This window comes from Amia ocellicauda, chromosome 5, assembly GCF_036373705.1.
Source record: "Amia ocellicauda isolate fAmiCal2 chromosome 5, fAmiCal2.hap1, whole genome shotgun sequence".
NCBI classification, from domain to species: domain Eukaryota; kingdom Metazoa; phylum Chordata; class Actinopteri; order Amiiformes; family Amiidae; genus Amia; species Amia ocellicauda.
Window position 1 is genome coordinate 23,287,913 of NC_089854.1, and position 60,948 is coordinate 23,348,860.

General features: G+C 41.6%; 1 protein-coding gene across 1 annotated transcript; it reads right to left on the reverse strand.

Annotated features, from left to right (window-relative positions):
• Nucleotides 1-11,990: 11,990 nt before the first annotated feature.
• Nucleotides 11,991-56,939, reverse strand: aatkb (apoptosis-associated tyrosine kinase b). The gene is made up of 14 exons (XM_066704386.1): nt 56,199-56,939; nt 34,048-34,181; nt 29,382-29,523; nt 25,601-25,680; nt 24,743-24,861; nt 24,320-24,407; nt 23,835-23,968; nt 22,941-23,025; nt 22,367-22,488; nt 21,549-21,698; nt 17,539-21,196; nt 16,906-17,050; nt 16,283-16,504; nt 11,991-16,111 (listed from the first exon to the last, which is right to left on the reverse strand). Exons 1-14 carry the CDS (start codon nt 56,278-56,280, stop codon nt 16,083-16,085), a joined length of 5,190 nt encoding a protein of 1,729 aa, XP_066560483.1. The 5' UTR covers nt 56,281-56,939; the 3' UTR covers nt 11,991-16,082.
• Between the last annotated feature and the right edge of the window lie 4,009 nt (nt 56,940-60,948).

The window sequence follows — 60,948 nt, forward strand, 5'->3', positions numbered from 1 at the left end:
GACAAGCCTGGGGAATTTTAAGATTTGTCTATTATCTCACAGTAAGAAATCATGAAGAAAAAACTATCGTCATGTAAATATGAATGTTTGTATGGTAGTATAAACAATAATATATTAAAATGGTGTGTTTAATAGCATTTCAAATTGCAGCGGCCGCAGTATTATTTCCCTGGTCGTAGATTTTCTGTACTTTTCAAATACAGATTCATGATTCAGAATTATCTGTGCCCTCCATTGGTATGAAAGTTTTTCATCGGTTCGGCTGCATCACCAGTCGCTATTATAAATGCATATTTTGTTTGTGTGTCTGCAGCAGCATGCGTGTTACACAAAGCAGATGTGGAGTGCCAAACTCATTTAACGTTGTGACTAGTTGGCTCTGGTTTTCAAAATGCTAGGACACGCCACGATAACAGAATTCTGTCAGGCACAGTCTTCATATATGTTTTGCAGCATCACTGCAGGAGTCTAGTTTGGTTTGAAAAATGAAAAAGTCCCGCTGCATATTAATTAATTGTCGGTTTGGAAATAAATAATGCTACTCAGAGTAAAAATTACTTACTAAAGAGCTTCCAGCTAATGGTGCAGCTAATGTATTTACCTGCTGGTTACATTAGAGGCTTCTCCAGTGTGTTGCAGTTCAGCCAACCCTTCCTTTACTGCTAAAAGGATAATAAACACATAAGATGGGATGGGGAGGTACTTTCTTTCACTATAATTGTCTCCCCCCCTTCCCCAGCCGTAGTAGTTTAAAGCTGCCAGAGGAGTTGTTTCTCCTGACACACCCCACGTTGTGTAAACACTGCGGCCTGGACACAGTCAGGAAGGAAGGCAGCTTCAGCTTCCAAATGGTAAGGGACTGTGGTCCCAGATTAGTGCGATGACAAACAAAAAGGAAAAAAAGAAGAAAGAAAGGTGTGTCTGTATCTCTGAGCTGCTTCTAAAATGAATCGCAAAGGATGTGCCTCCTCTCAGGAAGCCCGTCTGCCGGGAGTCCACACACACACCACTACACCGGACTGTCAACTGAGCGAGATAACGAAGCCGGAGACTCGAATGGATCACTCACTAGACGACCTCGTAACTGCAGAGGGAGAGAGAGAGAGAGAGAGAGAGTGGTGCCTCCAATCCAGCCAGTGCGAAATTAGCTCATCCATTTACTCATGTTTCTCTTTCCTCTGCCACTTCTCTTCGATAGGGCTCCTTGCCTTGGGTCGGATGGACTGTGGCATCGCCCACCCCCGCTGGCTCCAAGCAGGCGGGTGTGTTCTGTGCCAGGACCATTTGTGCCCACTCACTTGCTCTGTATGCGGAGTATACATTTATAAAGTGCCTCAGAAGTAGGACAGCGAGGACAAGTTATTTGAAATGTATTCCTATGAGAAAAGCTGTGCTTTGATAGTACAGTTTGTGTAGTGGTATGGCTATACTTATGGCTATTATATTACTATTGTATTTTAGTGTGATATAGCTGGGATGTTGCTCCTGCATTCTAGTACGTATTTTATAATACAACCCCAAATTATGTATAATTTCAAAGGACGTATTTGCATTCTCATTTTAAGATATTTTCCTTTCAACAATCATGTTCTGAGTTTGCCGAGTTTGTATCAAAACCATCCATTCCTGCGTGCCTCTACTAAAAGATCAATCAAGCAAATCAAATGAACTCAGATGAAAAAATAATGGCATGAGATCTTGCACGCATTCCCCTCCAATTCCAAGAAAAAAACTGCATATGTTTTCGGACTAGTTTGCTAGGATTTTTTGCAATTAAAACACATCTGGCGCATTTTGCACATTTGGAAAAGTAAGGGGCTGACTGAAGACTTCAATAGGCTGCGTTTAAGATGCTGCCTTGACATATTGCAAGAGAATAATGTTGCAAGAGCCAAAGTTTAATCTCTAATCTCCTTGCTGTGCAATATATATTTCTAAGTCACTGTTCCATCATGTGGCTGCCAGCAAAGCATATGGCTTTTCTGTTTTGCATGTCTCCAGGCTAGACTGGAAACGATGATTTCTCAGTTATTAAAGCTAAGAAAAACTGTGAGGCCATCCAATCTTCGTATATTTCTCGGGAAACATTTACACTCTGGATCAGAATTGTGAAACATTAGCCCTGGGGAAGTGTTTAACTGAGAAAACGGTTCATTGACTGCGTTGTACAATTGGGTTATGTAACATCTGTAAAGCAATGAGTTTTACACATTGAGAATTAACTCTCCTGTTTGTCAAAATAAACGCTCACTTTTTTCTGCTTCTATCTGTGAAATTATCTGTTGGTTTAGTCTTTCTTCCAGCTGAATCCACTTAATCTGATATGGCTGTTGAAAGTCATGTTAACAATACCGCATTTATACACGAACGTTCATTTCTTGCATAATACTTGTCTGCACAATATAACGGTTTCATTAACGTGTTCATCTTGGAATGTACGTCATGCACTATCAATTCTAGTTTTGGTTTTTATATTAGTAACACCAGATAGTCTCTATAAAACATTCACAAGCATTACAGTTAAGTGCTTCTCTTTAATACCTGGAAGGTACCACGTTTTGCCCCTCACAGTATCCTTTTAACAGACATTTTCTACAATGATTAGTCCAAGGGGTGAAAACTACAGAACAATCACACTAATGCTGTAATGCTCTAACAGAACTGTTGTTTTAATGCCTGCAAGCTCTTTAAATAGGGACCTTACTGGGCCAGCTGCTCTTCTAAGAACCATACACAATTCCCAGTATATTAAAGTCACCTCGCTGCAGATAACCACGCTGTAGTGTGAGGTTATATAAACTAATCGAAAGCAGAAATTAGAAATAAAGCATACTGGTGCAGTTTTTAATTATTCTCACACACTCTCGACCCTTGTAGGAATGCAAAGGTTCAAACCTGGTAAAAATTGATACATCTACAAGACATTTAGGTCCGTGTTCCTCTTTGAAAGTGTTTGTTTTTCAAGCTGATGTGGACCCAACCAAAAATACCAGCTCCTCACATGAGCGAACAGCTTGGTCAGAGAAAGGACCCAGAATCTCCCTGGCAACCAAACATTGATAGAAAGCATAGCAACAGTTCCTCATTTTTTGAGACTTGGCACTTCTGAAACATACACTTGGCAACCTGTCGCTGTATTAAGTTGATTAGGTATTCAACATGTTTTACTTCTTTATATACAGTATATATCTACAGCCCCGAAACAAAATAAGAGACCACTTCAAAATTATCAGTTTCTCTGGTTTTACTATTTATAGGTATGTGTTTGGGTAAAAATTAATATTTTTGTTTTATTCTAACATTTCTCCCCAATTCCAAATAAAAATATAAATGGAATGGAATGGCTCCCATACATGTAGAGATGCTGATTTAAGAAAACAATGCAGTGGTCTCTTAATTATTTCCAGAGTTGTATATACTGTATATAAAAAGAACAAGAGCTGTGTTTTCTTCTTCCATAATATAGCATTTCAAACATCAGGGAGAAAATGTAGCATGACATTTTGCCTCTTAAGTTCAATTAGTGATTTGTTTCAACCACAGCAATATCCATTAAATGACAAAGAGCTATGAAAGCCAAGATCCTTCATTTTAAATACTGCAAGTCATTATATGCTGAATGCATAGATTTAGAGCCAAATATATATACCTTATCAATGGGATTAGTATTTGTTCACTAACGGCTCAATTTCAATTGACCAAAACCTGTGGAAAACTCACCACAGCATTCCAAAAAAGGTGAGTTACTAATTTCTGTGTGTGTGGAGATTGGTTTCTGATTAGTTTATGTTTTTAGCATAATTAACCCATTATATATATTTAAAAAATCTACCAAATATTGATCTAACCCCTTTGGCTCTCACCAAAGAAAGAGAAGTCCAATCAACACGCCCTAAACGAGATCTTCACTCATCTCTGGACAATACTCTGTTATCTGCATAAGTCTAAGTAGATGATTTGGGAAACTCAATTTCAGAAGACAGAAAAACTTGATTAATGTTTTGAGTCAATCCCAATAAAGTCAACAAAGATGGGATCTTTCTGTGAACAAGAGGAAATCTCTTCTTAGAGCTTCCAGAGAGCATATTGCTCATAAGATTTTACATTTGATCCTAAACGCAGAGGGAATTGTTCCAGAGTATGGGGTGTTTTTGATACTTCCCCTTTCTCTGCCTTATACATCTGTCAGAAAATATAGAAATATGTATGAGGCACATTTTCTCAGAGCACAAGCATTGAATGAATTAAATGAAACCTTACCCTGGTTTTTAAAGTAAAAATATAACTGTAGGAAACTGAAAATGGAGTTGTCATCTAGCCTGACAGACCTAAACCAAATAAAAACTTTGACCTGCCCGTAAATCCTTAAAAACAAACATATACCCTACTGTGGTTTCTCCTCAAGAGTGCTACAAATTTAAGTTTTTATCATTTAGATAAAAAACATACCCCAGGAGTACAATCGCCTGCTGAGTTAATTGTCCTTCTGCAATAGGTTGACACCAGAGGGCATGAGTGAACTGCAGATATCAATTAACCTGCACTTTACTTCTCTCTCCAGACCTCCAGGACTTCCCTTTAACATCTGATGTGAGGCCTGGATGTTACAGGAGCCTTGATCTTCCATGAGCAGAAACACACGTCTGCCACTGGATATTTCTGCTGATGGATTGTCAAGGTCTTTAGGTCGAAATTGAAGGAATCGCTTGGATTTCAGAGTCGTGTCAACATCATAATAAGCCTTGAAGTACAGAAATACCAGTCTAGCTGCCTGTGCCTTCCTCGTTTTTTTTGGAGTGTAATGAACGGGTGTTTAGTTGGGACACTCCTACTTTGTGGTGACTTCAAAGGCTTGAGAATTTCTGTGACACTTATTTTCCAATCATATTAACACTTAGACAACTGAACCCCAACCGATACAGCTCCTGATGTTGAGGTATGGCACAGAAAATACCTCGGTCTAAAGAGAGACTTTACCAGGTGAGGTTACCACCCATGAGCACCTCTCTCATGGATGCACATACTTGCACAAATGCACCCATTCAAATGCATATAATCTCCATGGGGAGAGAAGGGTGTCTGGAGTCAGTCCAAGTGCGCTCCTAAACAGGATCTGAACCAGTAACCCTGAGACGCGGAGGCAATAGTGCTATCTGACCAAGAACCAACAACAGCCTCTTTTGGCTTCCTCCATGCGGAACTGCCAGACAGCAACACAGAGCCTTAGCACGGCGGCTCTGTGGGCGGCCCACACGTCATGTCACTGTAGGAGGCCTATGTAAATACATGCTCCTCAGATGGGTGGTGAACTCTTTGCTTGGAGATGGATGAGGGGCCATGAAAGAAAAAAAAATGAGAGAGGAGGAGAAAGGGCCATCGCAGCCCAGGTCAACGTTCATTCATCCCTCCCATAACAAGGTCCTGTCATTCCTCTGAAGCTGACACACACTTCACCTCCCTTAACCGAGTTGTTTTAGGATTTCATTTCACCAGGCGATGTATTTCTACATGAGATCTGCCAAGTGGAATCTATCTTTAACATATAAATCAAAGTTATTTGAAAGTTATTACGGTAACTTTTCTGAAACTTGAATATGGTGTTGTTTTACAGCTACTACAGAAGTAATGCTTTATAAATGTGAAATTGGGTTAATTTATGCCCATCCATCACTGAATTTATCAACTGCAAAACATGTGTGAGCGTTAATGTTTGGTGAGTGTGAGTGTTGACATGGAGCTTCTCTGTATGCTTCATCTCACAGGAGGAGATAATACCGTTAAGAAGACAACATCTCATTGTGGTCAAGGATTTGAACTCGTAAGTGTGGCTCCAATTCCCCTGTTCAAGCTCCTAATGCTGAGAAGTCCAGAAGAGGTACAAGGGTATATTTTACAGGGCCAGACCATGGTTATTCATTTATCATGTCCCAAGAGAAAATATAAAGTTACAGGCTGCTGTCCGAGTTTTCTGTGGACTGTCGTTCACAATCCTGATGCAAAAGCTTTCATACCCCTAAGTGCTAAGTGCTTTATAAAAGTTCCGTCTGGAGCTTAACGTTGTTGTCGTTGTGGTTGTTTCTTACAATCAGAAGGGACTTCTACTTGAAATTATTGAAAATCATTTTTAATCTTTTCTTTCCCTGTCTTAGAATAACATATTGTTTTATAGATCCTAATGGATTCCGAATAATCGCATTAGAAACACAAAACTAAGGTTCATTATTAAAGCAATCATACTCCATAAAGCACAAAACTATGCACTCTACAAAAAAATGTATTGCATGTTACACAGGTAGTGTGCAAACAGGGATGATAGTTTCATTTTTTGTGTTTTTTTAAATAGTTTTTCTAAAATAACACCCTGTTGTGTGTTTCTATTATAATTACCGTTTTAAATAGTGTTACAATTATTACAACAAGAAGTGAAATTGAAAAGTCATTGTTTACAAACATTGCTTTAAGGAAGAAAAGTGTGTCAATCCCGCAAAAAGGACCAACATATGTTATACATGTAAACCAACAGATGCTAAAGCAATGCCAGATTTTATTATTGTTTAATTGCATTACATAACTGGTGCCAACGGCAATATTTTAGTTGAACTTGACAAATTTAAGAACAACCCCTCTGAGTTTGAGACAGGGGGTTGGGAGAGGGCGGCCCTGGAATTCACCACAGCTGTAGGGAAGGAGGTTTTCCCAGGAGGCGGCAGCTCGTTTGAGACAAGTTCAAGAATGTTGTAGGAGCCAAACTGGGGGCCTCTTCTCAGCACCTCCCTCCACTCTCAGACCCCTCCCACATGACCCACCCCACTAAAAAAACACTGTACAGCAGTGGTGTAGCCCACCCCCCTATAAAACTGTACACTCTGCAAAAAATTACATTAAAAAAATCCAAGTAATATGTATGTATTAAAAATCACATATTCTGCGACCGTTCTCAGGGTAAGTTTACCACAGGAATGTTCGAGGCCGATTCCATATTTATGTTACACTCTCCTACGACTGGAAATGTATTTCTTTCATGCATTATCTTCCTGATCTTGCTTGCCGAGCATCCATGTCAGACTGCGCTTTTATCATGACGAAGGACGTGTTGCATATCACAGCATATCACAGCCTTCATACATTCTAAATACATAGCACTGCGTTGTACCAGATAAACAACAGCTATATCTTTCAATTAGTGACATGCAAATAATTAAAAGTGTCATATTTTCTGATATAGCTGTTATAAAAGCTGAATTTGCAAACCCTTGACATACAAACTCTTTTACTATAATATATAACTCGATCTTGATTAAATTTAAACTCAATTTTAAATCCTGTTTTTATAGCTTAAATAATTAGTTTGTAGTGTAATGTTACACTTATGCTGAGGCAGCACGAAAGAGCTGCTCAAAGTACTCTATTTGACTGCATTTTTCTTTTAATTAGTTAAGGTAGTGAGACCTGTAGTTGCTGCATATAGTGTGAAAGCGATCAGCACATGGTTTTGAACTCGGTACAAACAGCGGTTTTATACCCTTGTTCTCAGCAGGCTCCGCAGGTCCAAGCAGCTCAAAGCGACGAGCTGCAATTCCCGCACTCTCCACCAGGGGCGTGCGCTCTGCCGGCCAGCTGGATCAGTCAGGGCAGTGGAGCGCAGTGTTGCACAAGACGACAGCTTTTCCATTCGCGCAGCCATTAAGCACTGCAGAGAGAAACAGCACATACAAACGTCAAACATGTGAGCAGGGAGGGATTGCACTTAGCAATGTGATGAAACTAATACAGAAATGTTTCTATTTATAGGCACTCTTACAGTAGGTGATGCAACGGCGGGAGGCTGTAAAGAGGTCTTCTGAGAAGTTATATATATATATATATATATATATATACTTTTAATGATGGACATATTGCATTGTTTGACAGGTCTGGTGACTTTTGCCACATTACGAAGAGCACTGAGTTGCATGTATTTATGCTTTACAAAGTGTTGAAACATTGAAGTCAGGGGAGTGACGGGGCCAGTGGATACTTTTTCCCAAGAAAGGCATTTGCAATTAGAGTAATAAAATCTGATTTCAAACAAAGTGATTGGTGCTCTGCCAGCATGTACATTTCTGAAGAACATGCATCAACCCAGTGGCATTCTCAGGAATGATAACAATAAAGTAACCAGCACAGATAAAGTATGAGGAGAGATTACTTTTTTGGCAGCAGTGCAACTTTTTGACTGTTTGGGGAAAGACTCCTCTCGCTGGATTATATATGATATTGTGAAGTGGTTGGAATGGAACCTTTTATCTTCACATGATCTGTATTTTATCTTAGGGGCCATTTTGAAATCACAAAATATACAGGTAAGTTGTTTTTACAAAGAAAAAAGAGAAACGTTCTTTACTATCAGTGCTGTATATGTGTTGAAGGAGTTTTTAAGTAACTCAAAGACAGGTGCAACAAAGGCTAACAAGACCAGTATCTGCCCCTTGTGGGAGGTGTTTGGAGAAGCCAGCAGGTCATGTTGACAGAGAATTGTAAATCTATTGACCCAGCTCTGACTCTCCTCTCCCTTTTCTATAGGCAACCCCCTTCTGGGCCGGTCGGGCGCACAGGACTGATTATTTTCGATATGTATTAGTTACGTACGCTGCAGCCACACACCAGCCAATCTCAACACATATTTTCTAAATATAGTCCTATTAATTAATTTCTGTCAAATTTCCCCCTGCCAAGAGACAGGATTTCGATTGTTAGTTCGTGCCCATACATGGGTCCTTCCCAGCCCCTCCTGTCCTATTACAGATGAGGCAGAGGAACTGTTGATGTTCTGCACAGCAGTTCAAACTTAGTAACTTTAGTGCTGCAGATCAACAGTCCAACAACAGTTATAAAAACCCTCCTACTTTCAACACGTGAGGGAGACAGCTGAATGTATATTTAGCATTTTGGTGCATAGTGTACCATTGGATATCACAATCCTACTACTACAAATAATACTACTACCGCTACTACTGTTATTATTATTATTAAAAACTATATAGTTCTGTCCTCTGCTGTTGACAGGGCCAACCTTATTCTATGTATTTAATTTTGGCTCGGTTCATTGTCAGGTGATTTATGATTTGATTATGTGCTCCACACATGGGGCGGAGGAGGGGGCGAAACACACCACAAGGGGATTTTGAAGGGCGGCAACACAGACAGGCATTCTGCAAACGCCTAGCCCTCCTCCCCCACCAGCCCCTCGCTCGCTGGATCCCCACCACTCTGGCTCGAAATGCACTTTAGACCAGCAGGTTGCTTTAATGCATTCCAGATTTCTTAATTATTTCTTGGACGGCCTACAAACCACTCCTAGAATTGGCGGGAAGGTCCTTGACAGCACTCGGCACTGCAGAGAGGTCCGGGAACGCCATCATGTGGTTTGAGTTGGTATCACATGAATATAAAAACTAGAAACATACAGGTACTTTGAAATGCTTGAAAACAAAGTCCTCTCCTCTGGGATGAGGTCAGTAGCTAAACCATATATATGTTTAATGGTCTTTAGACAGTAATGGTATTGTAAGACAGCATTTCACAGTGAAGTGACCCTAAGCACACAATACAGCTGCCACTAGAATCAGTACCAGAATAATCCTGAGTTAATAGGGTCATAAAAGTGTTATGTTATGTTCAATATTAGTGTGCCTCTTTTTCGGAAACTGTAATTACACTTCATAAAACTTTGGACACTGTAAAAAACCTGCAAATGTACAAATGTAAAATACATGTATTTATTATGTATGTATATATGTATTTATGTAATTAATTAATTGAGAAAGGATTACTCAAGTGCTGTGGAGTGTTATGTTGTGTGCAAGAGAAGGTTCTAGCCCACCTTACCATCAATATTGAAAAACACGTAAGAGAAAATGTATTTGCGAGTTGTCTCTGGGTCGGAGAACATGGAACGCCACTCCAAAGCACTTACATGAGCCTCTCTTTTCCATTCCTTCAGAGCAACATGATGTCATCTTCTGGTCAGTTCTTGTAATGCTGCTGGGAACTCCTCGGAGCGCTGGTCAGCCCACTTTGAGCACCGTCTGTTCATTTGGAAGCAATAAACTGCACAGCATTTCTGTGGCTTTTTTTTGTATTGTTGTCAGCTCTGGTCACCCTGGTTTAAACAACAAAGCAAATTAACAACAGCAAATAAACAACAGCAGTATGCATCTAGACCTTTTCTGTATTCCTAAGACTTACATACACACCAGTCTAACCAGTGGTGAACTCCAGAATGGTCAAACACAAACTGTGCTGGGTGTATCTTTTGTAGGAGTGTGAGTAAGTTAAGGTTAGGTTTCCTCTGACGTTGGTTCTGTATGTTGTGCTCAATGATGAACACCAGATTGATTTACTGTTTCCCACTTTATGTTTTTGCACATTACACTTGAAACAAAATAATTATTAGCAGCTAGACACTGTACTGTATCCATGCTTTTCGATATCTTGTGTTGCCACAATGTTAGTTAATCAGAAGGACTACAAAGTCAAATCCCAACACAGCGACTCCCTGACAAAAACTCTCAACTACAGTGCTGTGGCTCATGCGGTATATTTTAACCGCATTTTCTGTGTTTGAATTAAACAGACCATTTTAGTTGCTAGATTTGGAAACTGATCTATCTAACTGTTACAAAAGCACAAAATGCACAAAAAGTCATGTTTGTGAGATGAAATCCTTCCAGCACAATACAAAATATTTCAGCCATACACTGACTGAAAACAAAACAACAGCACATTCATTTAAACTCTGGGACAATGATACTATTATTGTTTCCATAACTGTGATGTTATTTATTCTGTTTTGTATTGTGTGTGAGTTGCCTGATCTTATTTGTGGCCAACCTTTGTCAAATAAAGGCTGCTGTTTTCAAGCAGGCATCTTGCCCAAATATTGGAGGTAAACAGATGAGCAGAGAAGGCACTCCACCCTGTTTAAGTAATTTGTCTGCATGTCACCCACGGCCTTCCCACCCAGTCACATCTGGGCTCGAGCACCTCAGCAGCTCCAGTGTTTATACCTCTGCTTCCTCTGTTACTAGAGAGCTCTCAGCTGCCTGATGCCATAATACCTCGCAAAACACCGAGCTTCACTTCTGGGTGGAGGCTGCTGAGGCTACGTTCAACTGCACCGTGTGAACATTTAAAAGCATTTCCTTTCCAAAGCAGAAAAAAACAAAAGCACAAGCCAAAGATTCACCGCCTAGGTCTTTGTGTCACTCTGAAACCATTTCCTTTCTGAGGACACCTGGCTGTTGTTCCTGCACAACCCTTTCCACAGTCCTCCTCGATCACACGGGCGGGGAGAGTGTCACGGAGAGGACAAGGTTGCAGCACTGTCGTGTGGGTTCCTCCCAGGGGTGCTCTACTGTGCTGTTCACACACACAAATGTAGTAGATTCACTTTGCTAAAATGCAAGGGAGATGTTGCCGCTAAATACCAAAATTAAAAACATTGGGGCTTTTTTTTAATATTCCTAAATCATAGTATAGTGTAAATCCCTTGAGCAGACAAACAGAAAAGCAATGATCACTTGGGGAAAGAGTGGTATTTTACATCAAGCACATTATATATAGGTATACAGCAAATCGACTAAGACAAAACATGTATATTATGTCTTTGCTATTGAATACATTTTACAGTATTTGGCAATGTTACTATGAAACTGACTGAGGCCAGTAGATGGGTGGAGTAATTATTATATCACTTTTTGGATAAACACGATGATATTACACTGCCAGTAAAGGAAGTTAACATCTGTGTAACACCACCATCTAGTGGCCACTGTGTGTAATAACATTATTCCCGTTGGTGGGTCATTCCAATGTAAACTGTACAGTAAATCTAATCAGGGGCCTTGATTCCCAAGACACAAATAACCCTCATAAACACATTTGCACCCACGTGTCTCCTCAACGACATATATATGTATAGAAAAAAGTGGACAGTAATGGCATCTGAAGATATTTAAAAAAGAAAAAGTTTCTTGTTTGTTTTTATTAGACAAATGATACAAGTATTGGTTGAAATGAACAAACAGTATTGAAAAGCAACAAAGGCTGATTTTTTTCATGGACCTGATCTATAAGTTAAGTTGCCAGAATGGAGGTGGGCACGTCCTTTAGAAGAAGCAGGGATGAAATGTCAAGATATATGATGAGGGTCTCACCACCCGTACCAGACATAAACAGTTTCTGTGCCCGTTAGTGGGTGATTAAATATGATCAGCTCAGCCAGCGAGAGGACAGACACCTTGTTGTTTAAGTATCATTGTGCGTTCCAGGGGATTAGTCAATTTCGTCCTCACAGGAATTTATTAATGTACTGATTTATTTACTTTCCAGGTGGGGGGGGGGGGGGGGCAGTGTTTTAAATAGTCTTTCATTTCAAGGCATTTCAAAGTGCTGGACAATATATTAAAAACAGGAAAGGAGTGATACAGCTAACCAGGAGAAATAGCACATGAGAAAAGATATGCATGTGTCTGGTGCATTAGGGTCAAGTAAATGTGGGTGCAAGAGAAGAGAACAAGAGAAGGCCTGGGTACAGAGTCTGAGAATACACAGATTTTGGCGCACACAGAGGACCCCTGTCCAAGGGGCGTGGGCTACAGGCAGGTTTGTTGTGATTTAATTTGTGGTTTTATATGAAGAATGAATGTCCGTTTTTCAGTTTAAATAAATTAAATCTACAAAGAAGGCTATGACCAAAGCTCTTTGTAACAGACATCCATCCTTGGTATGATGATGCAAAACAAAACAAGCAGGTTGTGATTAAAGCTAGCGTAAATCAGCCACCCTTCCTCCCTTGCCCTGTGTAATATGCAGGCTTTAATTAACATCACCACAACAAAATGCAATGGCAGTTCAGTGCATATGTATACGTCATTCCCATATTTCTTACTGCCTCTCTGTGTTTATATGGCATGCACAGTCGACATGCTAAGCACACGTTTTACAGAAAACAGCCCAGCACCTGGACTATAATAGCTACAACTCAGCCCACTCACATTCACTTCTTTGGATGCTTATATGAATCAGTGTGAGACATTCACTTCTCTACGCCCACTATGCTGGTTTAAAAAAAGGATTTTCTTGTCTCCTAAAGGGGGCTGAGGTCATTCAGAAATTCTCCATAATACATCTTAGGGAATTACCTGAATATGGGAACAAATTCCGCTTTGCTTTCTAGGGAGGAGTAATGCAAAACAAACAAAAAGTAGAAGACGTAGATATCTGAAATGTTGGAAAAGTAAAAAGTTCCCAGTGTGTAGTGCAAAGTTTTTTGTGTCGTTTTTAAACTCACAAAACATCTCTGTACCACAGCAGTGAAAGCGAGTTTCAGATTCAGAAAATGCACCTTTCTCAGACAGACAAGACAGATATCGAACAAATTACATTTCAGCCGTCGAGCACGTTTCTCAATTTAGCAGTCTTTGTTTTTAATCAGTGCCTAAACCAAGGAATACATATAACAATAAAATAAATAAATCTTTGAATAAATAAATACATAAATACATACATATTTACTACTGTTTTAGGCCATGGGGAATCATAATATTCAAACCCTATCTATCTCTATGCAGTATTACTTTAATCTGAAAATTTCAGCAGTGTTACTTTGCACAAACAAGGGTTGTTATCCACAACCTTTGCTGCTATGGCATCACTTTGTAAGGACACAGTTTTGATGTGGCATTGCGTGATGTCATATGGAGGTAATAAATTCAAACTCCTATTGTGTGACACTACTAGGTACCAGTCTGACATTAAATCAGTATGTTTTCATAACTGGTGGCAGAGGAAAACTAAACTAAGTCTGTTTAATACTGTTACACAATAAAAAAATCCCGTAAGCCAGTGTGCCATTTAAATTTGTTACATCTCTTTGGCAACAATGAACTTATAATATTGGATATTTGTTTCCATAAATATCATTTTCAAATCATTTTCTTATCTTTTTTCTTTTTCTTTTTTTACAAAAATAGTATAGACTGCAGTTAAACGTCTTCTATCCTAAACTATTACATCATATGAAGTCCATAAAAGGCAAACAGAAATACATATTGTTGTTTTGTGGGTAGAATAAATACTAGAACAGCAACCTCGGCACAGTTACCGCGTTACTTGAGTGTAACTAGGGGAGTGGAGGCTGTGTGGCATTTCTCTCTGTGGAATTAAAAGTTTACATTTTAACCTTCTGAGTGGAGAGAGTTTACATCAATTTAAAGTAAAAATACATTAACTTGGGACAAAGGTGGAAGGCCATATGTTTCAGAGGGATCATCTCTGATTCTGAATAAAATAATCTGTACTGTGTCTGTTTGGGGATCCTAAAAAAGTAAACAAACGTGAATAATAATGTTGAGATTCCAGCTCGTCTGTGACACACATGTGGAGTGTATTGGTTTTAAAACAATATGCCAGAACAGCGTATCTAAAACACTGATTCTGACATGAACTCATTTGATTCCCTCATGTAGAAACTAACACTCAAATTGTGATAAAAAGCGATACTTGATACAGTGAGGGCACTAGATGTTTCTTGTTTGTTTGTTTGTTTCTGCCTTTAAGCAAATGACATGACAGAAAGCTATCCTATTGAAAAACCTGGAACGGGTTCTGAATTCAACCCATGCAAAGCCTGACTCAGGAGCCACAGTGAAGTCCAGGAACCAGTCCATACTGCCTGTCCCAATCCACCCTGTGGCCCACAGGTCAGGTATTGAAAGTGTCTGTAAATGCGTTTCCACCCTGACCACTCTGGATCCAGTCGAGGTTGGGGAAAGCTGAATTCCTGGAGTCTCTTCTTGTGGTATTTCTTCTTCTTCTTTTATGCAACCAGTGTTGGGAATCACAGACTACTCAGAAACCACAGGAAATAATCACAACATTTGGGAATACACAATTCAAACTAAGGCGAGAAAAATAAGGCAGGAATATCAAATCCCACACACTATCCTTAACCTATGAAAAAATACTGTGGTATTACCAAATATATTATTTTACCCAAGTATTCCCAATTTGATTCACAGAAGAGTTCCTGAAAAAGGAACCACATTCAGCAAATGTTGAACAGTTTCTTCTGGAAGTCTTTCTCGGCCTCTAATACGCACAGACTGGAAAGCTTTTAAACTGACTACAGCTTCTTCTGGTTCATTTTCTCTCAAAGGTATGCAAAGTAATACATCATTTGGCAAACAAACCTACTTTTACTCCAACATCAGAGTGTTCCTCACTTGGGACTTTGGACTCAATTTAAGTCAGACTGCAGAATTTCTGTAGCTATCAATAACAAAACTTTCCCCTTTGAGTCAATAATCATCCGTAGAAAGACTACTAAATCTGGAAGAGACACCGGCGAGATTTGGCACCTCCTAGTCATCAGAGAGAACACAAATCTTTCCACTGTGGAAATGTCACTTCTCCCAAGATCTCCGGGTCAGGGCTGTGTCCTCTGCCGGTTCCTAAAGTGAGACGGGCGCGTAGGGTGTCGAACTGAATAGCTGCCAAGCTGAATGGCTGGCTGTAACAGTCTGGTGCCGGGCCTGGGTGTGCCCGACAGGTACAGCGATGTTCCCCAGCAGCTGATGAAGTGATCGTGTGCAGCTGTGAAAGTAAACTCAGTGTGGCTCTTCTTTTTGTTATTGTTGCTCTCGTCAAAGAAAAGAAAAAATCTGTTACAAATGAGCTTTAATGTTCTGCGACACGTTAAGTTACCTGCATATAAGTTATATATATATATATATATATATATATATATATATTCATCATATATATATTTTATATAATTATATATAGATTTCATTTTTTCTCTTCTGATTTTTTTGTTTGTTTTCTGCTTTCAGTTCATTCTTTTGCACTCTTGAGTGTCTGTAACCCCCACACTCCCGCCCTTTGAGAGCACAACAGGGGCTTGGGATCATTTGTGTACACGAGCATGAAGAGGCACAGTCCAGGGTCCGGGACCGAGGTGGACCCCCCTCCCCTTCAATGCTGAGGCCAGTCTGTACAGAAAGGGCCTGGGATGCTGACTCCCTCCCTTGATCTGTGGTTCACTCTCTCTCCCCATCTTCGCTGCTCCCTGAAAGACAAACAGAAGACAGTGGCAGATGGACATTATAATGTGAGTTTTCAGATTAAACTGCCTATATGAATGTTACTCGTAACCAAGACACATGCAATACGTGATTTGTCTTAAAATGCAAATCCTGAAGAAAAATTGAATTTCATAATAAATCTGAGACAGGCTGACCTCCCACGGAGTCGATGTCGGAGTCAGACACGTGTGTGATGGAGAATCGGGACACGCTGGAGGGTGATACAGTGAAGCGGGAGTACTGCACTGTGGATCCCATCGGTTTGGGTTCAGGGGTCAGTGTGGTCAAGCCGGAGGTCACAGGAGTATCCAGGGGGGGCATCATAGAGGAGGAGACCGGCATCAATGGGAAATCATCGTCCCATTCAAACCCTCCACCTGAACAGAGAGAGAGAGAACAAGAGAATCCTTCAACACAGAGACGTATACAACTAAACTCTTTGATGTGTTGTGTTGTGAAAGACCTGCTTCTACAGGGTCCAATCCATCCTCTCACCACGTTAAATATAATAATCTTCTGCCTCCTGGGTTAGGAAATAGAGGTGACGTTCATCGCTGACTATTTCAACATCTCCTCCCCTCAAACCTACTGGATGATTAGAACCATATGAGTCACAAAGGACTGAATTTCCGTGTCTTAAAATTGTATGTTCATGAGATAAGTAGATATGTGACAGTTTCTTGGAACCTAAACCCTGGGAAAGAGACCCTCATTGTTAAAAAAACATCAACTCTCGATTGCTTCCAGCAGTGCGATCTACCCCACAACTTATTCTTACTCTCTTCTGAGACGTTTCCATCTGAGGAGTCGTCCGAGGCGCTGACCCTCTCCTGGGGGCGTGGCTCCGCACAGTCAGAACCCCGCCCACTGGACTCCGCCCCCTGAGGGAAGCTAAGTTCTGCCAGTTCCCGCGTTGGGCTCTCCTGCAAGACAAAGACATTGCTGGCATGAGAAGACACAGATGAAGCCAAACACAGATACCAACAGCACTGCCCTGACCATAAAACACTTACTTCATGAACGGACCAGAAGATTGTATTCTTTATGTAATACTATGGAGAATACTACTTACTCTGTGGTCAAATAATTAGTTGGTTGTCCACAGAAATTTGTAGAAAATTAATTACAAAATTAAAACTGAATTTGCCTGGTCAGATAAATGTCCAAAGTTGGTGCAAAGTTGTTAGAGACCTATCCCAACAGACTCACAGCTGTAATTGCAGCCAAGGGTGCTTCCACCAAGTATAAACTCAGGAAGGGGGATCCAATTATGATATGTCAGTTTTGTATTTTTAATATATACTTTTTTTCCACTGTAAAAACATTTCCCCCTGAACAGTGTGGAGTACAGTGTGTAGATAAGTGAAAAAAAGTAATACAAAATAATTTAAATGCATAAACTGATACCTACCTGGTCAAAAAGGTAGACAGTGACATCATCAAAGAAGGAGACAGCTTTCTTCTTGCGATCCAGCTCCTCACAGAAGGACTCGGTGAGCAAGGTGGGCATCTTCAGGAGACTGCGCAGGTTCCGCATCTCACTGCTGTCACTCACCACGATGGGCACTGCAGGGAACTCCTCCTCGCTCTCCTCGCTCTGCTCCTGGATGTTGTAGCAGCAGAGCTCCTCGTCCGATTCCTCGCTGTCTTCCGAATCCCCGTCCTCCTCGTCCGCTTCCTCCCCGTCCGCAGGTGACACTCTGCCCTCCATTGGCCGGAGTTCTGGAGGAGGAGAAGAGGGCGCGGGACTCCCAGCAGTCTCTGTTCTCTCAAGGAACCCCTGGACTTCCTCTTCCTGGGCATCTTGTTCTTCTTGTGGGGCTAGCTGGTGATCCTCTTCTAAGAGATCAGTGGAGTCCACTACGGCTGCAGTGGACTCCCCTTCCTCCCTTTCATCCTTTGACTCACTGAGGCTATCTGAAGAGTCTCCCCCAACCTCTGAGGCCAAAGTCTCAGCCTGCACATCTTCTGGGCCATTAAACTCTTGTACTCCATCACTTGAGGATGAGGGCTCCTGCTGTACCGACCCTTCAGATACTGTAGAGGTAGAGCACTCGGAAGACTGCTCCTCCCCAGAGTGCTCCGAATCCAGACCCAGGCCTTCGTCCTGTGAGGCCTGCTTTGTAAAACAGGCCCCCAGCTCTGGAGGCGATGGAGCAAGTGAAGAAATAACAGGAGTGGATGAAGAAACACTTAATTCTGGTTCTGGGACCTCTCCTCTGGGTAAGGTTGTATCTTTGTCTATGTCCAGATTGTTGACTTCCTTCTGCTCACCTAGTTCACAGTCTGAATGATTACCTTGGAGGGGCTCTGTCCCTGCAAGTTGCTTTGTAAGGTCTTCCTGTGGCTGATTTGACACCATGAGTGGTTGAAGCTCTTCCTTTTCTGTGGACCTGGCAAGATCCTCCCGTTGAGCCTCCTGACCAAAATCATCTTCCTCTAGTTTCTCCTGAAAGTCGTCCCGTTCGTCCCGGGAAAACTTCTCGTTCTCTGCATCATAGTCCGAGAAATAGGCGGAGTCCCTGTACGGATTCTTTTCGTTCAGGCATGTCAGTTCCAGCTCTGTACCGTGGGATGTTGACAGGGTCAAGGCAGCATCTATCCCTTCATCAGCTCCGGGCTCTGTTACTATCCCTGTCTCTGAGTGTGTGTCCTCCAGTTCTAAACTCACAGTCAGAGAGGGCTTCTCCAGGGTCTGTGCAAAGCCCTCGGGGTCTCGTGGTTCATGAGGTTCCTTTAATACAAATTCAGGAGACTCATTATTTTCAGTGTCGTAGCCACTGTCCAGAGCTTTAGGCTGGCTGGAGGATCGGAAAGTAGCAGGACTGAATGCCTCACAGGAGCTTGTGGTGGAGGGAAGGTCAAGGGAGTCTATGGAGTCCGGAGTCCCTACTTGCTTTTGGAGGGACTTGAAAGCAGGGACAGTGTCTCCTATATCAGCGTAATCGATTGGGAAATCTGTGAAGATACCTGAGGTGACATCTGTTACATCATCATCACTGCAGTCATCAATCTCGACAAAACTGATACTGGAATAGCCTTTCTCCACTCCACTGTCTGCGGTCTGGCTGTTCTCTGAGATTGGTTCTGACTGGGTACTGGGGGCCATATCAGGAAGTGGTGGCTTTTCAGATTGGACAGGGGAGCTACAGGCGACTGGCTTTTGTAAAATATCTGTAAGTTCAAACTCTTTTTCCTTTTCTCCCTCCTTTTCAGAATGCTCTCTACCAAGCAGTAGGTCAATGTCAATATGTTGCTCTGTCTGGTCTGAGAGGGGATTATTTTTACCTAGTTCATGGTTCAGCCACATTTCTGGCAGCTCTGTTCTTCCTACTGCTGCACCCACAGGTAAAGATGATGGAGTTTCACTAATTTCCTTTAGTTGAACTTCAACTTTTTTTTCTTTAATATATTCAGGTAATTGGTAATTCCGAACCACTGATCCCAATAGTGGATCTATGAACTCATTCTCTTCGACAGTCTGTTTGGTTCTGTGGGGTGATACCCCATCACCTCCTTCATGGCACAAATAAATAAAAGTATTGCACTCATCTGATGGGAAAAGTTTGTGTTGGTTATTCAGGGAAATACAGCCACTTTTATCTATGGCCTCTAGGTAGGTAAAAGGTTTGGAGGCCAATGATAGATTTTCTTTAGATCCATTATCTCGCCATGCATCTTCCATATCTGCAGAAGGGATTGTGAAATGGAAATCTACATAAGCATCATTGGTACTCGTTCCAGGCCTTCGGGCAGAGTTCGCACTGTTATTGTTGGCAGAGCTGTTGGATGTCCAGTTATTAGTCTGTCTCTCCATAAACAAGTCCTCCTCTTCAAAATCACTGTCCTGGCGACCCACAAACAGCCGAGCTTCTTCTCTCTCCATTTCGCTTCTTATGGAGTTTGACCCTGTCATGGTCTTCCGGAGGGACCCCATCATGTCATAGTAGCACTCGCCCGCTGACGTTTTGCTAAGAATGGGCTCATGGCTGCTTTCTAGGTAAGGTTCACAGTAGAGCTGCTGGGGGCTACCGAGGGATGGGGAAATGCCCAGAGGATTCTCTAACTCCCCCAGTGCCTGACGCAGACTCCGCGACCCCCAACTTTCCTGATGGGCATCTGAAGCATCTTCTAGAAGGTAGTGGTCTACCCCATCTGAGGGAGAATGCTCATAGTAGTAGCCCTGCTCTCTCTCTCTGACTTTGTAAGAGAAGTACTGCCCACTCTCCCAGGGCTCCAAGGGGCTGGCATTAGACACCTGCCCCAGCAGAGGCTCCATGGTTAAAGAAATGGCTGGGCTGGTATCGGAATCATAGGCACTGATTTTATGAGCGTCTGCAGACCAATATGAGTTTTGCTGGGCTTCAGGAGGGCAGTTGACACAGTTTCCCGAGTCCCCACTTCCTCCGATAAAGCTGCCATTGCTGCCATCAAACTCTGGGCTGTAGGAGCACATGGTATAGTCTAGGTCTATATTGCACTCGGTTGGCTCCTCAATGCGGATATAATACTCACTGCTCACGGAGGGGCTGTGGGCACTCAGCACGGGTACCACACCTGGGGTGTGCAGCTGCTTGGCATCATAGTAAGAAGGAGAAACACCCAGAGTTAGCCCCCCAGTGCCACAGCCATTCACCCCACTGCCAGGAGGGTAATAGATATCCTGGTACTGGGGATTGCCATGACCCAGGGCACCGCTGGTTGAGGAGGAATGAAAGTGCTGCTCTGGCCGAGCCTGCTCCCACTTGTACTCAAAGTTCAGTCCCCGGCTGGTCTCCGTGACCGTCAGAATATCGTCCCCCGACTCCGAGTGGAAGCCTTCACCCACCGCGAAGTGCTCCAGCAGGGGGTAAGAGGAGGAGGAAGATGAGGGCAGCTCTGCCACAGAAGCGCTGGCACTGTGAGAGCCGCTGTTGCCCGCATTCGGCCTCATGGAGTTCCAGCGCTTCTCAAAGTCTTCTTCTGCCTCGCTGGCCCCCTTGGCACACAGGTAGGACAAAAGCAGGTGCACCTCTTCTGCATTCGGCCTTTGGTCAGGCTGCAACCAGCAGAACTGCATCACTTCATACCTGAGTGCAGGAAAGAGAGAGAGTATCTCGTTTATAAAATTACAGCAGGTAAATGATACAGTCCAGCACAATAGGGTTTGCATTTTTATTGCAATTTGGCCAGGGAAATTGGAATGCACCAATCAAATTGGAGGTACAATTAGTTACCATTTAAATTGCATTCAGTCTCCAGATTGGGTAGATTATAGCTGTAATGAGATTTGATGATTGAGTTTCCATGTGTTGGCTTACCCATGAGGGAGAAAACAGCTCTTGAAATGTGGACCCATAAGTCAGAGAGAGAACAGATAATGAGGAAAATTAGGATTGGGATGATGAGACTGCAGTGAACCTGTGCGACGGTGTGACTCACCAGCGATCTGAGAGGGGCACTTTGAGCAGAGGTTTGGGCAGCTTCAGCTGTTGCTCCTTTACAGCATAAGTGAGCACCTGTCTGTCAGAGTAGTGACGATAGGGCTGGTTCCCCAACTCAAACAGCTCCCAGATCATCACTCCCAGGGACCTGCAGCACAAACACAACCCCACTTACACAGGTCTTCCTTTGCACGACCTATTTATATAATGCAGCACAACACAATGTAAACTGTAATGTGCACTTCACTGGGGGGATTTAAAGATAGAAATCTCTAAGGAAATACATATGATATGCTACATATGATGTGTAATTAATTGATCTGTAATCTAGTTTAGAACATGTCCTTCTATTGGTGTCATTGCCATGTTCTTTGTTTTAAATGTGGGAGACTGCTTACCTGTCACAAAGAACAATGAAGTTCACTGTAAAGTATTGTAATGAGCTCCTCGAATATGCTACAGTGTCACCTAAGATGATTCATGTCTACTTACATAAAGAAAGGAATCATTTCAAATGCAGGGGTTTCTTTGCTTTTCGATCACAAGAACTATGATGACGCATTCAAATCTCCAAGGAGGAGGGCAGATTCACGATCTGATCAGATCAGTCGCCAGTTATTATTATAGTTCTCTGGTATTACTTCTTCTCACGATTAAAGCTGAAGGCTAAGATAGAGCAGGATTTCAGAGATCCACTTCTTGGGACTCTATTGCTGATGAACTTGTCAGTTCCATGGATTCTAGTGGGCCTTCTAGAACAAATGTATTCCTTAGGCTGTTCTACTGTGGATAACCATTCCAGATATCCTTCCTTACCAGATGTTGCTGGGCTTTGTCTGGTCTACCACTAGCAAGTTCCCATGAACCTCATCGATGAGTTCTGGGGCGATCCAGCGCAGAGGTACCCATATCTGATCCGATGTCACAAAATAATCATCCTGAAAGGACAAAAAAACAGGGATAACAGTAATAAAGATGAACTATTCTGCTGCTACCCACAGGCCTCTGTCCCCAACCACAGCTTTTACAATCCCAGAGTTCCAGGAATCCATAGGGACCAACCCGAAAGGAATAACACTAGTCTAATCCAAACACACTGGGAAGTGTATCTGTCATGGTGCCAAACACAAACGCCTCTGCATTTTCTCAAACATGATACTATTTCCTTCTGTGCTCTAGTTCCACTGTTCCACATTTGAATATATGTGAAGTGCCATGAGAATAAAGCCAAGGCAAAATTCTGAAGACTGCAGTAAATGACAAGCACATCTGGTAAATACCTTGCCACCACAAAGAGAAAGAGACACACGGGCTATGTGTATAACTTTTTACAACGTAAACCAGTGCAATTGGCAATTATGTATCTGTGCAAAGAGCTCCCCAGACTCACTTTGTATTTGTTATGGGAGAGCCCATAGTCTCCTATCTTCACTGTCACTTCCGCAGTCAGCAAACAATTCCTCAAGGCCAGGTCACTGGGAATGAGGACAAGACAGTTAGATTGAAAGTATGTAGATCCAGATCCAGTAGATAACCAAGAAAAATACTTATATTAATTCAATGCACTTCCAGCTGGATCACTGAACACCACACAAATGATATATTCTTATCTGGAACCAGTCACAGGTTTCTGTTATTTTCTGCCGAATGACAATTATCTTGTCTTGATGATTCTCGCCTCAAACAGCAATGTGGTGATAGTGTTGCTGATTAACAACAGCCAAGCTCATTTCAGAATTCACCTAAGTATCCAACGACGATGAGGGAGATGGCGGACTGTATCCGAAGCTGAAGGGATTCCCCCCTGCAACAAAATCACTGATGCTGGAGTCTGCAAGCTGTACTCAGGCAGCACCAGGATATTGTTACAGGGAGAAACCAGCAGACCCTGGGGCACCAGCTGATGAGGAATACACACTACTCAAACACATGCATGTGTGTGTTCAATAAGAAAAGAGAGAAAAAAACAAAAAAACAAACAAAATAAGCATACATTTGTTCCGTTTGTTTTTCTTCCTGATATTAAAATGCCTTCCTACACATATAAAAATTGGAAGTTGATGTGAAAGTGCATTTAACAAACAGAATCAGAAAGTATCAAGTTAGATGCCCCTGGTGGCAGAAAGGGAAACAACAATGAACAACCATGGTTTTTTCCGTTTATTATGTGTGCTTTGCCGTCATCTGTTTCCTGTCGTCTGAAAAGGAAATTAAAAAGGGGTTCCAGAAGAAAAGAAATAAAAAAAAATCTGTATGTTTCGTGAGTTTCAGTTGTCAGGCCCACCTGTGGACGTAGCTGTGTTTGTGCAGGTGCAGCAGGCCAGAGGCAATCTCACACGCCATTCGCTGAAGGGTCAAAGGGTCGGGGGTTATGGAGTCGGCAGCCCGACAGCTCCGAAGGTAACCTTTCAGATCTCCCTGTGGTGAGAGAGAGACAGTGACCGAGGGGAGAAACATCTCAAGCAAAAATAAAAAAGGACAAGGTCTTGGCACTAGGGGGAGCCTACACCAACTCACTGAGATAGAATCAGCCTCTGCATCTTCAGAGAAGTGGTTTCTAATACTGACGTACTGCCTGCAAATACTAAGAATTTGTATATGAGCTATAAGGATTTTATATTATCATTCTTAAGATTTTTGAGTTCAGAACTGTTATGAAAGTTTCTATTAAACTAAGGAATATTATGATGTTGATAAAAGTGTTTGATCCAGCAGAAGACTGAAGAAAACTCAACCTAGATAGAAGTCATATGGTCCTATAGTACTCACCAGGGGGCAGAACTCCATGACAAGCAGGTACGGTGTGACTTCAGAGCACTGGGCCAGGCACTGGAGGAGCGCAGGGTGCTGGAGAACGCTGGGTGGGCATAGGAACAGGTTGGCATGTAACTCTCCATTCCTTCAATAACACACAGGGCCTATGCCCAGCTTCTGCTGACACCAGAGAGCTCCACAATGTATCTTATCATTCCAATTTCACACAACGAGGTGTCAAGATCTTACAGATTAATCTGATTTTAGAGCATCCTGAAGAAGATCAGTTGGATTGCCTTGTCACCTTATGACTGAAGTCTTAAAGCAGCTGACCAGTAAACACTATCTTATGTAAATATATATGCAATAGGTTTACTGGCTGTCTTGGTTAAGCTACAAATTGTGTATCGCTCCTTAAAAACCCTTGTGGATACTGACCGGTAAGGCTGAGCTTCCTCCAGAAACTGCATCTGATCCTGCACACTGGCGCTGGCCTTCAGCTCCTTCACCACCACCTGTGTGGTGCTGAGGCCTGCATTCACTTCCCCCAGCAACACCTAGACCATAGGGAGACGTGGGCAGGGAGAAGTCATGAACAGAGAAGAGGACAACACACACACACACACACACAGGGAAGAGAGGAGACAAACAGTCTGCAGTTAGAAGCAGAAACAGCAGAAAAATAAAGACAAAGACAAGACACCTATTATGGGCACTTACACTGCAGGGGGTCATATTAGATATAATAGCAGGGATCAATGGATGTGTTCTTTTCCAAACACATCGATTCCTATCATTCTCTAAAAGTCCTGCAGAGTTTCTAGAATTGTATAACAGCAACACCACGGTGGTCCTCAGCTTTGGCCTGAGAAATTCCCAAAAGCTGATCGAGTCCATCCCCCCCCACAACAAACCACCTCCCGTACGTAAACCCAGGAATATCAGTTTGAGCTTGCGAACACATTATATTAAATTCTACTCCTGTATACATATATCAGAGACCGAGAGTGAGTTTACGAAGAGTCAGGAAACAGCTGTACAAACAGTAAAGATTTACACAAGCTTAATGAATCTATGCCAATGATTATGGGTCCTGTGTCTTGATTTAGAGTATAGGGTTACAAAGGAAAAATAACTATTTCAACTGTTTTAGCAATTATGTGCCAGTAGTATTTATATATAAATATATATACACATATAAATCTGTCCTGTCTTGTCCTTTAAATTGACCAGGAAGGTAATGAGTAGGCACTGAGGTCTATCTACATGAGTCTGTGAACTGAAAAGAGGGCCTACCTTCCCAAACCAGCCATGGCCAATCTCCTTCAGGTACAGCAGGCTGTGTCGGCCCAGGTCTGTCGACTTGAGGAGCTGGACTGGAGAGGAGCACATAGAGAAGGAGGGCAGGTTAGATATGGACCAGAGCTGCCAGGACAACACAGAGATCACAGCTGGCATGAGCACTGAAACAAGGAGACTTTTAACACCTTTTATAGAAATGTACACCACAGAAATCATTCGGTCAGGTTTAAAAAACAACGACAAAAAAATATTTACAGTTCTGCATTTAAATCAGTAATGTTTCCTCTTCAAAACAGCAGAAATCCTCCTGTTCCTGTTGCTGGAAATTGTGACATTTGCAGTTGGTCGAAAGACTACTCCTTTCTCTCTTCTTCGCCTACAAACCACCCTGCGTTTCTTGCAAGATGCTTCTCTGCTGCGTTGCCTCGGCAGCTCCCCTCATTGAAATTCTGCACGGCGTTCCCGGCGCTTATTTTCTGCAGCAGGTTACTGTCATGGCAAGCCGGGCAGGCTTCTGGAAAACAGCCCCCTGAACATGGCGGGAGTAAAAGGTGCAGGATGTTGTGGAATCGGTGGAGAGCAGCAGGAGATGGGGGTCACAAAAAGGGCACCTCTCAGATGAGGCACATATCCCAATGAAGCTGAAATTTCCCCACAAGGTGGTTCGAATGCCAAGGTGGGCTGTCCTGACCAATTTGAATTGTGAGACCTCTCAATGGAGAATAAATTCCTTTATTTCTGGTGTTCCTTTATTTCTTGTTCTTTTTTTTGTATTGAAAGGTGATTTAAATCCCTCTTCAGATTTCCACTGAAATGTCACTGTTCAGGGAAAGGCAGGGGTTATAAGAAGGTTTGTGAAGGTTATTGTTTCTGTTATAATAATAATAATAATAATAATAATAATAATAATAATAATAATTTCAATTAACTTACAGATGTAGGAGTGCACAATAATGTAATTAAGTTCACAGAAATCTCATGAAAAAACAATCTCAGGGAATGGCAGAGAAAAGCTGTCCAGCTGACGATGTGTCACTGTGAAACTTCCCTCCTTCGATCCACTTCAAGTTTCCTTCTTGTCAGCTATCCGGGAGGTGGAGAATATTCTCTCAAAGAAATATTGCAGCTGGATCTGCCGATACAATGACGCTCTGTCGGGCTTTTAAACTCCCTTCTCCTCAGACGGCCTCACACCTGTCACCTCCTCACCTTTTGCCCTCTGGGATTAAATGCTACAAATGCAGAGGTTTCATCATTGTTGATCATTACTTCAGAGGAAACACCAAAACTGCAGCGAACCTTGAAGCAGATTGCAAGACTCCCCCGGTTTTCAACGGCTTAAATAATTTGCAGTGGGAACTAGATTAACCCACATTTTACTGAAAACAGAGAAGCTCGAAGTTAATGTGCTTGCAGTATAAAACACATGACAATTAAATTAGATGTGGCAAAGTCCCCCTATTTGTTTTCCCCAATGCTTAATAAATAAATCATTAATTTCACAAAACTCCTTAAATGCCAATGTCATACGCCCATCTGAAAGGAACACGAACTCCTAAAACATCTTAATTGCCTTCCCACTTTGGTCCCACATCTGTTGAGCTATGCTTGCGGGAGTAGCTTTCCGCTGTCCTCCAATTATACTGAATGCCAGCAGGATCCTATCTCCAGAATGACAACAACATGATCTATTTGCCTTTTCTGTGCACCCTTGTCTTTCCTGCCCCCAGAAAGAAAAGCATTATATAGGCAAAGAAAAACAAACAGAGTATTGTGAAGAGGAATAGGACTTCTGTCATATACAACCCCCCCACTCCAGCCCCAGTCCTTTTTCCAAACCCCTCCCGAATTTTATTCTGGTATTTAACGCCTTTGCAATGTTCCAGAGGTCAGTCAATCCAAGCACACACACACACACACACACACACATTCACTCACTCACGCACTCCAGCGACAGAGAAATGGTCCCATTGTCTCCACGAAGGCACTGACTGGTACTGGGGACTGGTGTACAGACACTGGGCCTATTATAAGGGCCACTAATACTAAGGCAAGCAGCAGCAGTGACAACACAGTCTAGTGATTTTCTTTCTTTTTCTTTTCTTTTTCTTTGAGTGAACCCAAGTCCAGATTCCTCTCCCACTCCTGGAATTCTTCAGGCCAGTCTTTGACTCGCTGAACGCTGAGAATCGCAGGGAGGACATGAAAGAGCCACAGTGCTCGGCTCCGCTGTGTGGGCAGTGGCTGACAGAATAGTTTCCACAATGTTCAAGCTCACAATTTTCCTCTCATTCTCAAAGCACGAAAAACTAGACAGTGGGCTGGGAAACAGGAAGTACATTTCTTGCTACAGGTTCAATAGCAGCAGCATCAGTCAGCGCTGGTCTTTATGGATAAATAAATATATATGAATGCAGCTGTCTTCTTGTTTGTGTTTGTGTTTAAAGTTACAGAGCTAGTTTAAAATAGTCCAGATTGGAACCCTTTCTAGTGCACAGCTGCATCTGGGTGGATTATAACTGACCTCCCTTTGGGGGCAAAGGTCTGACAATTGCAAATGTGTTTTGGGGGGCAGGGGCTAGCGGTCCTTGAGAGAAGCCTCCACAGGAAACCTGACAGGAAATACAATCCCATTTGGGTCTCTCCTGAACCGCGGTGGAGATGGCACAGTCACGTACTTGGTTGGCAGCCCTTGGCCTCCCTGTCCAGTCCTTTCTCCTGAGATTTACATTAGACAACACAAAAACAGGTCTGTTCATATCTTTCTTCCCAAAGCCCGCATGCAGCCATCATGCGAGATGGTGCAGATGGAGTAATAAGCTGATGAATGCGGTATCCTAATTCCCAGCGCATTGAGTCCTCCTTGAGTTCTGCCATCTAGCCAGAACATGGACAAGTACAAGTACTGATCTGCGTATCCAATGTCTTACTTCAGGTCTTTGGGGGCTGCTCACCAAGGTAACATCACATACTGCACTCAGCTCATTGCTCGCAGAGCTTTCAGCTGCCTCTGTTCTTGGATTTTGGCTTGACTATAAAGAGCACTGCCCTGGCCTTTTCCAGTCCTGGGATCGGGTCAAGCAGTGTGGTCATGTATTACTCATACAACTAGGGTCTACACCAAATATATAGAATATGGACAGACATAAAATCAGGTATAGAAACATTGTTTAAGAAAGGATCAAATCAGATCTGAATATATGGCTATACTTTCTCTCCAGCAGTGTTGACAGTGTTCACCGTTCAAATTCTCCTAAGAGTCAAACCTCCTTGACACATTATGGTGAAGTGAGATTAAATCCCAACTAGTCAACCAATTTGTTTCATCTTTGGTTTCCCCTTGAAATGATAATAAAGGTAGGAGCTAGTGTAAGTGGCAGCATGGGGGCAGACTGCCTTGATGAAAACACACAGCCTTGTCAGTCTCAGCAGGCAGCGCGGGCGCTAGTTGATTGATTCCAGCCAAGTCAACATGGGCAATAAACAAAAATCCATTGTTTTCTGCAGTGCAAGAGAGCTGTGATATTATGGGAGGGGAATGTGTGCTTCTTTCATTTATTTGAACACACATAAACAACACACAATCCACAATGATTGTGTAGGCAGGCACTGTTGCATTATGTACTACTAGACCAATGCTCATACTTATGAAAGAGTATGTCATTGCAAGCCCAGAACCTGTATTTTGTAAGATGATTTAGACATCTCAGTTCTGGTAGAGGGAAATCTGGATTTGACCGGCTTGCTTCAGTTGTGAAACACGTATAATTCTTACCTGATCTTCCAGGCTGCTTTGACACAGGAAGCGAAATCTCAGTGAGGGGCAGGATATAGACTTCAGGTCCGTTCTGTGAGACAGGGGAGCCAAGAGTGGAGAATTCGGTCTGGTAATCCTCGCCCTCAGCGTTCTCAAACTCCTACGAGAAAACACAAGAGCCACCATGAGCCAGCCACCTTATTCCTACGGTCTGCTCAGAGAAGACATGTTTAACGTATCCGCCAGCCCATCCTGTCAGCGCTTTGGCGGAGGAAGGTCATGCTCAAACTCCAGTTGCTCTGCACACCTAGATCTGGTCTTATCAATTGCAGCAAAAAAAGAGAAAACTTTTGTAAGAGTACAAACATTTAGCATCATTAAATGCAAAATCCGACAGATTCGAAAAATGTACCACTCTCAATGTCATTTTCTAAGACACTTACATGTTCTTTATTTCACAAAGGCAAATGTGTGTGACACAGGAGAATAAACATGGACAAATCATATCAGTCTCTCCAAGTAGGACATTCCCTTCAAACCTGCAGTAAGTCGTAATGTTCCACCCTGAAACAGAGACTACGTGGGGACTTGATTCTAGTCTTCAAAATCACAGATCAGCAGGGATACACGGACCCAGGGACACAAAGAAATTGGGTTTCAAGGCATTCAAGACGGAAAACAGGAGACACATCTTCACACCGAGTCATCATAATCTGGAACAAACTTCCCAGCGATGTGGTTGAAGCTGAAAATTTGGGAACATTTAAAAATAGACTGGATAGGATCCTTGGATCACTTAGTTATTAAAAGACACCAAACGAGCACGACGGGTCTCCTCTCGTTTGTAAACTTTCTGATGTTCTTATAGAATTAAAAAGCTGATTGAAAAAGGACACACTTTGACGCTCAAAACAAGACCAACATACAGAAAGTCTCTGTAATTGGGTTTGAATGGAAAACTGTGACCCCCCCAACACTCCTCCCCGAAATCTTCTCTTTTCTGGGCCTCTTCTTGGGCCACCCCCTGTGTCTCAGGCCTGTCCTTCACACAGCCTGCCTTGGCCTCTCAGGAACATATGTTTTTACCAATGTACGTCCCAAAGAGACATTAAACCACTAAATCAGGTCTAATGATAGTTAGAGACAACAATGAGCCTCAAAGAGAGCCCATTGGTTGAGAGAAAAAGCCATCATTTGATTACAGTTGGGAAGTATTAAATTTACAAAGCTTTCGTCATCAAATTTGAAAAAAGCTAAATGCCATGGTAAGGAATTGTGCTCGTTAATGAAACTGTTTTACATTATGCCTTTAAAAAAATGGAACCCTATTACAGAAATCATTCCAGTTTGAAAGCTTTTTGATAGAGAGTAAGTGCCATTAAATCCTGACAACCTCTGACAAGAAATAAACAAAGAGTCACAAGAGGGTGCTCAGAAAAAAATGCCATGGCTATAAACATTCAGTGGGAGGGGAGATAATAAAGTAAAAAAATATGAATATTTCTTTATCTTATTCTTCTCCTTTTTCTTCTTGTACTTGTTCTTCACCTTCTTCTTTGTCTTATTATTTTCCTGTACATGCTATATTTCCTAACATGCTACAGTATCTCAGACTATACAATGAGAGAGGAGATTTCATCAGAATTAATACAAGACAGATTTATATCATACATTTAATCAAGACATTAAGGCACCTCAAATTGTTTTACTGGGGGGAAGATAAATACCCATTGGAGTAGAAGTTGTCAGTTCCTCCTGTGATTAAATGTGAATTCTAGTGGTAAACCACTCCACAGTCATGGCCACCCCTGGCTGAAGCAATCGACACATCCCTACACTTGGCTGTGACGGCACAGCGCCCACTCATGACCGAGTCAGTCCAAGCTCAGAAGTGATGCAAATGTCTCTGTGGTAGTTTCAGCCACCCCCTTGTCCCGTCCTTCTGTATAGAGCTAGTACCCCAAACTCTGTATTCATCACCAGCCCCTATTAGTCTGGACAAAGGCCACTGACCAACACATGACATCTGGTAGTTTTTAGTTGCTGCAATCCATATTGGCAAGTAGTCTTTTCTTTTCTAAAGTTTATTTTTGTGTGCAAAAAGCAAAGATCATCTTTCTCAGTATCACGTAAAACTACTACTACTAGTACTATTAATAATAATTATAATAGCAGGAATTCCAGTGAAGCTACAAGTTATTGGACTAGTTCAACAGCATTACCATTATAAACTGATGCTGCTCTGAATTTTCTTCACAGTCGCAGTTGAACTGAAAGCTCACTTCACAGCGCAGACTTATTTTCCACATAACGTCAGCCCATTAACAGCAGAGTCAGTCCCCTTACCTGGCCCCAGAGCTGCGATCTGCACAGTGCCCTGTATCCGATCCTTTAATGGGTAGTCAGGTTCTCACCACGGGGAAGGACGCAACCGGGGTCCCTGGCCCCCCGTTCTCCACACCCTCCAAAACCACGCGCCATGGAACAGGGTGCTGCGCTGACCCCCAGGCCCGCAGCCGTCCGCACTCCCATTTCACTGTCAATCAGCTGGCTTTTATAATCCCAGGATGCTGGGGCTGCCCTGCTGAATGTGAAGCGTGCTGCCAGCAGGGCATTGTGCTCAAAGAGTCCCATTGTTGTGTCCCAGCAAAGGGGAATGTTCTGGTGCTGTTGGGACGATCCCGTTCGTGGCCGGGACTCGAGGAGAGGAGGGGCGGGCTCCCAGCACAGAGCCAGCTCCTCTGTTCTGTTCCATGGCCAGAAGAGAAAAAGCCCCCGCAAAAAATGTGAAACATTACAGTACCAAAAAAAAAAAAAAAAAAAACACAGAGGGAGAGAAGCTTTTTCACATTCTGTGCTCATGACATCAGCCCTCACTCTGTGTCCCAGGCACATGTGCACGGCAGTCCCGGGCTGAACGCACAGCGTGGAAAATTCAAACATGGCCTGAGAATTCTTTTTCTTTCCCTCTTCAAATTAAAGAAACAATTTCCTCCTCCCCTCTGAATATCTGGGAGAGGCACAATCTCATTCCAGACAGGGGCCCCACTACAGGATGCTCTTGCAGGGAGAGAGACACTTTATTCTCAGCACTGCTGGGGAGGAGTTTTTCCTCTGACTTATCACATTGCCAGCTGGTTCATTACAACGGTCACTGTCCCCTAGTGTTTCAACTTCCACTTCTCCAATGCACGGCCTCCTGCTATCCCTGATCTACCTACAAGAACAGCCCACTTGCCAGATTGTGCAGCTCTGAGACCTGGGCAATGCTGAATGACCGCCTCATCACAGGCAATTACAAGCAACTGGATAAGAGAAACTCCATCAGCGTGACTTAAAGGACAGCGGACAGTCTCTTTTTAATTAATTTGGTTGTATCTGGGAGCCTTTAGGTTCGTGGAATTACAAACAAAACTGATGATTAGTCAGTCAAACACTCCTTAAGTATTGCATATGAAGTATAAGCAAATGTACAGAAACATGTACTATAAATATATGCATGTGTGATGGTGCTGATTGTGCACATGAGCTCATTGAGGTGATGTACTCCCTATGTGAAATCAGTAGAGTGTATTAAAAAAAAGTATTTTGGTATGCCAGAATTATCCGCCACAGGGTGGAGCTGTGTGGTGCGGAGTATGTCGGCACGGTTCGAATCCTGAGTGGGTGGGGTCCTGCACACTCTACACACATGATGAGTTATTAGTGTAATACCATCACTAGTGGTATTTGATTGAGTTATAGTTGTTTTTTAGTTTAGCCAGAAAGGGCATTTCATGCAAAGAGATTTGAGAACAGATGTTTTTTTGTTTTTGTTTTTTTACAAACTGTACTGCACTGTACAGTACGGTATAGGAAACAGAGATAGAAACCTGATTATCCACTGACTGAAATGTAGACGATAGAAACCTTAAATGTCATCATTTTCATAAGAGTATGAGAACACAGAGCATGAGATTGAGACAGTATGCCTCCTGAAATAGTAGTCCAATATGAACTCTTGTTGTGAGCACCCATCCTTTCTCTAGAGGTGAGGTTCTGTGTAGTATCTTTTTGATTGCAGTTTGGTAAAACAGAGATCTGCAGTTGAGTGGAGACCGTATCTCTACTCTACCGTCTTGGCTTGTGCACAGTGTTATGTAAGCCCAAATGCTAATGTGTAACTCCAGTTCAACATACCACATAAATCACGGCCCCTCTATTTAAAGCAACTGCTTTATTAACTAAAATGCAGGGAGCAGAAATTGGTTTTGTTTACTGTTTTAAATCTAGTGCCAAACAAAACGACACCCATCACCTTTATCCTTATGAGACGTGAACAAAAACATACAGGATGTTCGCCTATCGATTGCTATGCTGTTACTGCAGCTCTGGCTAAAAGATCATGTGAGATTACTGGGCCAAACAGGATCTATCAATAATGCTAATCCCTCTTGACAGAACACCTTCTTTGCTTATAGCAATATAAATAAAGAAAAGGTTTGAAGCAGATGACAACAGGTACAGCACGCTGGCTCTGAGATAGTGGAACACCTCAAGATATGGTCATTAGTTTCCCATTAGCTCAATCAGGCACTGTTATTTGAAGAGCCATTTTACTTTTTTTCCCCACAGGATAACCTAAGGGGGTGTGCTTTTCCCAAATTGTCCAGCGAGAGGCAGCAGAGCCAGGCAAGGGTCTCACCTTGAAGCCGATGTCCCCCTTCTTGCAGCACAGGCAGGCCAACATGAGGAAGATGAAGGTGAAGAGCCCAGAGAAGGAAACAGCCACCACAGCCAGGGAGGAGGACCAGGACAGCTCACTTAAGGGGGCACCATCTGCAGGGAACAAGAAGTTAAAAATCACAAACCTACAGTATGGCCCGGTAGTCAGACATGCAGAATTTTCGCTTCTCCCAGCCCTGTCCCTTTTTGTGAATTGTAGCTTCCTACTCTGCCTGTTATCCTGTGAATGGTTTATTTTTCATCCTTCGATTGCTGATGCAGAGGCAGGATTGGGCCCACGCTGTGCCAAGTCAACTGAAAACAGCGTGTTTCTCTGACAGGTACAGAGCAGTGGCCTTCGGGAAGGCTGGCTATGGGTCTCATTTGTTTTGAAGCATCTGGCTCCATGGCCACAAAGCGGCAATGACATTGCATACTGCAGATTATACAGAACTGTCGGGTTGCATTTTGGCAAAAGTCATCCTGACAGGGCCAGACAGGGAGAGAGAAGGGGACCCGTGTCAATGAGGTAAAGAGACAATGTCAGTATTGCAAGGATATCTATTCAGTGAGCCACCATTGACATGCACCCCACCCTCCACCATCACTTCCTCCAGCTATTCTATGTCTGGCCTTCCTTTATACTTGAATAGCTCTTTCTCAAACAAAAGCCTTTAAATAAACCTACACCGGGGGACGGATTAACTGTAAATATTTCTCCCCCTCTTCCATTTTTATTGCACCTTTCCAAACTACGACACTCACGTCGCCTCTTTAATGAATAGTTCTCTGCTCTCAGACGTGCATTAACCTTTTATTGGTTGCCATGGAAACAGATTGGACTGTTGGCCCATCATGTCTGATTGCTTTCAGCGGTAAATCTCTATTTTTTTTATTTTTTTTTTCGTTTTTCATATCCTGCTCCCGGTGCCTCCTGATCCTGTGACAGCTGGTCCCTCTTCTCAGCCCGATTCCCCTCCGAACAGATAGAATGCACTCCACGATACACGTAAATGAAAAGGGCAAGAAGGTTTTGAGCTGCTAACTGTTTCATGCTGCGTATCACTGAAGCTTAAATTTGTGCACTGTGAACGGCTTTCCGCAGCTTTAGGGGCAATTACGGGCCGAAGATTCACAGAACAGCAAACAAACATTCCTTCCGCTACAGAATGTAATGATAAGCAGGCTATAGTAAACCTCCTGAAATCACTGAGATGCAAACTATATAGGATATATGAGATACAAGATAAATAAGCTGTTACGTTGAAAGGGCCGGCCAATAATAATGTGCTCAGAATCTTTACATCAGACCATCTCAGAGCAGATCACACCACTAAACCATAAACAAACAAATCCACACTAAAGCAAATTATCAGACTACATCCTTGTCTCTCTCACTCTATGGGCTCGGTGTAAAACTTAATTAAATCTGTCATTTTGGAGTTCAGTTCTGTAGCGACCGCATACCGTACGGATGGGAGAGAGCCTCTCATACATATTTGAACAGTACACATTATCTTGCTTGCAACAAAAATTAAAATAAACCACTTAAACTAATGTAGCCTATATTAAAGTCCTGTCTCAATATTAAAAATAAGTGATTGATATTCCTCTGCCTGCGTGGCCACTTTGCTTCTCTGCAGCTATCGGATTTATTTCCTGATAATAAGACAGTGCCCACTGGATTGATGAGTTTGCAGCAGAGTCAGTTCTGCTGATGACAGGTATTCTTTCCTCATTCATTTTTAAACACCTAGCCTGACAGCTTTATGCCCCACTGCCAACAATTAAATAACCCTGAACTCCCACACAAACCTGCACGAGGGTTTGCCAACTTTTGGAGAATTTGGTGTTTCAATATGATGTGATACTTTAAAGGATTGACCAAGTTCCCATTTTGAAGCTCTTTAGGGGTCTACAAAATCCATGAAGGGAGATATCACTTTAATACAACAACACTCACATACAGTCAAAACATATATGATTTGCTTACTAGAGGCACACATTTCAGAAAAAAAGCATTGCATGAAAGGGATATTTCAACTCAACCCACCAATTAGGTCCTGTTGTGTGAATGCTTTCACCTTTGTAGTTACACCCAATCCACACCACAATCTGTTTCACTGATCACAGTAGAAACACAACCTTAACCTCAATAGAAGTCATAGTTTGCTGGGAAATGTAATCCTAACCCAAGCCCAAAACCCAAATGTAACTAGTGTGAACCGTAGCAACATTTAACCTTCACCGGAATCCATAAGTAACATGTACTACTATCCATGCCAAACTCATCTCTAACGCTAGTCCAAACTGCCTTAGTTGATTGTCTTAGGGTTGGCAATCCAAACCTGAAAAGTACTGATAGACACCGTTGTGAGGGTTACAATAATATAATAATGATGGTCATTCTTAGACTGTTTGCAAACACCGCATTTTTATCAAATTAATGAATGCTTCTACTGCTTTTAAATGACAAAAAAGGAATGGAAAAACTGCCTGACACAAGCAGGACCATTCACCCCAGCACACAGATAGAAATAGAGTGATCCAGGTTGGTTGATCAATGTTATTGACCCGCCCTAGTCTCCATAATTAAGTTGGGGATTGTGGGAGATATCATTCTTTCTGCTGCTCGGTTTGAGAGGGGAGTCTCTCATCTCGCTCTCCTGGGGGAGGTGGCTACCTTTCAATAGGGTTTGATTAACTCTGTTTCTATAGAGACGTTTATAAAAAAAACCTAGATACATTCTGCAAGACAGGGATTTCTAACAGCTGAGGAAAAAGTTCACGGATGAGCGTGTTCCAGGCGGTTGGAGCTTCTATGGAGAACAGCTTGAATCCTTTCAAAACTGAGGAGCACAATACCCTGTGGCTCCCAAAGTATGACTCAGTGATGGCTTCCTTTTATAGCACCGCAAGGCTTTGACTGCTATCTCCACTGATGAAGGAATGAGGAGGGAAGGGGGATAGGTGCCCACGGGTACTCTGCGAACCTGTAAACAGGAACCTGTGTCACGTGGTCTACTGGAACCAACATCTGGGAAAAAGCAGGACCGACTGGGGTGTTGAAGGGCTCAAATGCTGTTCAAAAATATATTCCCCACTTTGATCTCTGAGATGTTTGTTACAACTGCTTTGATTCACATTTTTTACATTCCACGGAAAACATCAAAAAAACAAGAAAGCCTAAATTTAAGTAGAAAAAAAACTGCGAAGCTCAAATTGTGATTGATTGTGTTTGGCACACTGTGCGCAACAAACAGTCAGGCTACAATGGACTCCTGCAGAGATTAAAGAAGAAAACATGCTTGCTTCATTTTGGTACACATATTATCCTTCATTACTCACACTGTGATGTCAATACACATGTCATAGTCCTTTGGCACACATCTTGATTGGTAATGTTTGGGATTTAGGCGGTGCTCTTAATGGAAAATTAAACATGGTGAGGACTGATGGAGCTAAGACAACATATATACACCCATGCAAATAAGTCTGATTTGAGGAAATGCCTATAGTCAAATGTTGCATATCTGTCCCTTTCAAGCATTGGATTTAGGAAAATGCATGTTTAAATTCAAAGGCTCGACACTAATATGTTTTCATCAGTCCAGATTTAGTCACTCAACTCTTATTTAGCTTTACAGGGATAAGATACACTGTAGTTTCCCGAAACAGAGATTGCAGTTTATTCATACACAATATCCCATTTCACTGACTGTAACAAGCACTGAGATTACACAGGAAGAAGACAGCTAAAGGCAGCACAAGCGAGAGAACACAGTGTTCCTTGTGTTCTTACAAATGCATGTTCTTTTAGTTATGCACAGATTCAGCTCGAACTCTACAAGTTGATGGATAACCCTAGCTCTCACTTAGATTGGCACAAGGAAACGGTTTTAACCTGGTTTTGAGCTTACTAGCATCATACTTGTTGTACCTTAAACTAGAAGACTATTACAATGTAAAAGCCAAGCTGAAACGGTGGTGGGGTTGCAAGCACAGATCAGTTTACGGAATTGAGGCTCCTGAAATTAATTATCTAGCCACTGTTGAGGGTTCCTCCATTTTCCCAGTGCTGGGAGAGAGAGAGAGTAACAGTGGGTTGCGGACTCTGAAATAGTTTGCTGTAGGCAAAACCCTCAGGCATGCATTCATACAGACACACAAGCATCCTTTGAGAGATGGAGACAAAGTTGCATACAAACATATGTACAGAGATACCCAGTCGCACACAGATACCAGTAGACATCTGGATGTAAACAAACAGAGACCCACAGATTCCAGACTTGGGCACTGCACTGTGCTAAAGAAGCAGGGATGTCCTGCTTTAAAACAATAAATGCAGAAATTGCTGAACCTCTTTAAGCATCTCTTTTCACTGAGATCCCAGCCCATTACCGGTTAGCCCGCAAAAATCTTCCATCACTGTATCTTCAATTATCAAACATTAGGTTTTAGCACAACTAAGGGACTCTGATGGTTTATATCCTGGAGAGCAAAGGGGCTACTGTGCTTGCAGTAGTGAATGGCTACTGACAGGTCATCCATAAAATGCCTAATTAAAACTAGTTATAAAGCAAATAGCTGTTTAAGGTGAAGCAATGTAGTGAATTTGCTAGCATGCATCCTCAAGTATCAACAGATAAATTAAATATTTATAGAGTTATGCCATTTCACTTAAAGCACTCGAGATGCCAGAGCCAGGTGCCCTGTCAATGAACAATGAGCAGCAAGAGTAGTAAAAACTAGGCACTTCTAACAGTCCCTCAGGGAAATTACATATGCTGATGAATGAATAATTGCATTACATATGAATAGTCCATATAGTTGCAGAAAGAATTGCATATCCCTAACAGCAGGATTAGTGATGCTAATCAGCAGGAACAATGCAGGTGCTATGATTAAAACAATTGAAAAGAAAATCTGCATTACAATCATATGTAAATCGTGACCTTTATCAACTGATAAAGGTCCTTTTATTTGCAGAGACACCACAGAGTCACAGCAGGTTAGGAGTTTAGAGTAGGATTGTGTTGGCATTTGAAAGAAGCCTTGGAGAGGAATGCCCTGCACAAAACAGGAGGACGTGTCTGGCGGGCCGTGTGTGCGTGTGCTGGGCTCCAGCTTCATGACCTCATAGGAAATGAATGAGCCGTTCATTAGCAAGCTCCCCGACACTGGGACACTTCTGTCCGGTACGCTTGGTCAGGACAGATGCTGTAGCAGGCAACATTTCCAGGGCAAGATGTTTGTCAGTGAAGGTGAGGATCTGACCAATGCACTGGCTGCATTGACGTGTTTGTGACGTGTGACGTCAGAACCATCAGAGAGATTCTAGAGTGTCGTTGGACAGTGCAGCTGCAGCTCTTGCATCTGACAATACATTTTTCTGCATAGGTTTTTTTTTTCTTCCCACAATACACTAAGACACAGGGTACCACAAGCAGACCGCAAATCGATGCACTATATTTGTGATTCTAAAGGGGATATCTTTTGGTTCTAGGACGGGAATGTTTGGTATATCGGTCTCTAATGTGAAGCCATGCCATGCTAGCACATTAGCAAACATTGTAGGTGGCCATTATGAAGCAAACAGGGAAAGACCTCTGTCACTACACAGGCTTTAAAAGACGACACATGTCCAAACTAATATTAACTACACACTTAAACAACAGCATGAACGTAGATTTGCGGCACTGAAAATGCTGCATGTAAGAACACACAAACAAACCTCAGAGGAGTACGTACTTTAGGAAACTGTAATGATCTTTAAAAAATTTCAAAAAATCTGGTACAACCTCTGTACAGAAAATTTTAAATAAGAAAAAAACAACTACAAGAGAACACATATACTCAATATAAAAGGGAAAGAAAGAGGGTGGCAAGAAAGGAAAATCTCATTTTTTTAATTGGAGAGAAATTGGTGTGGACAGTAGACTTATGTCTGAGACAGTAAGTGAGCGAACTGCCTTCACTGGGAGACGTTTTGGGGGTGATTTTGGGGAGACCATAAGAGAAGAGAGTCCAGTGAACAGGTGAGCAGTAGGCATCCCAAGCAGGGGTATCGAGTAGAGACAGACAGCAGGGTTACACACAGTAGCTCTGAAAGAAAAAAATTGAAACACACCTAAGTGAAAGATACTACACTATCATTTGCTTCTGGATACTTTTATCTGATTGTATACTACACATACATCGTATAAATCTCATCCATGTGAAGGGGGAAAATATCAAGCTGAGATTAAATGTTTTTGTTGAACAGGTGCAGGTGAGATATGGGAGAGTGTCTTCAAGCTTGGTACATTGATGATGTTCAATGGCTGAAGAAGATTTGTTCTGACAGAGAGAATGGAAAATAGAGTTTGATGTCCAATACTCTTCACTCTAGTGTGGAATGGAGCTGAAATGGTGGAGAAAATGAAAGCAGATATTTTAAATTGACAAATAGGAAGTTAATCTTTTCCAAATGTAACACTGAAATGCAGCAATACCTCCTCATATAGTTCATTGAGATAGAACTAGGCCTTAATGGGGAAATATGGTGAGCGAAATAAATTCATAATGAGGATCTGGCTCACAACAACATAGGGCATATATGATAGAAACGCGGCAGGATCAACGAAAACTCCCTTGAGTTGAAAGTTCAGACACTTAAACTTGACGTGTCAGAACTCGGCACCTCGTCAAACACAAGATGCCTGAGCTTTTGACTGCTAGCTTCATGAAGATAACATTTCATTTTAGATCATGCTCTCTCCTGCGAGTTCGGAGGGAGAGAGTAGCTTGAGTCAGAAAACTGCAGATGGCCGCTTGATCCGAGAGGCATTAAGAGTGGAAAATCACAGACCTTGCTTCAGTGATAGCAGCCTTCAATGTTTACCTAAACAATCCCTCACGGCTGGTGTTTATCCAAGATTACAATTTTATGTAAGCTCATTTCCATACCCCTGAGTCTTTATTTCCACTTTCCCTTTCCGAGTTTTGATGAAAAAAAAAGGAAAAAGCCTCGCAACACAGCCAGCTTTCAGTGGCGGGCATCAGGGTAGCAGAAATTCATCCAAGACCTCGGAAAAACAGCGAAAGGATTGTTAGCAGAACAGCAACCCAGTTCAGAGCCTTTTATCTCAGTCCTCAAGACCGTGCTGCTTCCAATCCCTCAGTTAACAACAAGCGGGCCTTCTGCATCCAATTAACACAGCTGTGTGTCTACTAATGCTATCCTCATCCAGTACACACGGTACTACTACTCAAGAATTCTCTGATCTATGGCTACTTTAGTCTCTTCATCTCTCACATATTAAACTGTTAGACCAGTGGCCCTCAAAGAGGAGCCCAAGACCGTATTTGTGCTCCTCAGGCTAAGATGCCATTCCCATCACCGCCTAGGCATTTTAAGTATGTTGGTTTTACTGTTATTGGTTATTGGTTAAGCAGGTGACTGAGGCATATTGGGGAGCAAAAGGTGTCTAGGTGTCCGAAAAGGAGCAAAAGGTGTCTAGCTGTCAGAAAAGGAGAGGTTTGTCCATTCTATGCCCCCTGAAAATCATTGGAAAGCCAATTATTATTAAACCTCCTGGAGGAAACCTGATTACATCGTCATCTCTCAGCAAAGCATCCCAACTTCAATTGTTGTCTACTACGTGATATGAATGGAGAAATCTTTCCTTTCTTAGCTCCGACGGCCGAGTTCAACGTTTGAACATCCAGTAGTGATAGTGCCACTGGAAAAGAAAACATTCAGGAATGACATTGCATCATACAGACCACTAAAAATAAACATCAGCTTTTAATTATTTGTGTGTGCTGTTGTTTTTTTGTCCTCTGTTTGTTTACAGGATTTTCTCAGTTCAGTGATCAAGCAGATGGAGTTCTCCACTGGCTAGCGTTGCGTCGGCACACACACACAACCCTCGACACAAACCGCTCCAGCTACACAGTATAATAAATATACCGCAGTAAAGCAAGGGTTTCAAAATTAATCTGACTGACCAGTAATTTTATGGCCAGTTATCTACAGTAAATCACTGAAATGTGGGTTGTGAGGTTGTGCGGTTTGTGCAGTCACTGCATTCTGCTGTTATTTGTAATAGATTGCCTAGCGTTTGTTTTGCAAAGTGGAACTTCTGACATTTTTTAATGAATGTATTCCCCCTCCCTCTTGTGCCTTTTAACGATTACTGAAGGAGATCAATTACAGTTTTGGACTGGATTTGGAGAGGTTGGGGGTGGGGGAAGGGGAAGGATTGGCATGTCTGAAGACCGAACCTCTGTAAACCTATATATGATTTCTCGGTTATTTGATTTCCCTGTGGAATTGCCTGGGCTGACAAGACAGCCCCTTATACTCCTAACCAGCAGTATAGCGTGTTTGTCGGACCCCCGCAGATTCCTGGCCTAATTGAAAAGGCTTCACGTTTGTCTCGGCAAAGCGCTCTGAGCTCTGTTTTCCACATGCTGTGGCTGTATAGTAATAAGAGCTGACTTACTGCATTTCATTTGTTTCATTAAGGTCAAGCGTTGATGTTAAAATCACATGTTTTGTAATTATTCCTGGAACCGTGGCTTTATCATGGTTTACTGTACTTGTTATTATTTGATGTTTCCCACCAATAAATCAAAAGGTCTGATTAATTCTCTGAGCAGACTGAGTGTTCTGTAAAATGATATAGCTGAAAAAGGACAGCTCCCCTAGAACACAATATACATAATTATATAGATGTCTGATATCTGCTAATACATTAAAAGCTGTATAATAGATCCCCACACACAGAGACACAAAAAGTCAAGCAAATAAAAAATGCAATACCAAAATGCTAAAGAAAATAAATAAATATTAATGTATTATTTTCGCTTGATTAAAATGTTCATGAATTGTGCAGGATGTAGTTCATTTTGCCCGGAGCATGAACAAGGAGCTCCAAATAGATTTTCCATACATTACATGAAGCTACTGAGTCATTTGATTTGCATACATTAATAAATAAATACATTTATACACGACATAAATCCTTTTGCATGGCTAGTCATTCTATTTAACTCTTAGACAGATCAGAAACAGGAAGATAATCAAGAATCGTGATATAATTTAGTCACTAATTATATCAGATTTTGTATGATTCAAATATACAATAACATTTAGTGTATATTTTAATCATTAAAACGTCTAATATAAGACATAACTTGGATTAAAAAAAGGACAGTGAGTGGGGAGTTTCTATTTAGACTAAATGTGGGAAGAACCAAATTCCAAAACATCTCCATTTGCGCAAACTACGCAAAACACTAACACTGTCAAATACGTGCATGCAATGGGGAAGTTGCTGATCCTTCAAAGAGCCAGAGAGTAGAGTAAGAAAAGCTGTGACCCAGGTCCAGCTTATGTTGGTGTAGCTGTCTAACACTTCATTAGGACACAGCTTGCTGAGCAGGCAATAATGTCCCGCACAATATATTTAATGGCGACTTCATCCGCACTAGAAATTTGATTGCATTTTTCACTCCAGAGCCCTTTAGCTATGCAATTTGATATCAGGAGATATGGTAAGAAGGGGAGGAAGTGGGGAGCATAGCTTGTTTTGTATAATTCCTTCGGAGGAGGTTACGGGTGGATGGCGGTTGGTTGCTAGGCGATAGCTTACCCAACGCTGTTTGTTTCTCTGACAAGTTCTGTGCGGGACAACTCACTGGGCTGTGCAAGGGTAACAATTAAAGGAGAGCTGAGGCATTGATTGTTGAATTAAAATACATCAGGGCTCTAACTGTTATTTAAGCTGGTAGTCACTGTAGCATTAACACTCCCCCCCTCATTCACCTTTACCCCATTTGGCATCCAATATGCAAAGAAGCCCAGGGTACAGAGTACACACTATACATATTAATAATATCACACAGGAACAAAAACCCTCCACGCCCAACCTTTACTAGAACCCATCTGGGCTCACCTGTAGCAAGCATGCCTTAACCACTCAAGTCAATATTGCAGGGGATTGCTTTGTGCTGGAGGGAAACAAACATTAAATCTCAGTGATCAAGCCATATTTCAGCTCCACCAGAGACGAAATTAAGATGGTTCCCCCAGGCGGTGGTCTTTTTAAAAAGACAGAATTGATCGTTTGCCTGCGTACGTGATGCTGCAACTCCCGCATCGAGCGGTGACAGAGAGAGACGATTTAAGGTTCAGACTGCGGCTTATTTACTGTGTAAAATGAAAACAGTGCCTAGCAGGAGTAACAAAACGAGGACTATAAATTAGCGGGCAATGTGATCACAGTCCATGGTTCCTCTGAGCTATGGTAGCAGCCTCTTTCTGACTCCAGTGCGCGGTCAGGGGGTGTGTCTGTTGCAGTGTAAAGGTATGGAGGTAGGTTTTCTGCGAAGCAATGTTGCAGTATCCAGCAGGAACATTTGCACTATACTAAAAGGTCAATACACATAAATATATTGCATCCCCCAATATGACATGTATTGCCATGTGTGTGTTGATCCTTAAGTGTTATGATGTAATTTCCCAGCATATAATAAATCAATGGAATATTCCATAGACCGTGGGCCACAGCCTCCTGTTAAAAGATCAAGAAGTGTATTTATCAGAAACACAACAACAACATCTAAACACCAGCAAAATCCTGCCTCTCAGCTCCTTCACTGTTTGGCACCTCAACACAACCACTCCCAATCTGCTGTTTCTAATTACGAACATGCCTTTATTCACAAAGCTGGGCCCTTATCAACACTACCTCCTAGCCATTAAGTCCACGCATTTTTATTAAAGTCTTTGTGAAACCTGCATTCAGGGCTGTGTTAATTGGTTTTATTTCCAGTAGATAAGCTAATTCAAGTTGCAGGGGCCTAGCAAGAAAAGGGGGAATTAAAGTGATTTTATTGTGGCGCCAGTCTCTAAAGCACCCGGCCGTCCGGGCTCTCCCAGATTATCACCAGCTGAGCTGCGCGATCAGATTATATTGTGCAGCAGCCATCAAAATAACAACATGCACAGCAGCCGGAGAGTTGGAGACAAGGATCAAAAGCAACTAACAGATCTTATTATGAAACAAGGAGTTCGAGAACAAGTCCCCTTTTATGTTTGTATACATACATCGCAGTGTGTTTAAAATAGAGGGATGTTTGTGCTTTACGAGTGCCAGAGAAGGAATTTCATCCTGCAGATTTGCATCGGCCCCCGCGGAGAGTCGACTGTTAATTATCAAAAATCAAGAATTATTAAGATTCCAGAGATCTGTGAGACTGAGCGCGTTGTCTTAAAGATGATAAAAACACACACCACTGACTTTCAGGCGCAGAGACAGAATGGGAACTGTGTTTATGTAACTGCTCCATAGCATGTGCACAACAGATAAATCCACGAATGCATACGCTGACAAAAGCTATAGAAAGCCACCCTAGATGAGCTGCACTTCAAATTCCCTCCAAGATCAGGTTTTTTGTGTGTTTTTCTTGTAACATTTTAACTCTCTGGCTCTCTATACTTTTGCAAAAGGTTCTGTGGGCTTTTTGAGATACACAGTTGGACAAGACTGCATGTGGTTAGATTGGAAGTCAGATTTCTTTGCCGAGCTCCTTGGACTGAATCTGCAATCTGTGAAATGATCATGCTGTAGTCAAGCATTAAATATTGCATGAGATCATCTGCAGCAGAAATAAAACATATATATATATATATATATATATATATATATATATATATATATATATATATATATAAAGCCTGCAAATTGTTAATGCCCAACTGCTTCGAATACACACATGTGACAGCATGGCCAAACACACACATAGAGAAGAGTACATATGTCTAAGCAAGCACGTGTCTTGATAAGGCCACTATAGGAAAAGGAAATGGCAAATATCTTCAAGATCCTGTCTGAATGCACTGGACTCCAGCTCCTATGTGGAAACTTACATAAGAGAGGCATTAATTAATTAATAAGAATAAAAGTGATTATGAAACCCGGTGACATCTGTCTTCACAGTCACAGTTTTGGCTTATGGTTATATAATCAAATGACACCATTTCTGTATCACACCTTTAATTATGGAGTCTCTAGCTTCACCTCTCTCAGAAACATACAGGTGGTTGCCCCAAAAAGAATTGGGGCAGCAAAAAAAATATTTAAAAACGTCACAAAATATTCTCACCTAAAGAAAATACCTCAGCATAAATCCATGTATAGCAATGCATACTTATGCACGTAAACCTGTCTCATACAAGTATAGATGTTGTAGCATACATAGAATACAATAAATGGTCTTGTTTGTCCTAGCAATTCAGTCAGTTTCTCATTTGCTGTATTTGATACATCTTAAACTGAGACACTGGTTGTGAAGACACAAGAAGAGGAATGATATCCCAGCTGAACAGACTTGTGTGTTGATATTCCTTTCCATTTTAGGTTATTTCACCACTGCAGCACATGATACAGCGTGTCATTGGGGAATTTTAAAAGAGAGTAAAGGATCCAAAACTCTTGTTTTTCAAAGCCCATATGTTTTTCTAGTCCCAAACAGATAGTAAATCCTACAGGACACTCTGACAAACACACCGTGAGATAAATAATTTAAAATAACAAATTAGATTTTGTGGGCTCGAAACGGAAGGGTTGAAACTGAATGGCGGCATAATCTGAATCTGAAAACTATTTGTTCCAAGAAAATGACCAGCACACCTGTAGGGTAAAGGACTAGAGATTTACATCATTTTTAATCTCTAGCCTTCCTTCCCAAGCTCCCCTGCTCCTGCCAAAGGAGCTCTGACGGTGCACCAGCAGGAGAAAAAAGCAGTATTAATGGTGTTCCCTTGCTCGCTCGCTCACTTCCGCAGTGCAGTGACCCTGAATTCGCTACCATCCATTACTGTGATGGCCAACGAGATGCTGCATTACAGGATGGGGAGATTTACTGTATTGATACAGACCAGCCTCAGGAGCCACCCCACCGTGGATCTGCAGGAAGAGGATGACACAACGCCATGTCCCACATCGCTGGTCTCTCGTGCCACATTATCAGGACCAGGACATTTTGTACCATATACTTAACTGCGCCCTATGGTACATGTCAGCCATGAATACTTCAAAATAATAAGCGGTCATAGTCACATTCTCCCAAACATGGGATTCATTCTGGCCCTCGTGCACTTTCTATGAGTCTACATGTTAGTGCGAACGAAAGTGACAAGAATGATGCACTTCACCAAACCAAAACCCCCTCATCTTCCCTCTAAACACTTACACAAATACACACACAGACCATTTCAGCTGCTGCCGACACAGATGCACAATTCAAACCTTCCTGGTGGAATTCCTCAGCAAAACAGCCCAGTCAATCATGCGCCCCACACTATTTTTCATTCACTCAGCCGTGCCCGACTTTGTGAAATCCCTCTAAATCATGGACTTAACAGCCGTGCCTAATGCCCACACTGCGGTGAGCTTTCCATCACACAGTGAAGGTCGAGAGACAAGTACCGGGGAACAAGTCCTTCTGCCCAGCTGGGAGAGAGGGGGTAATATTGAAGTGATACACAATACTGCTGCCACTGATATGACTGTAGTGTGAGGCTGAATAATCACCTACACATCCCTCATTAATAAAAAAATAGTTTCTCCTAACATAACTTTTCAGTGAATACTTCTATCACCCTTATTATAGAAAAAAAAATAGCTGTTGTGGTATTTTAAAGGAAATAATTCAACCTTGCACCTAACTTCAGCCTTAAGGAAGAAAGAAGACAAACCAAAAAGAGAGAAAGAAAAAAAAGTCTAAAAATCTCTAACCTCTAAATAATTATTTATGAAATTATACAACAGCACACCATGGTGAAATTATAGAAAAGTATAGAAGAGAAACCATAGTAAAACATGGACAGGTGTAGTAAAACATGATAGAAACTATGTAACACTGTGGAATAGCAAAGTGCATGCATGGAAAAACCATTGGAAAACAACAACATCAACAAAAAGTTAGATAATATGTCATAAGAGTTCCTGATGCTATTTTGGTTCAAAACGCAATGCTGCATGTTTCAGGGTCCAGGCACCGCCTCTCCCTCCTGAAACCTGTCCATGGTGCTGAAACACCAACACAGGTAACGCATGCAGTGTCAGATCAGACACAAACAGCAGGACATCGGCCTTCTGAGTCACACGCACTAATTCAGGGCGTGTGAATTACCTATATATTCGGACTAAAAATCATAGCGCATTACAGATACACAAGGAAGTGTTAATAAATATAAGGCCTGACATTCATTTCTGGTATGAAAAAGTCAAACAGATATGCTTATATTTAACACAGATAAGTGTTAAAAACATATCAATGCAAAGTAGAAACATTATAAACCTAATTATCTAGTTTTTAGCAAAATATAGTTTGGATAAAAGCCCTAGACAAATCTGACCATATTGGTGTGTTTTTTAAGCATTATACACTGATCAGCCATAACATTATGACAACTGACAGGTGAAGTGAATAACACTGATAATCTCGTTATCATGGCACCTGTCAGTGGGTAGGATATATTAAGCAGCAAGTGAACATTTTGTCCTCAAAGTTGATGTGTTAGAAGCAGGAAAAATGGGCAAGCGTAAGGATCTGAGCGACTTTGACAAGGGCCAAATTGTGATGGCTAGACAACTGGGTCAGAGCATCACCAAAACTGCAGCTCTTGTGGGGTGTTCCCGGTCTGCAGTGGTCAGTACCTATCAAAAGTGGTCCAAGGAAGGAAAAGCGGTGAACCAGTGACAGGGTCATGGGCGGCCTAGGCTCATTGATGCACGTGGGGAGCGAAGGCTGGCCCGTGTGGTCCGATCCAACAGACGAGCTACTGTAGCTCAAATTGCTGAAAAAGTGAATGCTGGTTCTGATAGAAAGGTGTCAGAACACACAGTGCAGCGCAGTTTGTTGCATATGGGGCTGCGTAGCCGCAGACCAGTCAGGGTGCCCATGCTGACCCCTGTCCACTGCTGAAAGTGACTACAATGGGCACTTGAGCATCAGAACTGGACCACGGAGCAATGGAAGAAGGTGGCCTGGTCTGATGAATCACGAGTTCAAGGTGTTGACTTGGCCTCCAAATTCCCCAGATCTCAATCCAATCGAGCATCTGTGGGATGTGCTGGATAAACAAGTCCGATCCATGGAAGCTCCACCTCGCAACTTACAGGACTTAAAGGATCTGCTGCTAACGACTTGGTGCCAGATACCACAGCACACCTTCAGAGGTCTAGTGGAGTCCATGCCTCGACGGGTCAGGGCTGTTTTGGCGGCAAAAGAGGGACCTACACAATATTAGGCAGGTGGTCATAATGTTATGGCTGATCGGTGTACCAGTTTTTATGTTTATGAAGCACTGAATTAGAAGCTTTTGACAAACCTTGTCACTGAACTTGACTACAAGAAAGCACTTAACAATTTGGAAAATACTAATAGAAACTAAAAAACAACTGCAAATTAATAGAACTCATTCTGCTTTTAAAAGGTCAATGCTAGTGGTGTCTTTACACTAGTGAAATCATCTGAATCATGACAAAAGATCTAAACACTTATAAATGAAGAGTGCCCTTGACAACTCAATGGCTCAACCTTAAAGTAAAAAATGCAATGGAGGACACCACTTACAACCTTAGAGATTATAGCAGGGTGACACAAAGCATCAGTTCATTTTCCTTCCAGAAATGAAACAGCTTAAAGAACAAACCTATAGAGATATGAGGAATATGATACAAGAGTACACAAGAATAGCTAGTTATGTGGATAGAAAAGTAAGTGGTAGACAAATGCATATAAAGAAAAGACAGCAGGCCAATAGGTTAACACCAAGTAAAACAATTAAGAAAGACATGAGCAATCAATATGACATGTTGCCATTTTCTTCTGCGAATGTGTTTGTGTGCTCCAAATGGCTGAGAGAAATGCTTCAATCTCCGTGCTGTGTCTCTGGGCTGCCTTAAAACTGTTTTCACACCACTGACAACCTGCATCACATTACATAAGCTATTAACCTCAAGTGGCAGATCAAGAAAATTATGATCTTCTTATTTACAAGAAACTGCTTTTCCAACACTCACAAAAAATGATGCTTGCATGAACTCATTTCCGCAGATCAGACGAAAACACAAGACTGAGCTTCTCTTTGGGAATTTGTCAGGAAAAGGAAAAAAAGCTAAATATGTCAAGTATACTTAATCCTGTTTGTAGGATCAAAAATCTCCTGGAAAAAAAAAAAATACACATTGTAGCCGTTTATTCCCGGAGTAAAGCTCTAGCAAAGAGCTAAGCTATTCAGTCACAGCTTTGGTGATCGTGTAGAAAGCAAAAATCCACTAAAATTAAGAATCTTGAAAATAACCCGCTATCTGGGATGAGTCCCACAACAAATCTATTTTAGTTCTAATCAATTGTAATAGGAACAAATACAGAATATCAGAATATTATAAATCAGAATATTAAAGTCACTGGGTGTTTTTTTTATATTCAGGTTTAGTTTCCTACTATCCTGTGTTTGACAGCTGCTAAATTATACTTATATTTCTAGGAAATGGTATACTTATCAGTATACTTATCAGACTATGTCACAGTGAATACTGTAAACCTTAATCAGATGTTTGAAGCTGGAAGGTCTTTATCCACAGAGCCCCCTTTCTAAGTACCCGGATCAATATTTTAACAAAGTTCACACCTCCCTCCTACAAAAGTAAACATTTGAAAATCTCTCTCAGATACAAGAAAGTCAATCTTTCCATTTATAATGACATTATTAATAATAGTCTTTGGATAACTCTGGGGATAATTGTCTGTCTGCAGGGATAAGTGCAGTGGCCTTCAGCTAAAGCCACTTTCCTGCCATTGTGATCAATTACCCGGCAGGTATTAGCCAGTGCAATGGACATGAAGTCATAATTGCAACAGCAATCTGAGGTCTTGATAGTGTTGTTTTAGCTCCCATTAAAATTTTCCCAGGGTGCTGTTTAAAGAACACCTTCGAAACAAACCATCTCAGACGCACTGTGTCCATGTTCATGCAGGGCTTCCAAATATTGGTCTTTGGGATCTCAATGTCTATTTCTTTTCTCATTCTTGCTCAATTCCCTTGATGAAGGAATAGATTCAGCTACATTGTTTTCAGCTCTGACAATTCTGGAGACTGTAACTGAACTTTAACAATTATTAAGTAACTTGATATAAGTGATGTTCTGGGAGCTGAAAACCATTAGCGGGATATAATTAAGAACAATGTTTAAATTAAGAAATCAAATACGTAATGCAGAGCGCAGTGCAGAGAGACCAGAAGACACAAGGATCCAAAGCACTAGGACTGAGCTGTGCCTTTTATTTAAGGAAGAAATGTAAACTGAGAACAAATACAAGTCTGAAAAACAAAAAACAAATCAGAATTCGTACTTTGCTGGTGGTCACTGAAGTGATGTGTATTATCATGGAGAGAGCTACATGAAAGCACAGAGTATCATACTGGCAGAACAAGGAGACTAATTAGTGAGATGAAAGGCAAATTAATTCAGAATTTAGCTGACATACCACCAAAGATCACACAAAGGACAACCGATAAATCCATAGACAAAGACCGCACACTGCGTGGTTTTAAGAGCGCAGTATACTGCTCAATATCATTATGATTTTTTTGGTAAGATTATGAACGCATTAAATTATGTTCTTTGGGAGCATCGATGTCATATTCAGAAGCACATTCTTATTGGTTTTAGATGAGGATCAAAACAGAAAAAAGTATTTATAATCTGACAAAAGCATACACACCCTTCAATGCATTAAAAAGGGGAAAAATACAAATTAGATCCAGCTGTAGTAACAAGAGAAGCCATTTAGCTTTGGAATGAGGCGGTCTGTCTTGCTTTAAGGATAAGCCATATATTAATGTAACATTTTTTCTCACTCACCTAGATATTCCTCCTTCTTCCTCCAACCATATTTCTCACCTGTATAGTTATGCTATGCTGTGCTGTGTTGTGCTGTGCTGTGTGTATGCAAGCAGGCACTCCCCCAAACAAGACAGCCGCGAAACATATGTGAAATAAATAACCTGAACTCAAGAGAGCTGCCAGCTCTGCCAGTAAACCCAATAAACCATGGGCCCGGTGATGTCATCACCTTCCCAGCAAGCTCTCAAAGCCCTGAGTTTGAAAACAGCGGCTGATTGAGTTAAAAAATAATTCAAATCCACCAGAGATGACTCGCTAGATGAAAAACAATCTGTTCTGAGAATGATCAATTCATAGTCCTATCACCCCCGCACACACACAGCGATACGCACATCCGTAGGTTCGCACTCTCACACACACGGGACATGTAAATACAAGTCACAATTTCTTTTAAAAACATTGATGTTATACAAATCCATGCATTGCTCAAATGTACCATTATATGCTACTCTTTTCACCAGTACTTCTTCAGAACCTGCCTCAGGTCTCTGGGCCTCGGTAGATTAGTTCTGAGGCAGGTTCTGAAGAAGTACTGGTGAAAAGAGTAGCATATAATGAAACATCCTCCTCTGGATTGTGGTCAAAACACGACAAGCAGGTACTGAGGGAGGCGAGGAACATCCTAGTGTACCTGAAACAGGAGCCTGACCTGCTGGCGCTTAGAGGAAGGGTACAAAATGTCTCTGTAGGGAAAGGAGAAAGCATGAGGTGGATCAGGGGGGCTATAAAAGACCAGGGTATTTTGTGAACGCCTGGTATTTTGTGCCCCCAGTCACCCTGGGAAATTAAGATTACACTGAAGGACATTTTTTTAATTATGTATTGATCTGCAGTGAGAAGGAAGTAAAGGTTTACGAGTTGTTATGACATGAATGGTGAAGGATGCATGGATAATGATTGGATGAGTGGATTAGGTTAGAGAATTATATTTAGATATTGAAGTAGGGTGTGAGAGAAGTGTGTGTATATGTATCTGTATATATATAGGTTTGCAGGCATACGTACTATATGTATGTGTTTGTGTGTGTGTGTGTGTGTGTGTGTGTATGTATGTGAGTATTATTTGGGTTGGTTATATAAGGCTTAGATGTGAATATAGTTTAATGCATGAAGATTAAGTTCCTTAATTTCCTTTCTGGATGTACAGGTTTATATGTATACTATATGTTTATATGTATTGTATAAGTTTATTTGTGTAAATTAAAGGAATATTGTTATTGTTTTTTTTTTAATTTTCCTGCATTAGTTATCTTGTTTGGAAAAAGTGATGTTTTGTCCATTCCACATAACAGATTATTTAAAAAATATGTCATAAAGATGTGTATATTTAAAGTTGGAAATACGGAGTAAAATCCTAATAAAGATGTTTTTGCTACTAGACCCTAATGGTAACAATACTACCCATATTCCTGACAAAAATATTTTTGATCACAGGTAACACAACCATTATGCCTCATTTTGGTATCTTGAATTTGATAGCTAGGGTATCACAATATGGGAATTGCTTCTGATTACTGTTACTTATCCCTGATAGACTTAACTCTCCACTCAATCTATCAGCTCGGGTACATCAACTCACAATTCAATTATTTTTAATTCTCAGAAATGGATGCAATTGACTGCAAACTCAATTGATTTGGTTACCAGGCAGTCGTGCACACTGCCATGATAGAACACAGATCTAAATGTTTACATTGTTCAGACTTCACCACATGAATATCTTAACAATTTCTGTCTTCAGATAAAACCATTATCTGTGTAAGACAATTAATATTCAGCATATTGTTGGTTGCCTAAACACCTACTGTATAAATCAACTTCAGAGTAAAACATAAGATAAATCAACAGGAATAATTTCCAAAAGCTGTTCAAAGTATATAGGCTATTTGTTATCATTTAAAATGCTGACCTCTTAAATGAATAAGAGGCAGTTCATTGATGGTTTTAGTGATCATTATTTCTGTTACTGTTTTATCTACAAATACACAATGGAGCTCCATTTTCACTGGAGAGAGGCTTGGAAAACATAATTCAATATGATGGTGTTTCTATTGTAATGAAACTCATGCTTAATCATATAAACATCTTCTTACAGCAACAGTAAGAAAAAAATGTTTCAATTCACAAAATTACATCAGACTATTCCTGCCTCTCGCCGTATAACATGCTCTTAGACGAAGAATGCGTGGGAACATATCTTTTGCATGGGGTCCCGAGGTCAGCAACTGGGAGATAAAATTAGCAAAATTCACAATGCTTTTATTACATCAGGATTACGTAATCATCTATTAAAAGATGAGATGAGATCAAACTTAAAATACCTGCAGTCTGTTGTCTTGAACTGAAAGCACAGAGAATGGCAGTATTATCTGGGAAGGGATTTCACTCTACTATCACCCATGTTTAAACACAAGATTATAAAGAGGACAATAATAATGTCTGAACAATAATCCCTGAGTAAATGGTTGTATCATTAAGGATACAGGAGACAATTTATAGTTGCTGTGGTCCGCCTATTTTCATTCAATATGAAACACTATTGTGGGTTTTTTATCACCATACTGATATTCTTTGTATCGTCCAGCAAAAATACATTCCATTGGATTGATTGATCTATCCAAAGGGGTTCTGTAATCAAGTGATCAGGGTGGCCATGTTGTGAGAGGTACAGCGTTGTGACAGTACTATAGTGCCAAGACACGAGGCCACAGGAGTGCAAGATGAAGCAGATGCAACCAATGATAAGACCAGGGAGCTCCTGGTCACCATGGCAACCCCTCAGAAATGCAACAAATGCTATCTATATCACAACACTAATAAGAACAGGATAGAGCAGCAATTACTCCCTAGGAAAATAAAACTAATGAAATCAAATCAGCTCAAGACCCCCCAAAAAAGCTAAAAAAAAACTATCATTACATTTAATTCAGCAGCAACAACAAACTCAGCCTCAATTCATATTCCATAAGAATGTTTTTTGCTCGAAATAAAAATGGTAGCCAGGCCAGCTGTCTCAGGCCTTCTCTCCTGTCTGTTGTTATTACACAGTCTTTGTGTTTGTAATAAGGGGCTTTCTAATGGTAAAATCATCCCATGACTCCTGTAGGGTAAATAATTACACGGCTAAGCCTGATCTCCCTCAATTCACTTGCTTTGGACCTGGGTGGAGCCGATACAGCAGGATGACATGGGATGGGGGGGGTGGGGGGGGGTGAGAGACAGTCCTGCTTATCCCTGCGGTTCTGGGCTGTAAAATAATAAAGTGCTTTCCTGTCATAAACTGATTATCAAGGAGTAAATGGGCACGGTTTTGTAACAGCTTATAATTTCATTAGCAGCATTGTAAAACAGAATTGGGCCTCTTACACTGGCTAAGATGACCATTCTCCATCTAATTAACAAATAATAAGAGATACAGAGACAGACGGATGGGTCAATAAATACCAGAAACATATATTATGATACACACACTAGGACTATATAAACATTACAAATCCACAGTATTCTGGTTTATTAAGGGTATAGTTTTTACTATAAGCTCCAATCTTAAGTGTTAAGAACTATTTCCAACACAAATTAAGCTTAATGTTGAAGTGGAAGAAAGATAGTATTGGTTACTATGTTTGCCTATTGGTATGCAGGTCTTTTACAGCGCATTACAACAGCGATAGCTGCTGAGCAAAGGGTGCAGTAACAGCAATGGATAGATAAATACTTCAGAGGAGAACAGAAGATGAGGCGGGAGGGGGAGGGCTGCAGTGTGGGGTGTTATTATAGGGATTAAAACTCATCGCTACCTTTGTAGTGCAGGGATATATAGGTACTCAAACGCACACACCGAATGCACAGCTGCTGGCAGATAGTTGTGGTGTTATTTGAGCAATAGCTCATCAGATAAGCTCACCTAAAACTGATCTTGTAATTACCCTCCTTCCCCCAAATGCTGAAAGGGTTAAGCGCAGCAGAAAAGCACTGACAGATAACCTCTAAACGTGCACAGCTGAGGACATATCAGCACACTTGGCCACATCACATATTTTCACAATTAAAAAACGACTGAACCAAAACCAATGGCAAACCAGATCATCATCTTAAACTAATGAAAGCAGCTTAAAGAAAAATGATGCAGTGGAGTTTTTTTTTCCTCTCTCCTTTCACTCACCTGGATCGAAATGAGAACTGAAGGCAAAACTGGGGTTGAAAAAAGATGAAGACATGACCATCACCAAGAGCGTCGCGCACATCCTCTTCCTCGGGTAGCTCGTGCTGTTGCAATGCAGTATTTCAAAAATAAAAAGAGGGGGGGGGGAATAAAAAAGCTATCTTAAAAACAACGACATGAAGAATCTTCTTTTCGCGTGTTGCATTGTTTTCCCAAATTAAAAGACGCTCCCGGCGTCACAAGCCATGCTCCACCATTTTCACTACATACAGCACATTGAGAAAGAGATGTTGAGCAATTCCAGGTCCCTCTCGTTTTGCATTAGAGGAATGCAACAAAACACTTTTGATCGTTGTTTAGTTGGCTTGTTTTCTGTGGTTAAAAACCAACACAGATCTGCAACAGAAGCAGCGGTTTCGGCGAGATACCCGTGTGCGCTACTCCAGCCCGATGCTGCTATTTAAATCCCTATCCCCCCTTGCCTCTGCACCAAACCTCAGCTTGGCTCCCAGTACCCCCTTCTTCTCAGAGCATTTCCGTTACCGTTTCCAGATGACAATAAAGGGTAGAAGAGTGTCCTAGACAGCACTTGACAGGATATCTCAATGGAGAGCTCAGTTGTTTGTGCTAGCATGTGAGATCAATTCCAGTGTGTCGGGCTGAGAGAGGGAGCTGTCCTGGTGCTGACAGCGAGAGCGCCATCTTGCTAAGGTTCTGTCGGAGGGAATCACGGGCTGCTGCTGCTCTGCCTCCGCTCCGGAATCTGCAGAGGCAAGGGGGGGCTGGACGAGAGATTAGAGGGGGAGGGGGGCAATAAGGAGATGAGAAAAAGGACGACAGACCCGAGCATGCAACCTGCTCCAACACGCAGCGGAAACGTGAACTGTTGCATGGGTTGCTTGAGCAAAGCCTACAAACATGGATGCACATTCTTCGTCATTATTATTATGTTCTCCTGGAGGATCATCATCATAATTATTATTATTATTATATACCATGGTACAATATGGTGACGTGTAGTGTGGTGTAGCATGGTATAATCGCAGTAAAGTGTAATGTGAAAAAACACTCTAAAATGTAGCGTGGTGTATTATAGTAAAAACACAGTAAACATGCAGATTGGTGTAGTGTCCTAAGCACGTGGTAAAGTGTTGTGGTATATTGTGGTATAAAAACAGTGGTGTGGGGTAGGTTACAATTCTCTATTGCGGCTTACAATTGCACAATAACAAACAGTTTGTATTGGATAAACAACAATACAACACTGCAACAAGACAAATCATTGTTTAAATTCTAGTTATTATTATTATAACTAAGGTTTCAGTTTTGTTAAATAAAAGCTATTACAGATTGATCAACTCCTTGTTATTATGGTTGATCTGTTATCTAGTGAAACAGTTGCCTTATAGTTCAGTGTTGCAGTGTAGTGCTGTATTTTTGTACACAGCAATGTCTATGGTTGTTTTACTACATGTTGACAGTGCCTTACAATGCCACAACAACAACAACAACTCTTGATCATTTAGTTCATGTTTTACTTTACTTTTACAGTACAGTCACTGAGCTTTGTACTAGAGAGCTTTATCTTCATTTTTTATGGCTTTACAATGTATTACCAACAGTGGTGCTGCATTCTTTGGTAATAATAATCCATCTTAAAGCATTTGTGGTTAACACAATGACTCACTGTGATAAATACTAATCACTGGTCTGTTGATCTTGACATCTGGCCACAATCTGCTGAACCAGACAACAGCGAGAGAGAGGAGAGGGGCCTTCCCATCTGTTGCCTCTTTGGGCTTCTTCAGGGTGGAGCCACTTTATTAGGGCCCTGCATAATGTTCACTGCTGTGCAGGAATGGAAAGGGAAGGGATACCCGAATGGGGCAATTGCTGTAATCCAGTTATAATGCTGTCTTCTGTCTATATCGAATGCAATGCTAAAGCAGAGTTTAGGCTCATTCCTTCTCCCTCTCAAGATGATGTGGCGGTGGCTTTCATATTTCTTAACGTCTTTCTCACCACCACCACAACAAATGTGTATCCACACACATTTACGATGTGTAATTTCTGCATTTCTATCTGAAAGAAAAAACATCTCTATAAATGGAAGGACAATTTTAAATGAAAATATTGAAAAGTTGGTTATGAGTGTGTGTGTGTGTGTGTGTGTGTGCATGTGTGTAACAGACAAGATCTTAATCTCATGCCAGCAACTAGGTTACTCTCACTCTCACTTTCACTTCCCTTTTTGCCAACCACTGCAAGAGCACACACCCATCCTGTGCAACTGCTGCACAATGAGAAGTGGATCTAGGGGTGTCCATAAATCTTTTCCAGTTGCAGCATAAACTTTTCTAAATTCTGTTATCCATAGATTTCCCTGCTAATTTTGACCACACGGGGAGGGGTTGCTTAGAGATAATTAGTAACGGCACATTCTTGAACTACGCAGGCGTCACTTAACTCCGCGAATGTTAAACGGGGCAGGCTCAGTGTCTAAGTTTAACCGCCCACCGGGGATTGGCTATCTGTCAGCACCAGGCAGCTGCAATTGGTGTAAACCCAGCTCTGGTTTCACAGGAGAGAAACAGAATTTAAGATCTCAGCCAGGAGGATACAGGCATGCCAGCCACTGCTGTGTTTATTGAAACTGCCACCAATTATTTATCAGTCAGCTTCGGCCCTGCCAAGGACAAGAAGTGACGAATATAGGCACCGTTTTCTTTAACGCAGTGTCAGAAGGGCAGTCCTTAGCTCATCATTTTCACGTATTTACAAGAAGACTACCAATCATTGGATACATATATGTAGACATAGATATAAAGACATATGTTAATAAAGATATATATTCCTTTTGTACTAAAAAATATGTCTTTGTCATCATTGTATTGTAATATAATCTTATTAGTGTAGGTAACTACATATTTCTGTCTAAACACCAACAAACAAATAGACAGACAAACACAAAATATTGAAGGGGCTACCTACTGTCAAAGTCTACCATGAGTGAAGAATAAATCACATTCAAGACTCCTTCAAATAGGCTGACATTGTCACCATTTTGAGGGATGAACACATTCAGCATTAATAGACCTCTCAGGAGCCCAAATCCCTAGGCAGAATCCAAGCTTCAGAAAGATTGCATCTTCCAAGCCAAAGGAAATAAAGAGTAATGGTGATCTAATTTGATGTGCAACTGAGAAACAAATGAGACAAACGTGTTTTTTCTCATTTTACAGCTCGGTACTAGAGAAGAGCTAGATAAATTGAGGGCCAAAAAAAGTCCTGAGAGCAACAAGAAACAAATACACCGCAAAGATGAAATCCTTTTTAAAAGGTCAAGAACTCTAAGTACTAGACAATTAGCACGTAAACCCAAGCAACCTTATGACATCCCTGCATATTTAGACACCGGATTCCTATGTAGTTTATTAATAACTCATTCTCCCTGAATATCATATCTTGGTGTATTTGCATGATGTACTCTTGCTATTGTGGATATTTAAAGATATTTTAGGAAAATTAATTCCCTTTTAAACTGTAGATAGAAACAATTTAAAGTATGAGGAGCATATTTTATGCATTTAATGTTAGCATATTGTAAGCATGTATCAGCTACTGCCGTGACATTTTCGCTATTCTGCAAATCCCAACAGGGAAATAATAGATGGATAAGACCTCGGAGATCTGTGAAGATGTGCCTTTGTTTGAAATAAAGCTAATATTAGAACATATGAACATAAGAAAGTTCACAAACGAGAGGAGGCCATGCGACCCATCGTGATTGTTTAGCGTCCATTAATAACTGAGTGATCCAAGGATCCTATCCAGTCTATTTTTAAATGTTCCCAAATGTTAAGCTTCTACAACATCGCTGGGGAGTTTGTTCCAGATTGTGACGACTCTCTGTGTGAAAAAGTATCTCCTGTTTTCTGTCTTGTATGCCTTGAAGCCCAATTACCATTTGTGTCCCCAGGTGCGTGTGTCCCTGGTGATCTGGAAAAGCTCCTCTGGTTTGATGTGGTCGATGCCTTTCATGATTTTGAAGACTTGGATCAAATCCCCATGTAGTCTCCTCTGTTCCAGGGTGAAAAGGTTCAGTTCCTCAGTCTCTCAGTAGGACATTCCGTTCAGACCTGGAATAAGTCTGGTTGCTCTCCTCTGAACTGCCTCTAGGGCAGCGATATCTTTCTTGAAGTGTGGAGCCCAGAACTGTCCACAGTATCCAGATGAGCTCTAACTAGTGCATTGTACAGTCTGAACATCACTGCCCTTGTTCTCAATTCTACACTTTTGACAATATACCCTAACATTGTGTTTGCCTTTTTTATTGCTTCCCCACATTGTTTGGATGGAGAAAGTCCACATAGACTCCTAGGTCTTTCTCATGCGTTACTTCATCTAGTTCTATTCCTCCCATAGTGTAAGTAGTGGACATTTTTGTTACCTTTCATGTAATACCTTGCACTTGTCCACATTGAATTTCATCTGCCAGGTGTCGGCCCACAACTGAATATTATCAAAGTCCCTTTGAATAACCTGTGCTGCCGAGATTGTATCTGCTGAGCCATCTATTTTATCTACAAATTTGACAAGTTTGCTAAATATCCCAGAGTCCAGATCATTAATATAGATTAGAAAAAGCAAAGGCCCTAGTACTGATCCCTGTGGAACTCCACTAACAACCTCACTCCAGTTAGAAGCAACTCCTCTAATCGACACCCTCTGTTTCCTATAAATCCACCAG

Excerpts from the sequence above, each read along its gene's own strand:
- aatkb (XM_066704386.1), bottom strand. The coding sequence starts at position 56,280 with ATGTGCGCGACGCTCTTGGTGATGGTCATGTCTTCATCTTTTTTCAAC. Across the intron at positions 21,197-21,548 it reads GTGCCCCTCTCAGATCGCTG|GTATGAAGTGATGCAGTTCT; the intron begins GTGAGTCACACC and ends TCCTGCACTCAG. Across the intron at positions 16,112-16,282 it reads CGACATCGACTCCGTGGGAG|GGAGCAGCGAAGATGGGGAG; the intron begins GTCAGCCTGTCT and ends TTTGTCTTTCAG.